Source organism: Dasypus novemcinctus, chromosome 14 (assembly GCF_030445035.2).
Source record: "Dasypus novemcinctus isolate mDasNov1 chromosome 14, mDasNov1.1.hap2, whole genome shotgun sequence".
Classification (NCBI taxonomy): domain Eukaryota; kingdom Metazoa; phylum Chordata; class Mammalia; order Cingulata; family Dasypodidae; genus Dasypus; species Dasypus novemcinctus.
The window spans coordinates 19122861-19194949 of record NC_080686.1 but is presented as its reverse complement, the minus strand read 5'-3'; the positions used below and the strand labels follow the sequence as shown (position 1 = coordinate 19194949).

General features: G+C 39.2%; 2 protein-coding genes across 6 annotated transcripts; one reads left to right on the top strand and one right to left on the bottom strand.

The window, feature by feature from the left end:
* Nucleotides 1–14950: 14950 nt before the first annotated feature.
* Nucleotides 14951–19960, bottom strand: CHCHD7 (coiled-coil-helix-coiled-coil-helix domain containing 7). The gene is made up of 4 exons (XM_071207822.1): nt 19918–19960; nt 17059–17128; nt 15858–15956; nt 14951–15131 (listed from the first exon to the last, which is right to left on the bottom strand). Exons 2-4 carry the CDS (start codon nt 17110–17112, stop codon nt 15027–15029), a joined length of 258 nt encoding a protein of 85 aa, XP_071063923.1. The 5' UTR covers nt 17113–17128; nt 19918–19960; the 3' UTR covers nt 14951–15026.
* A 436-nt stretch (nt 19961–20396) lies between these two features.
* On the top strand, nt 20397–71697 carry PLAG1 (PLAG1 zinc finger). 5 transcript variants are annotated; one of them, XM_023586202.3, is made up of 5 exons: nt 20397–20624; nt 51363–51467; nt 60303–60401; nt 64526–64884; nt 65438–69309. In XM_023586202.3, exons 4-5 carry the CDS (start codon nt 64643–64645, stop codon nt 66693–66695), a joined length of 1500 nt encoding a protein of 499 aa, XP_023441970.1. In that variant the 5' UTR covers nt 20397–20624; nt 51363–51467; nt 60303–60401; nt 64526–64642; the 3' UTR covers nt 66696–69309. The 5 variants fall into 5 exon arrangements, with proteins under 5 accessions (XP_023441970.1, XP_071063921.1, XP_071063922.1 ...); XM_071207820.1 differs by lacking the exon at nt 64526–64884 and having other exon boundaries at nt 65438–71697; XM_023586203.3 differs by lacking the exon at nt 51363–51467 and having other exon boundaries at nt 20474–20624; nt 65438–71697.
* The last annotated feature ends 392 nt before the right edge of the window (nt 71698–72089 follow it).

The window sequence follows — 72089 nt, the reverse complement described above, 5'->3', positions numbered from 1 at the left end:
TGAGAACATCTTTCATTAGTGTAGTACCTTTGTTAAAATTGATGAACACATATTGAAGTATTGCTACTGACCATGATCTATAGTTTAAGTTATAGTTTACACTCTGCCCCGCACAGTTTATAGGTTTTGACAAAATGCATAATGGCCTGTATCCACCATTGCAATGTCATGCAGAACAATTCCAATGACCTGAAAATGCCCCATGTTACACCTATTCTTCCCTCTCCCTCCCCTCAGAACCTCTGGTGGCCACTTCTTTTATATCAATGATAAAAGTTCTTCCATTGGTAGAATAATAATAAGTCTGTAATAGAAGAAGAGAACAGAAGAGAAGAGACCAGAAGAGAAGAGAAGAAGAAGTCTGCTATAGTTCATTCCCCACTCTCGAGGACTTGGGCATGGTGATGCCCACTCTGTTTTTGATTGAGAAGGGACTTAGATCCCATGGGACAGATAGATGGAATTGTTTTATAGAATACCCTTTTATTCTACAAATTGGAGATGACGTCCAGCAACAAGGCCAGTGGACAGCCTGTCTCCTAATAGGGGAAAACTGTTTTTCCTTTTATGTGAGGTTTGCATGACTGTGATCTCGAATGAGTATCCAGATCATTTTATACCAGCTCTCTGATCACAGCTCAGAGCTTGACCCTGAGTTCACAGTACAACATCCTAGAGAAAAGGGAGGACTTGCGGCAATCAGCGGAAGACAACTAACAGAATTTTTCACTAAGGAGCTTAGAATCCCCTTCGGGAAAGGATTTTTCTTCGAAGATGTTTAGCATTCTATAGAGGTAGCCTTATTTCAGGAAAGTGAGATTTGAAATGGCTTCAAATCTGAAAGTGCTTTTGGATCCAAGAACTTCATGCAAAGCCTTTTGTTTGTTTTTTCCTGAGGATGAAAACGGCACCTACCCACTTGAATTTTAAAGTGTGTTGTACGTCTTCATTGTTCTGGCTTCCCTGTGTGTTCTTTGCTGCCTGAACCCTGGAAAGCTTTGACACTATTCTTCACTGGGGCATCTCCATTATCTCAGTAAATATGATTTCCAAGTTCTTCAAATGCTTACACCTGTTCTTACAGACTCACTCACCTGACCTCTTTTACCCCCACTTTCTAAGACCCAGGAGCTGTTCATGAGGAAAGCAAAGTTGGATTGAATAGTAAAAAACAAAGTCACCCATTTGGGAGGTGGCCCCACACACGGCAGAGGAGGAGCTAGCTCGGCTCCACCTGAGCCCTGGTCTAGTCTCCCAACCACGCCCTCCCTCCCCCACATCCCTTGATGCCTTCCTGCCACTCTCCCAGGCACCCACTCCAACCATCTTCTCCTGCCTTTTGGTTCCTTTTGTGTACAGAATTTGCTACCTTCTAATATGCTCTCTGGTTCATCCATTCTATTCCTTACTTGTCTGTCCCTCCCCACAACCATTTAAGCTCCATGAGGGCAGGAGTGTTGGCCTATATTGTTTAGGGGTGACTCTTAAGTGCCTAGGAAGGTGCAGCCCCCAGTAGGCGCTCCATAACTCTTTGCTGCACAAATGCATGACCTGCTAAAGACAGACACTTCTCTAATGCTCCGGCATCACACATACCCTGCTGACCCCTAACTGTTTCCTTGCTTGCTTTCCTCATCTCTAGGTGCAAAAACTGGGGAAAATTTGAGACGAAATTTGGTCCACAGCTTTCTTCTTCTCCCTTTCTTTACCTTGCTCTCACATTCTCTGTGGCCCAGAACTTTCATTTCATCTAAACACACCCATTTCCTTGATCCCTATTCTTGCAGGTGCCCCAAATTACCTTATATAGTGCATTCTCTGTCTTGCTTTCTCCTCCTTCCAGGTAAATCCAGTCCACCCTTTGTTTTATTGTTGGGAGAAGTATTCAGAACCTCAGAGCCTTAACACGTCAGGAGAAAAGTATATTCAAAAGAATTAACGTAATGCTCTATTTTTATAAATATGTTACTGCCATCTTGAAGATTATTGAGTTGCCAAAATAGCAATCTTATCCAGCTGGCCAACTCCCTCAGAGATACCCAGATAGTAAAACTATTATAATTAGTTTTGTACTCACTCAGCACCAAATAATTCTTACTCAAGACTATTTTGAAAGTATAAGGAGTTCAACAATTTGGAGGTAGGTCATATTGATCTATTATTCCAGCAAATAAAAAACAAAGTATAAGATCCCTGATGATTTTTTTTATATTACAGAAGTTGTAGGTTTACAGAAAAGTTATGCATAAATACATAAAATACACAGAGTTCCATTTTATCACCCTATTAATAACACCTTGCATTGGTGTCGTACATTTGTTACAATTCATGAAGGAACATTTAATAATTATACTATTAACTCTATTGTACTATTTACTGTAAACCATCATTTATAATAGGATTCACTGTTTGTTTTATTCAGTCCTATGATTTTGAGTTTTAATTTTTATTCTAGTAACATATATATAACCTGAAATTTCCCCTTTTAATAACTTTCATGTATATAATTCCGTGCTGTTAGTACATTCATAATATTGTGCTACCAGGTGGTTAAACTTTTAAACCCAGTTCCTTGGAGGGTGATTTCAGGAGCATCTTTTTACTTTTCCTTCTCCTCTGAAGGTAGGAATAGAGAAACATGTATTGGTGCTTCCTGTGCAAAGCTTTTCTCAGACAGACGTTGCCTTACTCAATGCCCCCTCAGTGACCCTCCAAGGTGGAGGTTGGCATTTTACAGTTGCAGAAGTTGAGACTTTGACATCTCAGGAATTTATCCAAGGCCAGGCAGTTAGAAAGAAGTAGGGTGGGGTTACAAATCTAGCCAGTGTAATAGCAGGATTCACACCTTTAACTACCAGCTACACACCCTTCCAGACCACACCTCACTCCCTCAGCTCTTCATATCTTCTCTCCACCCACCAAACCTAACAACTAAGGGGTTAAGAGAGAGAGAGAAATGGGTAACAGGACCAAACGCTTAACGTTTGCGTTCAATGGGGATGGTCATGAGGCTGTGATGTCCATCCTAAAGCGAACAGGGCTGCAGGAAGAATTAATCAGTCTGGCTTTGGGTTATTGTTGTTCCTGCTGTTTGGTTTTGCTTCCCCAAGAGACAGAAAAATGTAGTCTATTAGAGCTGTGAAAAACATTCTTCAAAAGTGGAAATTATATACAGAGGCTGTCAAGGGTTTGGAATGCTGTTCTACAAGGTGACATATATATTTGAAACGAAAGAAACAGACAGATGAGATGAAACTCCAGTTGCCAAGTGTACGTACTATACACTCAAAACCCACCCACACTGATCCACAATTCCCCAAGTCTTTAAAAGGGAAACTCTTCAGTAGAACAAAATGATAAAACCAACCTAATTATCCAGGGTGGGGAGATCCACTTTGCAGATCACTCAGGTCTTTTGCCTTATTCTTCCTTGCTCTTTCATGATAAAGAGCCGTATAATCACTCACAAATGTCACCTCTCACTCTTACATCTACAGCAGAGGATGGGATGGGGCTTTCGCAAGGCACAGAAAATCAAACATTGTGAAAGTCTTCTTAGAGTCACTAAAAAGGTCTGTTGGAGAATGTTATCTAGTCAGGTGTGTTGGTTAACAAGCACCAACTAGCGAAACATTTGGAAAAAGACCTTGCCCAAAAGAGGGCAATATTAAATACAAATGAGTTTTTGTGGCTAAGAGACTTCATAGTTGAGTCGGGAGGTCATTCCAGAGGTTACACTTATTCACGTCTTAGGAGAATCTCACTGACTGCTGCAGTGGACAATGCCTCAGGCAGGGGGCTCCTGAGGGCTCTAGAGACAGCTAGACACTACAGGCAGGGCAGAAAACCCCAGGAAATTGGAACTCCCTGGTGGGCCTTACCTAGGAATACATGATAAACCATCCCCCCAATGTATCAGTTAGTCTCATTTATAAATTTCCTAAACATAGTTCTTCTGCCCCATTTATTTGAACCTATAGTTAGAACTATACCCATTAAATATATATCCCAAAGACTTAAGTTTTCCAGCTGTTCATATGCCAGCTGTACTCTGAATCTCAGGAGAGTTGCAGCCAATACCTACTTTCCAGTTCATCGGACTCACCCTGGACAACTAACAAAAGGATGATGATGGCCAATACCCGTCCCCAAAAAGAGTATCTACAACTGCAAGGAAGATGGTTCCATCCATCTGCCCCATGGGCTCCAAGCCTCCTTTCAATCAGAAGTAGGGCAGGCATCACCATCCCCAAATCCTCAAGACTGAAGAATGAACAAACATAAGGGGGAATGCAACTATGGACTAAAGTAGACTTATAATTATTCTTGTAATGGAAGAGCTTGTAACAATAATATAAAGGCACTGGTCACCAGAGGCTCTGAAGGGAAAGAGAGGGAAGAAAATGTGTAACATGGGGCGTTCTGGGGGCTTTGAAATTGTTTTGCATGACATTGCAATGATGAATACAGGCCATTACGCATTTTGTCAAAACCCATAAAATTGTGAGCTGCAAAGTATAAACCATAATGTAAGCTATAGACCATGGTTAGTAGCAATGCTTCAATATGTGTTCATCAGTTGTGACAAGTGTACCACGCTAATGAAAGGTGTTGTTAATTGGGGAATGTGAGGGAGAGGGAAAGGGTAGGGTATAATATGGGAATCCCCTATATTTTTTATGTAACATTTATGTAATCTAAATCTTCTTTAATAATAAAAATCATAAAATGAGACAGAAAACGAAGTTCGATAAGTACTAAATAGTCAAATGAATAGCAATTTGAATAATAGCCACAGTTAAGAGCCACAAACAAAGTGAAAGACACTGAGGAGAGAGCCCACCACAGGAAAACAAGTGTGAGCCCAGACAACACAACATGACTGCTGTGTGCAATTAGCCAGCCATTTCAACTGCATGAGTCTCAGTTTTTATCTGTAAACCAGGAGGGATGCTGACTTCACAGAGTTGCAGTGGCTTTTAAATGTAGTGATGTTTGTGAAAGTGTTTTGTAAACTTTATTTAAAGTCCTGTGCAAATGTGAAGGTGCATACAGGTCTCTGCTTTTTGCAATTTAGTGGGGGAAATGACAGATACTACCTACATACAATACAGAGACAAAATGATAGACACAAACATTATTCTGTGTTGTCAACTGGAGCTGGACTTATTAGTGTTGAGGCAACAGAAGGAGTGAGAAGAAAGCTTATGTGAGACCAGAGAGTAACTTCAGGAATAGAGCTAGTTTAAGGTAAACAGACAAAGAGATTTCAGTGCAGGGAGAGGAACTTGAGGCATTTTCTGGAGGAAAGGATGGCAGTTTTGAAGAGAAGAGAAAGGAGTGCTTTCTTGTCCATGGGGTGTAGGGGCAGTATAGCCAACAGTTGGTTTTATTCATGCCTGCCATGCCCCAAACATTGATGGACAATATTAGGATCCTTTAGAGTAACTTGGTAAATATTTCTAGTCCCTTTTATAATCACCCTCCCCCAAAATGAATTATTTTGTACTTGTTCCTGTTTATTGGAGACTCTAAGTATAAATGAAAGAAATAGAATAATGGTAGGGTGTGAATGAGAAGAAAATTGTAAGGAGAGAATTTTTTGGACCAAAGCATATGATGAAACTATAAGCGTGAAGGAGTTAAATGAAACAACAACAATCATTTGGGCTTTTGATAACCTCTTTTAGCAGAGGTGGAGAGACTGTTTGTTTGTTTTTATGTCGTGGTGTGAGGGGAATCAAGTGGGAAGCTTGGATTAGTTGATATTATAGCTTTATCAGTTGACCAGGAATTAGTTGAGGCTTTCATTTGTTACAAGTAAATCCAGTGTTTGTTTATATACACATATCTTACAGATTGATAATATCTACTTGCACAAGACTTGTGAGATCTACTTTGGGTCTCATAACAACCTATAGGATAGTTAGGGCATTTTATTAAAGCCACAATTCCAGGAAGGAAAGGCTCTAAAAGATTAAGCAATGTGCTCAAGGTAATAAGCGGCAGAGCTAGAACTCAAGCCCAGCTATTTCAGTTCAAAATACAGTGCTCTTCCCATATTATGCTATGGTTTCATAGTAAGCAGGCTTTTTGTGGAAATTTCATGGAAAATTGCATTTTCATTGTTACCAATCTTTTATTCTTCAGTACTGTATTAGTCAGCCACAGGAATGCTGATACAAAATACCAGAAATCTTCTGGCTTTTATAAAGGGTATTTATTTGGGAATAGAAGCTTACAGTCATAAGGCCATAAAGCAAAAGTTACTTCCCTCACCAAAGACTGTTGCCATGTGTTGAAGCAAGATGGCTGCCGAAGTCTGGAAAGGTTCAGGCTTCCTTTTCCCATTAAGGCTCTGTGGTCCCAGTTTCTTTCAATGTCGACACAAGACTGAGATAAGTTTCTTCTCTCTCCCAGGGCTCATTTCTCTCTGGGATCAGCTGCTCTGCTTTCTTCACAAGGCCAGCTATAGACTCTCAGGCTAATAGCTTGTCTTTCTTCTCGGGGCCTCTGCCATGTCTAATGGAGCCTTCTCTCCCAATTCACATATCTGCTTCTCTCTATTTACTTCCTGGGGTGCTTAATATCAAAACTCTAACTTTTTCCTTTGCCTTGTCATTTTCTCTGTGAGTCCATGCCCACCAAAGGGGTGGGGACTCAATGTCCCACTGACATGGCCCAATCAAAGCCTTAATCAAAATTTAGTCAAAAAAGTGAAACCTCTGATTCCATTACAATATGCCCAGAGGACCAGACCAGTTTACAAACATAATCCAGTATTTATTTTTGGAGCTCATAAACAATATCAAACTGCCAGGTACTCATTGCAATCCAGAGCCAGCACTCTGCACTCATTACTCACTCCCTTCCCTCTCAGCATTTTCTTTCTCTTCCTCTTCCATGATCTTCCTTGAAACTTGCCCCCTCCCCTAGCCCCAGTAATGTTGAAGGGTGATGCTTTGAAATGACTCTTGATGTCTTTTAATTTCTTATAGAGCATGTCCACCACTGGTAAGAGGAATTGGAGTTGGTCCCAAGCATATTTATTTGTGTCCACTACACATAGAGATAAAAGAGGATAGAACTTGAGTGCACAGTCCTAAGTAACTTCTGTAGGCTAGTGAAAATTTTTGTAGGTGTACAGATTTTTAAATGTCATTTAAGAATCCTCCTAGAAGACTCTGATGTTCCATAACAGATTTCGCTTTTTATTGTGCACTAGCATCACTCAGTTGTCAGAGCCCTGACAGAAATCCAGCAGGGCTCTGGAGTCTGAAAATGGCAAGGATGCAGCCTGCTTCAGAGCCCACAACTCACTTTTCAAGTAAGTCTCAATGCTGTCAAAAGCTGTCTGACAACAAACAACAGGAACCTCTCATAATATTGAAGTCTGTCAATGAAAATTGTTTTGTGTGTTCATAACTGAAAAAGCAAACCTATCTATTTTAGTCTCCTTTTCCAAAAAAAGCATTTGATGCTTAAGGTACAATTCTCTTCCTCTTCCTCTTCAAAATAAAAGCTGAAGGTGAATAATTAAAGTGTGTGTTTAAGGTGACAATATTTGCCTACTTTTACCACAACCTGTTATGTACCCAGATACCCAGGATTTGCAAAACGAGTGCCTCAATAGAGATGGGAGGGGGATGAACAGGAAATGTGATTAATTCTGACTGGCGGTACTAAAAAGGCTTCAGGTAGATCACATGGAAGCTGAATCTAAAAGGATACATAAGATTTTAACTGGATAAGTTGGACAATTGCCTTTCAAGTTGGGAAAATAGTATGCATTCAGGATACGGTGAGTATGGGAAGGAAGACACTGTATACAGTAATTTTCACATCTCTCTCACTCACTGACATTTAAGTTCCTGGAGGGCAGGAGCTGGGTCTTGAGTGTCCAAAACTGAAATCCCTCTCAGTTTCCTTAAGTCTATTCCCTTCATAAAATTCCCCAGATCTTAGAGAACCCTGTAAACTATGGTAAAGAATTTGGTCATTATCCTGAGATGATGGGCCAGTAGTGGGAATATTAAGCAGGGGAATTATAGTATTTGCATTTTGGAAGGATAAGCCTGGCTGCGCTATAGAGAATGACCTGAATTAATGCGGGGAAAATAGTTAAGAAACAGTTGCAGTGGTCCAGGTTCACTGCAATAACCTCTGCCTCAATGCCTCCAGATTTATTTTTTAAACACAAAGTGGATTTGACACTCCATCTCAAAGCCCTTCACAGCTTTCACTTACATACAGAATAAAGTCCAAAGTCCTAAGCACAATATTCAAGGCCCTTCATAATCTGAACCCATTCTATCTTTCTAGATTTTTTTTCTCCTGCTACCTCCTTTCACATATCCTGGCTTCAGTCACTAAAGGCTATCCCCACATATGCTATGTATACATGCTTTTATGTTTCTTAATGCTACTTGCAAGTATGTTCTCATTCCTACTGCTGCTCATTTATGGAATAATGAAGTTCTTTGAAGGCCATGGTGGTAACATATTCACTCATGCACCTCAGTATTGTTTAGTCTAGTACTTTGCACATTATAGGCACTTGGCAAATATTTCTTGGACAGAATTGAGATTTTCTTGGATTCATTCAATATTTGTTGAACACTAGAACCTATGAATGAAAGGGCTGATCCCTTTAATTACATTAAAATTTTAAATACTGCACAGAAATAGGTCAAAAACAAAATTAAAAACAAACTGAGAAAATATACAGAATATGACAAAGGTAATTGCCTTTATATACAAAGAGTTCTTCAAATCATTAAGACAAAATCTAAAAATCCAGCAAAGGAAAGGAATACACTCTCCCATTTTTCACTAATTATACTGGTGTGAATGAAAATACCCAATGGAGTTGATGATGTGTGGAAAGAAACACTCTCAGGCTTTATTAATGGCAGTATATATTGTTGTGTTCTTCTTTAAAGGGCAATTTGTCAACAAGTACAAAATTTTAAATGCAGAAATTGTTAACCCAGAAATTCAACTCTTAGAAATGTATCATAAAGATAAAAATATGCATAGGTACCCATGCACAAATATGCTCACTGCAACCTTGTTTGCAATACCATACCCACTGAATAGGAGATTGGTTGAAAAATGCTGTGTCATACAATGTAAAACTGCAGCCACTGAAAAAATATAGTAAATCTATAACTGTCCTGGTTTGACTTTTGTGGATCCCAGAAAATTATTTTCTAAAGCTAACCCATTCCTGGTTATACAGTGTAGATGGGGTCTTTTGGATGCAATAAAGGGACCTTTGATTAGCTCACTTGATTAGATCACTGTAAGGATTCGGTTGGACTACATCAGTGAGGCATGATCTAGGTTGTGTCTCTGCCCTCTTGCCTAGTCTTATACAAACTGAGGACATACATAGAAAGAGGGAGAAAGGGAGTTTGCTATTTTTACCCTGCTATGTGAAAAAGGACTCCAAGATCAGCTAAAGCTGAAATACTGAGAGACAGAGAAAGAGAACCACTACCATTTTTTACCCTGCCACATGGGAGAGAGGACTTGAGGAACAGCAGAGATAGCCACCATCTTGCCTGATCATGTGGTAGGATTCCAGGATCAGCTAGCAGACAACCTTGGTGAGAAAGCATCTCTGATGGTGCCTTGATTTGGACATTTCATAGCCTCAGAACTGTAAGCTCTTTCACCAAATTCTCTTTGTAAGAGCCAACACAGTTCTGGTATACTGCATTGGCAGCCCTGTAGCAGACTTATAAAATAGGTGATTATACCAAACTCTATCACTAACTGAAGGAAAAAAATATATACACAAGTTACCTCTTTTAAAAAGTTTCCTAGGCTGCTTAAAGCAGATACCATGAAAATGGGGTGGCTTAACCAATGGGAATTTATTAGCTTACAGTTTGAGGCCAAGAAAATGTCCAACTCAAGGCATCATCAAGGTTATACTTTCTTCCCAAAGACTAGCTCCTTGCCATCCTTGTTCCTCTGTCACATGGCAAGGCAAATGGTGGCATCTGCTGGTCTCTTCCTTCGCGTCTGGATTCTGATTTCAGCTTCTTGTTTCCATGGCTTTGTCTTTGAATGTATTGTTTATGAAAGACTCCAGTTAAAGGATTAAGACCCACCTCAATGAGGTGAGACACACCTTAACTGAAGTAACCTCATCAGAAGGTCCTACTTACAATGGGTTTAAACCCATAAGAATGGATAACAACATGTTTTTCTGGGGTGCATACAGCTTCAAACTGCATTACCCTATACCTCATGTACTATGATGTTCCTTTTTGCAAAACAAATATATGCTTGTATATGCATGGTAAAAAATTGAAAATCCTTGACATTGGCTACTTCTGGTGATTTACTGGACATTGCATACCCTTTTGCACTGTTTGAGTGTATATGTTTTCAACATGTTAAATTTTTAAACTATTCCCTTCCCAAACATACATACATTTGTTGACCAATTATTACACACTAGAAGCATACCAGGCATTATGGGTATAACCATGAAAGAGATCATTTACTCCTCCAGGAGCTAACAGATAAAGTGATTCTCAATAGGGTTGCCTTCACACACTAGACACAGTACACCACTTTCCTCCATCCCAATGAGGGTGTGTAATAAGATGGTTCCTAAAGAGTTTGATGCACTTGTAAAAAGAGTAAAAGATGGTGGTTACCAAAGTCTTGTTTGACTCCAAAATTTCTCACAGCACCCACTACCACCCTGACATAATTAATCGAGCAAGATAATTAGCTTTACCTCCCAAAGTCAAAGCACAAAGGTAGCTAATTTAACAGTGATAAAGATCAAGAGTGATACAATGAGATCAAAAGCCAGGTTTTAAGAATAGTATACAGAAATTATGAGAGTAGGAGTAAAGAAGCAAATAAGGAATTACTGAAAACAAATTTAGAATGGAACCATTTTGCCTAGGTGGAGCCTTATGATTTACGTAATCATAATGTATGTTAAGGATTCGTCAATCAAAAATCCCAAAACAGTTTGTTGTTAAAAGCATTTGCTAGCGCTCTAAATTCACCAAGAGGGAAGAGGACTTGGCCCAGTGGTTCGGATGTCCGTCTACCACATGGGAGGTCCACGGTTCAAACCCTGGGCCTCCTTGACCCGTGTGCAGCTGGCCCACGCGCAGCGCTGATGTGCGCAAGGAATGCCATGCCACACAGGGGTGTCCCTGCATAGGGGAGCCCCACACGCAAGAAGTGCGCCCCATAAGGAGAGCTGCCCAGCATGAAAGAAAGTGCAGCCTGCCCAAGAATGGCGCCGCACACACAGAGAGCTGACACAACAAGATGACGCAACAGAAAGAAACACGGATTCCCGTGCCACTGACAACAACAGAAGCAGACAAAGAACACGCAGCAAATAGACACAGAGAACAGACAACTGGGGGGGGGGGGGGAAAGGGAGAGAAATAAATAAAATAAATCTTTAAAAATAAATAAATAAATTCACCAAGAAAGGAACTGGGAACACAAAGGGCGGGACAGGGAAGTTTTGGGGAAACCAGTAAGAGGAACGATGGAGTTTGATGATGTTCTTGATTTTAATCCCCACATCATTCATCACTTTGTTCTTAAATAAAGAATTCTGGATCACAGTAGATTAAAAAAAAAAGCGCTTTATAGAAAACACACGTGAACCAAACATCAAAGTGCTACTCCATTACCACAAAGCTATGGTAATCAACACTGTGTGGTACTGGCATAAGGACACACACATATAGGTTTATGGAATAGAATTGAGAATCCAGAAAGAAACTTTCACATTTAGTCAACTGATTTGTGCCAAGACAATTCAATGAGGGAAAGAATTGTCTTTTTCAACAAATGGTGCTGGGACAACTGTATAGGCATTACAGAAGAATGAAGTTGGATTTCACCTCACTCTATATACAAAAATTAAATCAAAATGGATCAAAGATCTAAATGTAAAAGTTAAAACTATTAAACTCTTGAAACAAAACATAGGTGTAAATTTTCATGCCTTGGATTAAGAAATGGTTTCCTAGATATGACACCAAAAGCAACAACAGAAGAAAGGAGATACATTGGACTTCATCAAAATTTAAAACTTTTGTGTTTCAAAGGACACCATCAAGAAAGTGAAAATACAACCCACAGACTAGGAGAAAAGTTTTGGAAATAATTTTATCTGCTAAGGGGCATGCATATATATATATATATATATATATATATATATATATATATATATATATATAAGAACTCTTACAGCTCAATAATAAAAACAAACAGATTTTAAAAATGGGTGAAGGATCTGAAAAGACATTTCTCCAAAGGTGTACAAATGGCAAAAAAACTCATGAAAAGATGCTCCACCATATCATTAGTCATCAGGAAAATGCAAATCAAAACCGCAAGACAGCACCTCACACTCACTAGGATGGCTAAATTGGAACTCACACACTGCCAGTGAGGCAGTAATATGGCACAACCACTTTGGAAAAGCTTGGCAGTTCCAGTGCCCAGATGACCCAGACATTGCACTTATAGGTATATAGCCAAACAGAATGTCCACACAAAAACTTACACATGTTCAAGAAGTAACACCATTCATAACCACCCCAAAGTGTAAACAACCCAACTGTCCATTAACCAATGAGTGGGTAAATGTCACACATTCCTACAACTGAATATTTGGCAATGAAAAGGAATGAAGTACTGATACATGATTCAGCATAGACGAACCTTGAATTTAGACTAAATGAAAAAAGCCAGCCACAAATGATCACATCGTATGATTCCATTAAACGAGGATGAGTATACAAAAAACCATTGTAGTTTCCTATTTTAATCCATTATTTTTAGAGTGGAAGAATTTACTAAAGTCCATTTTTTTATTGCAATAGAATCACATTTAATAAACAGGTTCATATGCTTTGTGCAGGTTTGAGTCTTTGGTGGCCCCCAGAAAATTACATTTTTGTTTTTTTAAGGAGGTACTGGGGATTGAAGCCAAAACCTCATTCATGGGTAGTAGGTGCTCAACCACTGAACTACATCTGCTACCCAACGAGAGGTGTTTTTTCCTTGTTTACTGGGATCAAACCTGGGACCTCATACATGGTAAGCAGGGGCTCAACCACTTGAGCCACATCTGCTCCGAAATGAGTTGGCTTTTTCATTTGTTTTTAGGAGGTACCAGGGATTGAACCCACAACCTCATACATGGAAAGGAGACACCCAACCACTTGAGCTACACCTATGCTCCAAAAAATTTTGCCCTTAAGCTCAGCCATTAAGACATAAACCTATTTTATGTGGGGCCTTTTGATTAGATTCCTTCAGCTAAGGGCCTTTGATTAGATCGCAGGACCCAGGGTAGAGGTCTTAATCCTTTACTGGAGTCTTATATAAAGACGTGAGGGGAGAAGAGCTGCCATTTTACCTTGCCATATAAATGAGTACTGGATCACCTGCAGCCACAGAAAGAGAAAGCCCAAAGACTGAAATCAGTGGAGGAGCCTAAGCTGAAGCAGTGAGGCCTGAAGTTGAGGGTAGAGATGAGCCATATGCCTGATCACCCACAGCAGAGCTCAGGGAGAAAGTGAGACTGGAGGAGAAGGCAGAGACCAGCTCTCATTTTGCCTTGCCACATGGCAGGAGTCCAGGATTGTTAGTAGTTGACCCTTGATGAGACAGCATCTCTGATGATGCCCTTCACAGTCTCAGAATTGTAAGCTCTTACCCTAATAAATTCCCATTATAAAAGCCAAACAATTTCTGGTATTTTGCACTGGCAGCCTGTGACAGGCTTAAAAACATTTGCGTTTTTTGTCTCAAATCAATGAGATGGGTAGTTTGTTGTCAAATAAATCCAAAAGCAGCAAGAATTGGTCCAGCAAGCACATGTGGCTTAAGTGGTTGAGCACTTGTTTCCCACATGGGAGGTGCCCAGTTCAGTTCCTGGTGCCTCCTAGAAACAAACAAAACCACAAGCAAACAAATGAAGAAACCAATTCAGGGAAGCTAATGTGGGTCACTGGTTGAGCACTGGCTTTCAACATGCGAGGTCCCAGGTTGGAAAAAAAAATTGGTCCAGATGAATACCATAATTTATCTTCATTGGTGACCTGTCATACATTAAATTTTATTATAATAAAAATGAAAATGAAATGTCTCATTGTTTTAGTATGTATCATAAAATGAAGTCAAGTTCAAGTTTCACGCCAGTATTATAGTCACCTGATAAATCATACAACATTCCTTTCTATACCCTATCTCATCCTACAAATAGAAACCTTACTTCTAAGGGATTCACTTTCCTTTGTTCCCCATTACTGTGGTTCAAGAGCTGATAATGTAGCTTCAGAAGCCTACCCAATGTTTATGGAGTTTAGTCATAGAATCCTTTAACTAAGCCTCTCCTTAAAGAAAATTAAGAAAACCAGTTCTTTTGCATGCCATTTAAGACAATCTTGCTGTCCCCTTGTTTCTCCTCTAACCAATGTATTAACCTTATTTATACAAAATTGAGATTTACTTCTCTGAAGGATCCAGAGTCTAGAAATAAGCCTGGGATTTGAGGGCCACCATACATCTTCCTTTACAGCATTCCCTTCTACCACTCTTTCACCCAGCTTAAACTCTGACTCTCCAAACTTGGTTCAAGCTTTCCTCCCATCATGTTATTGCTCACCTTATTTCCCTTCCTTGGAAAAACGCCTCTCTCCCACTCCCAGTAAGTGTTCACTTGTCCAAATTTTACTTTTCTTTCAAGACCCAGCAGAGAAGCTCAACTCCTCATTTAGCCTTTTCTAACACTACCTTACCTTCAGGAAGTAATGTAAACTCAGTGGCAGAGAGCAGCAGTGAAATACCATGGTCATAGCATCGAGAGCAAATCCAAGTACACAATACTAGTATAAGTTTGTCTCTCCATGCAGAATTTAAGATCTACGTGGGTAAAACCTTAAAATATTACAACAATCATTTATTCAAAATATTCATCTGCTTTTAAATTACATAACCAATTTTAATGCAAGCATTCAATAGGGCATCTTTCCCATTGCTTCCAAGATTTCATTTCTTTCTGCTGCTGTAGGCATAGATGGTGTCACTCCATTCTGTCTTCTCTGTATCATAACAGAATTCTGCATGTAGATATAAAACAAGAACAAACCAGTCAGTCATGTATTAAATGCTAATCATTTGTCAGTAATTTGCTATTACTTCATTAAAACGGGGAGTCTCAAAAAAAAAAAAAACCCACAAAAACCTCCAATTCTAGTACTCCAAATACTTTCAAAACCATTTATAATTAAATAGAACAATTATTCCCATAGGAGTATGTTAACTGTAATTGTGATGGTACCTACAAGAGACCAAGAATATAGCCCACCAGCAAAGGCTACTGAATAATTGGTAAGTAGAGTCAACAGTCAATTTAGCAAAAGGAAAGAATGTAGCTGGACCCAGTGCTCAGAGAAACAGAAATTATGCACCAATGTTTGAGAATGGGACCATTTTAGTACATGCATGGTGGTGGGAGGGCAAAAGGCAGAAATGGAAGGCAAATGTGATGTGTTATGGTGGGGTAAAGTTACACATTTTGCTCATGTCCAGGAAAAATAAAATTGTAACAACTGTTTTAGGGCTCCAGATACTTACATAACCAGGAAGACCTACCTATATTCCATGTACTCTTAAATGTTGGAATAGGATGAGGCAACTGAAAGGCACTCTCAAGGATCCATTAGGATAAATTTAAAAAGTTAAGTTTCCCTATAGCTATCACTATTGTTGGATTCTGAGTACGAGGCCTCCATTTCAAGCCAAAGGGTTTGGGTTTTAACACAACCTAAGCAAGCTGGGCTTACCCAGAATTTCCGGCAATTTTTGTACTTCAAGAAGTAAGTGGAACACTTTTCCCTGTCATAGTTATTTTCATCCAGACATCTGGTAGAAGCATCTGATTCCTTTAATATGCAAGATAGGCATCATTTAAGAGTTGGAATGAAATCTATTAAAAAAAGACCTCTGAAGGTACTTTCCCCCCAGAGCAGATATGAAATAGTTCATTTTAATAGATAGGCATGAACCCAACCTGAATTATCTTTCCAACTCTCCCAGCATTCATTCTTCTCAGGGCAGACATCTTCCTTTTCATATTCTGGGCCACTTTTCTGAATATTTATCATAGGAATTTGAGCCAAAGCACCAACTGAGATCACTGAATCAGTGCCGCAACCATTTAACAGAGAAACTGAGGCAAAATGCAAAAGGCTCAAAATTACTGCTACAATGCTAAAATGAGAACTCAACTGATTTACAGTACAAATCTCCTGCTTTTCCAAGTTCTCACCTGGACCTGGCTGTTTGATCTTAAGCCCAGTTTGGAGATACCAGGTAAATGGCTTATAAAGGGGCTACATCAAGGCAACCTAAATTAACACCATTCATCCTGATTCCTTTTTGGCTATCATTCACTCCATTACACAGGTAAATACACTATTATGTAAGCAATTTTAAGAAATATCATTATTATTGCTTCAAAACCAAAATGGCAACACAGGGCTATGAGTTCAAAGGAGGATAGCTGTCACTTGGAAATTAAACTTAAGCTGTCTGAACTGGAAGTAGACAGTATAACTTTAAAAATGAAAAGTACAATTCTGAGAAGTCATCCAAAGGAAAACTTTAGCTAAAGGGAGGGGGGAGGTTAGTTTGCTTTCAAGATCCAAGAAACAGGGTCCATCTAAACAGACATATTTAATAAAACTGTTGGAAACTGACTTAATACATAGAACAAAGCTATATTTCTAGGCCAAATATTTAATGAATGTATTTGGAATATGCTTATTTTCATAGCTCCCCTTTGATGCTATATTAAAATAATTTAAGAGAGGTTAGTTAATATGAAGACCTAAAAATGTTCTTGTGAAATAAGAATACATTGGCCAGGAAAATTTTGGTACTGAAATAACTTTATTCAACAACTTTAGAAAAAAATATACCCACAAGATTAGAAGAAACCTGTTCTTCCAACTTAACTCTCACAAATATTAAAAGCCGCCCTACCAACAAACAAGGATTTAGGTCAGGATCTCTCAGCCTCCGTGCTACCATAGGCATCCTAGAAGTCTTCTTTCTACAAGTAAATGTTGGGAAAAAGAGTCATACAGTGAGTGACAGAAAAGAAAACTCCATTAGTCCCATAAGTACTTGAGAAATTAATTTTATCTTAATAATTATCTAGTGAAGAACTCCTTGTATTCTCTGTTTTTTTGAGAATAAAGATTTGGATGCATTCTTCATTTGTATTGTCCACAGTGCCTCAGCACAAAAAGCATATTTAAATACATCTACTGAAATTTGATTAGAATGTTCAGTAAGACAGTTCACTATGATTCATGTAATTTACTCTTATTTCTACAATTTAAACTAAATGTACGAACAAAATCTAAGAATACAACATACAGTCTAAGAATACAGTACACACTGTAATGGTGACTCCCCTATTCTAGATTAGTATACAAAATAAGCATGGAATAACTGAGTAAATGCAACGTTAGCAAAAATATTTATCATCTAAAGTACCTGAGTCCCTACCAATACACTAAAAAGTCAAGTTATTGCTTAGCCGACATTGGGAAAAACCATAGTGTTGGGGGGGATGGGGTGGTAGGTAAAGAGGTGAAGAGTGGAACTTAACTTCCAGTGGCATCTTCTACTTAAGTGGTACTTCCCTGGGTTGAAGAAAGTCTGGAATGCTACTACAGTTCAGTAATCTTCCAACTGAAGCCTTAGAGATATAACCCAGGAAAAGTCTCTGATGATCACAGTTCACTAAAAGCCAATTAGCTATGCCAAGTCAGGCACATATTTATATAATACGGACGTCAACTATATCCCAAGACCATTGCTCTCTATAATGGCATTCAACTGAAGTTGGTATGCCTATCATTTTTATGAAATGCCACAGAATGGAACTAAAAGAGAACATTCAAAAACCAATAGTCAACACAATTATTTCAAAATGATTTTTGTTGTTTCACTATATGGGTATACTATTGATTAACCACCCAGTAACATATTAACATGCTTCACGCTAAGCTTAAGAAGCTGACTTAACTTGTACTCCTGAATCCTGTTCTAACTTAACCCTTCTTCCACCTAAAGATGGAAAACATCAATAAATTATGTAGCATGATTTACAAAACTCCACTGAATAAAATATGCATCCATCAATATTAGTAACCAGAGGTCAGAACTTTTGTATGAAATGGTTTTTAATTTCCTGGCCCAAGATGAAACCATCAAAAGCATTATCAGTCATGTTAACAGAAAGTATATTCAGGGAAAACACATAAAACCCCAAGAGTAAAACCTCAATCAAGAGCAAACTAGTCCAGTTTCTTTTATCAGAGGCAAGATCAAGATGTTCAAGCTGAAGAGACCAACCTTTGTAAAGAAGATGGAAAAGTGTTGGGTTATTCTGGGATCCTTTAACTTTTAATACCCATTAAGCAATCATTTTGTTTTATGGTTTTCATTGTGCACTACATGAAAATGCCCAGCTAACATAAATATCTTGGCAAACAGGAGATTGGAGATGCTGTTCAATTACATCTAGAAGCTTCTTCCTTCTCTGAACACAATTCTTTTGCAGGCTTGACTTCTTTCTAAGAAACATGTTGGTACTAAGAAAAGACACTGCGTTCTTTTTTACATCCTGCAATGTGGGAACACACAACTCTATACCTAGCTGTTTCTATTCCTTGGTTATAAAAGTTAGGTTGGGTGTCGTACATGGCAGTGTTCTATTCTACATTTTATTACCATCATGTCAGAAATTCTTTAAAAATAATATTTATTTACACTCGGATACACATACACTAGGATCAGGTTTGCAGCCTTTGTTTATTCAGATTTCACTTCCTTTTCCTTCCCGTTTCCAAAAGCAAGTCAATCTAAGTTTGGATTTCTGAATGTGTCCTCCTTGGCATGAATTCCTCATGTAATAACTGGAAATGAAGAGAAAATGTCCATTTACAGCGAGGAACTGGGCTGAAGGGCAAGATCCAGTGCTCTGCTAAAGAGGCCTTATCTACTTACTACTGAAGGTCCTAAACAAAGCCTTCAAGGCTCTACTTGCAGAAAGTAGCCAGAGAGAAAACCACACAAAGAGTGGAGGGAAGGGCCGCAAAACCGCGGCACATTTAAGGAATGACTCTGTAATCCACTCAAACGGGCAAACTGCTTTAAGTATTTCTCGATTTCCCCATCGCCACTCTCCATGCAGCTTTGAAAGGGACAGGGGAAGGCAACGCTACTGAACACGTCCGAGCCCACACACTTGAGAAGCCGAGCCGAGGTGCGCTGACAAAACGCAGGTGTACCTACCGGGAAGCTGTAATCGACCACGCGAGAACCTAAAGCTCTTAACCTACTCTGGATGCAGGGAGGCAGGGTGCAAGAAGTCAAGAGGTGGCCTACCGGAGGGAGATTGGAGGGCGAACGGAGAAACGGGAGGCGATGCTGCTGGCCGGCGTCCAGCGCGTGGACGGAGGGCACAGGTGAGCACACCTTGCTTCGGCCCTCCCCAGTGCGGTGAGGGGTAGGGGCGAGGAGGGCATTGGGGGGCGAGGGACTGGAGGAGGCAAGTACGCTCAAAGAGCTGCCGGGAGGGCGGTGAAGGAAGAGCCTGGGGCGCCCGGAAGGCAGTGGTCACCTTCCCCGCCGCTGACCCACCTGGGGCCGTGGGGGGGTGGGAGGGAAGGGGAAGGCGCGACCGGTAGGGCCCGCGCAGCACCGAGGCCTGGTGGCAGCTACCTCATGCCTCAGCGGTGGACTCGGGCCCGGCGGGAAGCCAGGTGTGTCCCTCTCTTCCCCCTTTCCTACAGCTGAAGCGCAGCGAGGGGCGGGGGGACCACTCACCTCAGGACGCCTCTCCGCTCGCGCCCGGGCCGTCGGCAGCTCCAAACACGTCAAGGGCTCACGCAGCAGCGCCTTAAGTAGCGCGCACCCCAACGTGCTGCCCCCGCTCCCCGGCGACCGTCCGCCCAATCGACGCGCGCCGCTACCTGATGGACAGCCGCGAGGGGCCCTGGGTGGAGGGGGCGGGCGCGTCTCGCCCCGCCCTTGGCCCACGGAGGGGGGGAGGCCCAGGCGGGCCGAGTGGGCGGGGCGGCACTCGCGGCCCCGCCCCGTCGCCCCCGCTCCGCGGCCCGCCTCTTAACACTTCGGTTTGACGGGCGGTGCGGCCGACCAAGCAGCGCGCGCGGCCTCGGCGGCGGCGGCGCCGATTGGCCAGCGGTGGGGCGGAGCGCGCGCGGAGGGCGGGCCGGGGCGCGCGGGCGGGGGCCGGGGGCGGGCCGGGGGCGGGGGCGGCGGCCGCGCAGGCCGGGGGAGGTGGCGGTGGGCGCGACGTCGGCGGCGGCGGTAGCGGCGGCGGCGGCGGCGGCAGCTGCAAGTTGGGCTGAAGGGGCAGCGCATACACTACAATGGCTGCTGGAAAGAGGCGTAAGGAAACAATTTCCAGGCCCGCCGCGTCCAGCCCGAAATATGAGAAAAAAATTATTAGAAATTCGGCGGGCGGTGTAGAGGCGGCGGCCGGGCCGGAGGGAGGATGTTAGAGCCCCGCGGTGAGTGCGGCGGGGTCCGGGCGGCGGAGGCGGCTAGCGGGAGGCATCTCCGGGCTCTTTAAATTATGGGACGGCTAAGGGGGCAGAGGAGCCGCGGCGGCGGCCGGAGGAGGAAAAGTCGGTGCTGCTCCCAGCCCCTGCCCGGGACCCCGCGGGGAAAAGCTCCACAAAAAATAAAGTCAAATGCCCGGGCGGGAGTGCGGGGACGCCCGACCCCGCTCGGACCGGGCGGGGGGCGACGCGGCCCGGGGCCCGAAGGTGAGGGCGGTGGGAAAAAAAAAAAAAAAGCCCCTTTCTTTGGGGTCTGGAAAGTTTGAAAAGTTTTCCTCCTCCGCCTCCTCCTCCTCCTCGCTGGTGCTGTGAATATTGTGACAGCGGCAGCGGCAGCAGCGAGAGCGGAAGACATTAGAGACCCGAAAAATAAGGGAAAAATTAATATAAATTCAGTTTTGAGAGTAAACTCTCCGCATTTTCCACCAAAACGTCCCGGGGGAAGGTGGCTTCCCGCAGGGCCCGACGGAACCCCGCGGTCGGCAATATTTGGGGGGCACTTGGGGTGACTTGGGGTAACTTTGCCCCTTTTTTCACAGGAGGGTGTTCTTTTTTGGAGAAAGGGGTCTGTTTTTGCCCCTTCCCCAGGTGGGCGAGCGGGGTCGGGGTGCGGGGTCTGGGGGAGGTGGGAGCGGGGCCGTGTGGCCGCGGGGGGGCAGGGGAGGGGGTGCTAAATGAAAGCAGGAGATCTGCACGGAGCAGGGACAGCTTGTTGTCAGTATCATAAACAACCAAAATGGAGGGAGAACTCAGGCATATAACCAAATAAAAATTTTTAAAAAATCGCAAAAAATCCCTAAAAATCCGGGATGCTCCCCCTTTTCTCGCTGAAGGTAAAAGGATGAACCGCCTTTCCCCTGAAGTCCATTTTGACTTTACAGGGACCAAGGAGTTAATATTTATTTATTTTTTAAAACTTTCGAAGGGCAAAAAGCCTTTTATAACTCAACCGACAATGAGAAAACGTGAAAATCCGATGCAAGAGGAGGAGGGGGAGGGAGGGGGGAGGTGGTAGTGCAGAAACTGCTAAACTTATTGGTAATGAGGACTGATCTGAGATAAGATAAATAACTATGTTTGCTATTTTCTAACTCCCTTTTAATGATCATTACGGGTTTCTTTTCTTTTTCTTTTTCCTTTTTTTTTTTTTTTTTCGTGGAAAAAAAGTGATGCCATTTTCTTAATAGAGTTAATATGTGTGATTGGAAGAATAAACCTTTCCGGCTTTAGATTGTATTTTCGTGGCATTTACGCCTCAGGTTTTGTTGGTGCCTCTCTCCTTTCTTTAAACCAGGCTCTACAGAGGAGGGGTTGAGAGGTGATGTTTCACAGAGACTGGGGTGCGAGCTTAGAGCACCTTTTGGGGAGGGGTGGGAAGTTGCTTGGTTTCTCCCTTCCTGACACGTTTGCTTCACCTGTTCATCCTCAGTAAAGAATGTGAGCTGAGGTTTTTCTGGTTTTATATATATCAAAGGATGGTGCCTCTTGCATTCACATTGAATTTAATGGGAAAGTGCTGCTGATGTTGGTTCCACGTGGGATGTGGGACAGCAGGGCATTTTAAAGGGACAGCTTCTCTTTTCTTAAAGTTTTCATCACCTACACAGAATCACCGTCTGAGGACCAAAATCAGAGGTGCTGGGAGGGTGTGGTGGTGGAAGAGCCTTCCCTTTCCATTACTCAAGGGCACCCACCTTTAGAAGGGATGGAGGGGAAAAAGGAATAAACAAGTTCCACAGGAGGTGTATATGTGTGTAGATTAGTTTGTATCCAAGCTATTCTTTTGTGTAATAAGCCCTCCCAGGAATTTTTTATGTTACATTACTTTATTTGGGAAGCTGATTTTGGAAGGAATTGTGGAAAACTCAAAATAGTTTAAGGTGTGTGGTGTAATGGTTATAGCATTATTGAACAGTTATGAATTCTCTGCAGTGAGATCAAAGGGCTGTATATGCCCATAATGTGATTTTACAGCCATTTTGTAAAAGCTGTAAAATACATAATATTCACTTTGGCTTAAGGTATATTGAGGACTTATGATTTCTGGTTGAATATTGCACAACAGTGCAGTGGAGATTCTTTAACATGTAAGCAGTAGGCATTTCTTTTGGGGGGGGAAGCACACATACCAACACCATGGAAAACTTTACATTTATGGCTATTTTTCAGCCCATCCTATACAGGTGCTGTAATTCACCCCTTGAAATTAAAAGATTTTTGAATCCTGAGATCTATCAGTTTGCATCCTTTTAGTTTAACTTATTGTGTTATTTAACAGGAAATGTTTACTGATCATTAACTACCATCGGCTCTAATGTTTTAGATCTCCACAATATTTAAAAATTTTAATATATGTGACATGATAGCTGTACTCTATTTGGGATTAAGAATAATCTTGAATAGAAATTACTTGTGTTGCATTTTGCAGGTATTTGGAGTTTCTGAAAGAGATCCCTGTTTTCCTTTGTTTTCATGATTTTTTGAAGTTGATTAAAATTTGAGCTGAGTTTTTATGCTTTTTATACAGGATATTTTTTCTTGCCATTCTGTACAGATTATTATTTTGTAGTCCATTGTATGTAAACTTGTGTTCACAACTGAGCTCTTCTTCTGTAAATACCTCTATATCGGTGTCACATTGGTGTAGTGTTTGAGCATATCATCCTGTGGTTTCTGATTTTGGAAGCAGTTACAACTTTCTAAGAAATCAAAAATTGATTGGAAAGGGATTAGCCTATCAATGGAGGAGAGGAACCCCAGTCCCCAATCATCTTCTTTCCAGAGGTTTCAAAAATGCTATTAATTCTTATAAAGCCTTTGAAGTTTATCTTTTATTTCCCTTGTGTTTTGGCTCAAGACAGTTATGCTGATTATATAAGTAGTCAGAATTATGCATTTAAAACAAATGAGGCTTTTAGATCTTGAATAGTTGCCACTTCAATAGACCAGATAATAATATCAAGAAATTGAGTTTCTTTAAAGGTGAAGGAAAAGCATTTCTTACTGTTATATTAGATCATTGAATTTGGGGTTTTATTTGGGCACTTCAAGTTTTGATTACTTTTTGATCAACCTAAATAAAAGTGCTAGTGGTGTGATTTTTTTCTCTGCCACAAAGAAAGGTATAAGACTTTCTGAGTGTTTAGGCTTTACACAACTCGCCGTTTGTCTGAGTTAGAAAATGTACTCAGGGTGCACAAGTATAGAATCTGTAATTCCTTATCCAATCTTCTTTAGATAGGGCATGGCACAGGATCAAATTTGAATTGGTTGTAATAAGCTTTCTTTGATGCCTTAGAAATACAACCGGTTGAACATCCTTTTTCTGAAGCTACCGTTAAATTATACCAACTTATAGAAATAATCAGAGGACATTGTATACTGAAAAATCTTTATTTCAGTTACAATTGGGGAAACATCATAGATTGAGTTTCTTTTTTGAAATCTATATACCTAATTTTGTTACTAGAAATTCTATGAAGAATTTAGTGGCTGTGAAAGAAGTTTTATAAGTATGGGCTAATTCTGATATTTTCTATGTTTATTATAGCCCACATATTTTCTTAAACAGATACCTTACAGCCAAATAGTTATTTTTCTCTAATCAACATAGCTAAGGTTTTTAAGGATCCTTTGTGTTTTACTATCACAGAAAGGTGGAGTTTTTTTTTTCTCTTCATTTCTAACATCCTGGTTCTTACTGTATACATACTGGTTTGGTAGTCTGGAATTTTTCCTTTTTAAGTATTAAATTATTGTTTTCTTAAATGTAATGCTCTTATCTTTGAGATTTGAAAAGCCATGTAACTAAACATATCTATAGCTACCTTTGAAGTTCTGTTTCAGTAATCATGTGCTTTTTGACCTGCATAATCAAAATGATGGTAGCTTTTAGGGTGGTTTAATAGTTTTCATTTTAGAAATTTGTTCTTTGGAAAATTAAAATATATAAAAAATAACCTGTCTTCCCCACCCCCCTGCCCTCAAAAAAAGAAAAAAAAAAGTTTTACTGAATTGCTTTTCTTACACTGCCTGGAACACTTGCTCTTTTTGATGTGTTTCCAAATCTATAAGAAATAAACAGTTTTTCTCTTTATATTGGTAACATCATAGATTCTTTAGTTATTTGACTAAGGGAAGAGTTTCAGAAGAAGAAAAGAACAACTGAATTTAATTTGTGCAACAGAGTCCAAGATAGTGAATATGTTAAAGGTAAAGGGGCTATAAATGGTCCCTTGAGCCATTTTTTAAATGTTTTAAGAGCCTGATAAACACCTTTTCTGAAACATTGAATACTTTGAAAATATATCAGTTGATGCAAAAAAATAAAAGTAGACCTTTAATTTCTCTAACTTTAACAGGAATTCATGTAGGCAGCGTATTTAACCAATTAGTAAGTGTTTAGGTAGCCTTGGAAAAGTATTTACAAATAAATTAAATGTGAGAGCAGAGTGGATATATTGGATTGGTGAGCTGTAAAGCTGTGATTTAAGCATTCATGATTGGGAATTCTTTTCTATTTTACACTAAAATATTCCCTTTGGAAGTAACTAATTTTTACTTTTTGTATTTATTTCATTGACTGCATTTTTTGAAATTCAGAAACCTAACATCCACTGTGTTAACACTTTTCACTTATAACAGGGCAACTTTTATATCTGATTTGCAAGTATAATTTTTAAATTTTAATTTGAGAAATTAAATGGAAATTTTTAAATTGTATTTTATAAAAATATTGGTGTATAGATAGTAACACTTGCAGTTATGAGTAATACACATGAATGAGAGTCCCATAGAAATGACTACAAAAGCACGATTTGATTTTTACTTTTAAATCGATTGGCCTGCAGCCCAGGGGTTTGCATTCCAAATGTGTACACCTGTCCCTGCCTCTTCTTTACAGGGTGATATTGACAAGGCTGTGGTGGTGTGGAGCTGCCAAGGGCACTTTGGTATTTTTGTTTTTTTATTTTGTATATGTATTGGTATTCGTTAATATCTCATTTTTTAAAAATGAAGTGGTGTAATCCTGCATTAAAATTGTTAGTATTTAAAGTCCCTGCATGTCTTATAAACAGAGTTACTGCAGGATGATGGTATTAAAACTAACCACAGTGTGTGCTAGGAATTTGAGATGACTGCCTAAGAAGTGTGTGTATGTATGGCAAATGAGTGAACCTATGCAGTTATGTTCTAGGCTAACATGACAAGCAGTTTGCTTGAAATGTTTCCCTGCATTTTTTTAAAAGACTTTTCCTAATCTAAAAACATAGAAAATCTAGAAATGCGAAGGTGTTAGAAAGCAAGTGTTCTTTTTTGATATCTTTTTAAAATAAAAGTATTAAACAATAGAAGCATATAACAAGAAGATAAGTGTGTACTAAAGTGGCCAAAATTGATGAGAAAGAACTAGGTAGATAAGAATTTCAGAATAAAATAACAATTATGGTAAATTTGAAATTCGATTTACATGAATAAATAAAAACTAAGTACAAGGCAAAAATTATAAATTTACGAAAAAAAATGAGAGTGATCATTGGGGAATCTGTAAGAAGGTAATTTTAACACAAATGACTGGTTTTATAATGACCTTTTAAAAATAGATTCCCTCAAAGCCTTTCCTCCATATCTTTCTAGATTTGAATTAAACTAAATTAAATTCTAAGAAAAATTTGTAGTGGTTATTTAGAATTATTTTTTTTTATTAAGGCAAAATCATTTTCTGCTATTTTTAAGAAAGATTTTAAAATTTATTTTAAATGTGTACCTAAGTGAAGTGTTCTGAGAGCTTCGGAAACTATTGAAAGTTATTTTCTTCATTGTTCATCAGAAAAGGTTCAAAACTTCCCTTTAAGTTAGTGAAATAAATTCTGAAAATTCTTTATAAAAACAGTTTGGTTTGTGGATTTTTTTAGGGTAATTTACATCATTTCTTGTAGACTAAATAACATTTTAAAAGCCTTCACAAGGTAAAGATACGAACATTTCACTAACAAAGTTTTTAATTTCTAGAATGTTTTTAGGTGTGTGCTGCCAATGAAAGGACCTTTTCTTTCCCATTAATTCATTAGCATTTTTTTTTCTGAAGGAGAATCTAGATTTATTAATGTTATTTTCAGAAGTGAAGGTTTTCTTTAGTATTAGGAAAAATTTGAAGGCTAGAGGAGGCATCTTTTCTTAAAGGAAGACAGAACCCTCCACAAATTATGAATGATCTGCCATTGCAGAGTCTTGAACTCGACCTTTTTTGAGAGAGACTCATTTTAGAATTTGGAGTTATTACATATTTGAATTATTGTTTCAAGCCAGTGTTGGAATTACCCAGGTGTATATTGATTATTCTTGAATTCCTATCTTTTAGTTTTTGAATATGAGGCTGTTAATTTGCTGATTAAATGCTACAATTAAAGAACTGCCATCTAACTTTTAAAGTGTATATATATATATATCTTTAACCAATAATTAGACATTAGAGCCTTTAATTTTAAGGTGTATTTTTGGAGACTGTTAAACTAAAAATCAGTTAGAAAATGAGGAATTTAGCCTTTTTAGCTGAAAAGCAAACTAGTCTTATAATTGATTTTGTTCACTTGAAGGTATGGTAGTAAAAGTCAGTGAAACTGTTCTTGATTGGGAGAATTTTAAGATGAACCTGGAAGCTTGAGGTAGTTTAAATGTGCAGGTTCAAATTAGACACCAGTTGAATTTTTGGCTGTTAGATTTTCTCAGTGACTTAATTTTGTTTTCTTATATTGTCTTAATGCTAGGATTACATAGCGCCCACACCACTTTTCATCATAGCCTAATAAGAGAGTTAGAGTAAGCAGATTTTATTTTTTATCAACTTCAGAAAATGAAATGAAAATTCTGTTTTATATAAAGAGACATTCCCTTTCTTAAGCTACTTTTAGTACTTCCTGAATATAATTTCTTTAAGTGTTCCATTCTAAAGAAGAGAAATTAGCTTTATTACTTTAAAACTATGTTTGTTATAAATTTGCAGTTTATGGGAGGGTTGTTATTTTTTGTATGTGGATAAGATATAACCTTAAAAATAAATATTAATATGACCAGTGTAACTGACTATAAGCTACATTTCAAACATGAATATACTTTCCTCATGCTTCTAAAATGTCTATATTTATTTATAAATAAATCTAAGAAAATGTTATTCATGTTTTTCTAACTTGTTTACTAAGGAAATTGAATTGGATAAAATTTTAATCTAGGATATATTTCTATTCTAATAGTAATAGTATTTTATTTGAAAATCATTGTTTGAATCGTAGCATTTTAGCATTAAAATGCAGTTACACAGATAATAAAATAGGTAGGTTAATTAGACAAGAGTCAGGTGAGGAGCCCTAGTAGGTCTTACTTAGAGAAGTTTTAAGTTTTTCAAAGAAGGAAAGTAATAGTATAGGAACACACTGAACAGCAGTTAAGCACTCCTTATCCTTTTCTTTTTCTTGACTCAGAAAATTTTTTGTGTATCCTCCGAGCTATTGTCATGCAATCAAATAACTGACTTAACAATGCTTTGTATAAAGTACATATATCAGGCTAAGATTTTATTGTCATTTACTTCCAAATACTTTTAAGAAAAAGGATAAGAGCTCTTCCTCAGCAGTAATTTGGCATACATCATATTTCAAAAGATGATTACATATAAAATATATTACCTTAACTGTTTACCTAAATCAAAATGATTAAACTATCAAGTAATAGATGCAATTAGTCTTGGAATGAAGGTTTTAAATATTTAACTGGATAACTTGATCTACTGCTGAAATATAGAGATTTTAACTGAAAGAATTGTTTTTTTCCATCAGAATCTGTTCTTTTATGCCTAGAAATTTATAAATACAGTGAACACATAGAAATCTGGTAATTTGCAGAAGTCCTTAAATCTATAACCTTTGATAGTTAATGAAAAGCTATTTTTCAAATATATGGGCAAAATTATTTCAGGGGTAGTAATAGTACAGTCTATTTTAAATATTTTTCAAAGAAAAGTGATAACAAATGGCTCAGTACTGTTTTTATCTGGATGAATTGTGTCAATTTTATTTAAATTTATATTCATTAAGCATTTGATATTTTTCATAAAATTTTCATTTTTTAAGTAGTGACAGATGTTTTCCTTAAAAGTCTTTCTTTTGGACATTATAGCCTAATAAAGACAATTATTTTAAAACTAACTCTGTATCTGCTTTTATTCAATAAGAGCATTCCTGTACCCATGAATCACATTATTATGGAAATTGTTACCTTCAAGCACTTTTAATTATAGCTTGGGTTATCTTTTTAAATGTACACCAGAGTTGCAGTTGTTCGACTTAAACCTGGATCTGATGTGCTGCTTGAATTTAATCACATTTAATTCACCTTTTTATTAGTCAGTGCAGAAAAAGGAAGACAGAGCAATTTGTTAGGATAGGACTGCAATTGATCACATTCAGATGGTGACTCATAACAGCTTTTCTAAACTGCATGATACCTCTGCCAGAATTAAAAGCAGTTTCTTAATTAAAACCACAATATCCGTGTGTCTAAGAAGTTTTTTCATTTTCAGATTACAGGCACTCTTGTCTGCTTGCCTTGGCCATTCTCAGTTCTTGCTGTTTGCAAGCACTTGGTTCTCAGTGCTGCCACCCTGTGTGTGTGACCGTGCCTCTCTTATTACAGAACACGCGCATTTTCTTTGCTTTATTATCAAGCGATAACATCCCAAACTACTCCTGGAAAATAAGCATACATATTAAAATTAACTTCAAAGGTACATTAGTGTACTGTGTTTCTGTGTCTAATGCTGTACTAATTCTAGAGTTTTAAGTCACACAGTTCAGATGTATATTATTTAGCTGCCAAAGATGAAATTGGGAAGTTTTTAAGTAAAGAAATCTTGCGTGTAGAACTAGTGTTTCACCCTTCTCATCACTAAAAGGAGGTGGAATTGGTGTAATATCCTAAATCTAGCTTAATAGTAACCAAATAAGAAAGCAGAGTTTCTGATCCTGTAAAGATGATATGTGTTACAAGATTTTTAATTTTAGCCAACTTTTAGTTATAAGTTCTTTCTAGTAAAAACAAAACCAAAAATGAGTACAAAAAGACTGTTGCTGTTTAAAAGGAAAAGAAACTTAACTTTATTGGTTAAAATTATTCCTTGACTCATTAGCCAACATGATTTTTAAATTATAGCCCTCAAAATAGTTTTAGTTTGCTCTACTCCAACCATAAAATACTTTGGTTGGAGAGCAGTCTTTGCTTTTACCTGAATTAATTTGATTTTTCACAGCAATCGTGTGAGACAGGAAATGCAGGCATGATGTGTACACTGGGAGCAATAATGATTTTAGAAATTAGAATTGTTGCTTCTTAGAAGTAAGCCTTTAAAATGAACAGGTTGTAGAAGCTGATTATTAAAAATGAATTTGCTAATGTAAATTGTTTTCAGATTGGCGTTAATATATTTATAAAATAGTGATTTCTTGTTAAAATAAAATCTTAAGTCATAAAGATGACACTGAATATCTGAAATCCAAAAATACTGTGTATCAAACTTATTTTTAAGCTTAGGGAATTGGGAGCTATTTCATAAATTTACTAAGTTAAAGGAGTTTGTTTTTTTTTTAAGTTCTAAACCTAAGTTTTATTTTATTGTTTTAAGGATCTAAAATAGGTAAAGGTTGTGTTTTTTTTTTTAATTTTTCCTTTAAAATGGGTTCATAGCAAAGCCATTTGATTCCAGAATAATGAAACACCATCTCTTTCTGAATTTTTGAATCCTATATGATGGCAATTGAAAATATTGCTTAGTTTGGTTAATTTTAGATCATAGGCTTCCAAGATAGAAATGTCACTGATGATTGTGTCACACAGGGAGCTGAAAGAATTTACTACATATTCTGGTATTGTCTTGATTACTATAAAATTCCTAGCTTGTAGTTCAAAGTCTCTATTTTGTTTTTATGTAATTACTTCCTAGGTTTAGGGGGTCTTAGGGATTTCTCTCTTTCCTTTGTGTGTCTTCTACAATACACACACAAACACCACTTTAAAATAAAAAGAAACTTGTTTAATATTAGAAATGCTATTAAATGTTGAGTCAGAACATATAACCTTGAGAGATAAATTTTTTTAAAATTCTCTGCTACATCCTACCCTTTATTCTTCATAGCAACCTTACAAGAAGACTGGTTCTGCTAAATTTGTTTTGATAAATAAAGTAATGTGAGAGGTGTGATAATTTGTGTAAAATCACAAGATAAATTGAGTGATTTGAAATGTAATACAGCCCCCAGATTTCTTGCCTTTGCCCAACTCCAGAGAACCATGATGCTACTTAGAGTAATTAGTAGTATTTTATCAGGCATAGATATCTTCTAAGATACAACAGTGATTTCTTTTTGCTTTTCATGCTGTTTATTAAAAGTTCCCTCATGTTCCATCTCTTGAGGAGTCATAAAAATCCTATCCCCACAGAAATTCTCACCCATTTCTGCCATCCCATTCCTATGCCTGCCATCTTCATTGAGGCCAAGCTCTTGAAGGGATTATATGATAATGCAGTAATTGGTCTCTCTCCATTTCTGGTGGCTAAATATCTGAAGGCTATCACTGATGAACTTTTCCAGTATGTCTCTGCTGCCAGGGCACCTCCCTCCTGGCCCTTTCTCAGACACACCCCACAATTGACCATGGCCATGCTTTTACCCATGTCTGCTCTCCCTCCAGTGCTTTTCTCACATACCTGTCCTTTAAGCTCTATCTCATATTATCTTCTTTTTGAATAGTTTCCTTATTCTTAACGGGGTTGAAAGGAAGGAGAGCATTCCATGTCACTCTTAGGCTACTTAGATTTCCTTCTATTTTTTCCTTGTCTTTATACTTTTTGGATGATAAGTTAATTTATGAAAGATATCACAGAGCAGTATATTTTTAAATGCCGGGTGAATGGAACAGACTGTAAAAACTGTAGATATTTAATGGAGAGAGGTAGACCTTGAGATGGACTTTGAAATATGCATGAGGTGGGAACAGACAGAAAGAAAGGAGGAGGCCATTCAGTTGAAAAGAATGGTTTGAGCAGAGATTTGGAGGCAGACATGGGCTTATTGTCTATGGCCACCAAGACAACCAGGATGACAGGGGTTATGTTTTGTTAGAGAGTAGTACAAGGTAAGACCAGAAAGGTAGGCTGAAGCCTCATTAGAAAAAACCTTGATTGCCAGCCTGAGGAATGTGCACTGTGTGCTCTAGAAGGTAGTGTCTCTTTTTGAGCAGGGGAGGATGAGTTAGGAAAATAAATTTGATATAAAATACAGATTTAAGTCAAGTCCATTAGTGTGATGGGTAGGGACACTAGAGCTGTGGTCTGCTAATGTTAGAGTGCTTATGTAACCCACCCTGGAAGTGGTGGCAAATGACTCAGCTCTTTATTGCAAGGTCCATTCTCACTATCAAGCTCTGGACATATATCTCCAAGTCCCTCTTTGATACAGCCAGGGGGTAGAGGATTGGCCTAGCAAGCTCTCATCATCCCTAAAAGTAACCTTTCCAACATCTGTAATTTTATTCATGGTCCTAGCCTTCTTTCAGGTCTCCAGTCATGAAACTACCTTCTCTACATCCAATTGCAACTTAGATGGCAGGTTTGTGAAGCCATAAACAAAGTGGATACATAAAGAAAGGTAGTTAATCCCAGTCAGGTGGCCTCAGAGCAGGCAATGGGCATGAGAAGCTGAGGGACCAGTGGAAGTGTGAATGTATTCAGAATGTCCAGCATGTGTCCAGTTTTCTCCTGGAGCTAGAGCAGGGTGTCAGGGTGAATAAGGCTAGAGAGGGAGGTTGGGGCCAGGACCTATCTTGGGATTGTGAATACCACACTGAGAATTTTTACTCAGTTAATAGAGGGATCCACTGAGGGTTTTGAGATGGGAAGCTGGGTCTTTAATGCCCCTCTTTTACCTGCATCCCTGTTCTTGGTCAGATCCCTTTGCTCACTGCTCTCATTCCCTGTTCTTACTATTTAACAGCCTGGAATCCCTCTCTATCCCGCTTTCTGACCACCTGGCTGGACTCAGAGAAGTACTGGCAGAGTTGAGGCCCTCAGTGCAGCTCCCTGCCCAGCTTCTCTTTCCTTCTTGATTCTTCTGTAATAGTGCCTGCTCTTCATATGGGACAGTAGGCCTCCAGCTGAGCCTCAGGAAGAGACAGTGCAGTGGAGAAGGGTGGGTGGATACCTACATATGTGAAAGGTGCACAAGGACTGCTGGGGCTGAGGAGAAGAGCCCATTCAGGCCCAGGTTGCTCCACCCCCACTCGGGTCCTTGTATAACATCACACACCTCCCATCTTGGTATTCTATCTCTTCCTCTGCCTGCAAAGTATACTCAAATCTTCCCCCATCAAAAAACAGACTACTACAGAAGGTCTTTGCTTTCCTTTTTCTTCCTTCCCATGGATGCCACACTTCCTGAAAGAGGAGCTGTGCCTACTCTGTTTCCTTAACTTTCTCCTCTTCTTAACACATCTGACCCACCATTTTAAGTCTGCCATTGAAGAACATCCATCAGTAGCCCCTCCCCAATTATTAATCCAGTGGCCTCTTTTCTGTTTTATTTCATTTGGCCTTCCTGAATATTCAACATTCAACATATATATATTCTTCTCTCTTGCTTTTCTATTTCTGCTGCCACTTCTCTAGCTCTTCCTTGACTCCTGTTTTGATGGTACCTGTTTTCCACCTGCTCCTGATCACCAGTTTGTGCTTACCCAGGGTCTGGCCTGGTTCATCTCTCCTCCCCCAGTGTCCCTTTCCCCTGGCACCACTTCCTGTACTACAGCTCCCATAATTAGCAGCTACATGCTCAGAAAGCCTCAGTTTTTAGTTCCTGCTGGACCTCCAGACCTGCTTTTCCAACTCTTTACAGTAGCATCTCCCATCTGTGTGTAAGACACCATTCCTTCAATCACTTTTTTTTTTAAAATTTATTCCCCCACACACACAGCTTGCTTGTTGTCTGCTCTCTGTGTCCATTTGCTACATGCTCTTCTGTGTTTTTTTACTTGTCTCCCTTTTTGTTGCATCACCTTGCTGAGTCAGCTTGCGGGCTGGTGGCTCTCTGCAGCATGTGGACAAGCCTGCCTTCACAAGGAGGCCCCAGGATGTGAACCCAGGGCCTTCCATATGGTAGATGGGAGCCCAACTGATTGAGCCACAGCCACTTCCCTCAATCACTTATTTGGCATATGTTACAGAGGGCCTGCCCTGCCAAACTGGTACAGCTCTGAGGAAGCCTGCCTCTGCTCTTAGAGAATGAAGGAGAAAGAGAAAACATGTTTCCTTCAGATGGGGTAAATGGTATGGAAAAAGTAATAAAGAATATAAGGATGAAGAGGTTTCTGGGGGGAATGGGAAAGGAGACCCTTGGTAAAGGAGCATTTGTGTAAAGGCCTAAATAATGAGGAGGAGCAAGCCAGGAAGAATCAGTGGGGTGCGGGGGTGGCCCTTCCAGGCAGCAGGTCCTGAGAGGGAGGAGCTCAACACAGGAGAGAAAGCACAGAGGACCTGGCCATGGCTGTGCTCAACCCTGAGCCCAGCAAGGCAGAGGAGCCAGGCATGGGGTAAGGTCAGGGAGCAGCCCAGCTGGCCCCAAGGAAGTTAGAGCTGAGCACAACTTGGCAGGCTGACCTTCACCTCCTGCTGCTTCTATCACCCTCTCCTATATGTGCCAAGGTGAAGTCATCCCCTGCCCTTGATATGGTGTGATTCTGGGATTTAAAAGACCTCCCTGCTTGCGCCCTCCTTCCCTCCTCTCTCTCCTGCTCTTTTTGGGGCCATGCACACATTTCAAGCCCAGCTCTGCCATGTGAAGTGCTCTCTGCTGTCCCTATGCTGAGTCTTCAGAGCCTCCCCAGCCACCTCCATTCACACACTCTGCAGTCCCAGGCCCTCCACAGTTATGTTAACTGCTTCATGTGCTGATCCTGCAAGCAGGGCCCATGCTTCATGCTACCCTCTTTTTCCCTTAGAGCCTGTGGCATAGCATTTGTCTGTTTTAAAGCAGACTGGAGGGACCAGTATTAGTGACTGAGGCTGCCAGAAGACTAAGAGCAGCAGGCATGAGTTGTTGTGATCAGTAGTCCTCAAAGTGGGTGTTACAGGAGAATATCGAGGAGGAATGCAGGTGAAGCCAAGCTCCCAAATGGGATTTGGCCATTAGGAATGCAGTCTCCTGTTAATTGTGAAGTACATCACCATCTTCTTGGTTCAAAGACAGCAAGGTTGGCAGGTGGCTTGGTTTGTCCCCAACCTTGCTGTTCCCCACCCATCCCATGTCCTCCTCCCTATTTGTCCCTTCATGGCCTAATAACTGCTGGTACCTGCTCCTCCATTCCTGGTACCCGTGTAGACAGACCTCTCCTCATCTCCAGGCAAGCCACCCATCACCCACAGCAGGCTTCCCTGTGGGGCTGTGGAGACAGGTACACATGTGCCCAAAGACAGACTCAAACCCACACACATTTTGGAGCAGAGGGTTGCACACACACCTAGAGCATGGGAGACACAAAAACCCAGAGAGAAAGACATGTGCACACACACAGAGACTTAAACATGTGGTGGGGGCAGGGAGACACACATACCTGGGGAGACTATCTCCACAGATGTCTGTGTGTGCTTATGATTATGTTTGTATTTTAGGAAAGAGAAAGACATACACAGAGGGAAGAGAGAGAAACACACCCAGCTTATATCCAGGGAGGGGAAAGAGAGATGGGGGAAGGGAGTGGAGGGGTAGGATAGGACCTAGAAGGGGGAGAAACACATGCAGGGGGTTTGGGGGAGAAAGATGTGCTCACTCAGGATGGAAGGGGTTGGGGAGAGACTTCTGGGGGAGGGGGAGAGGGTGACACATCTACAAAGTAGAAGGTGGGAGAGAGGCAGACACCAAGATGGGGAAGAGGAGATACATCCAGAAGGTGGGGAGGATGGGGAGACATTTATGCCAAGATAGGGTAGAGACACTCCCCTTGGGGGCAGAGAAGGGTGATGCACACATAATCCCAGAAGGTGGGAGAGAGCATTACACTTATACCAGGATGCCGGAGGAGGCAAATTCCCAATGGGGATGGGAGGAAGAGGTATACTCACACTAGGCACACTGGACTGGGGGGGGAGAGACCACACACAGCCCCTCAGGGGAAGAGGAAGACACACACATATGTGTATGACTCAACTGTGCCTCTAGTCTTAGCAATTTCCACAACAGGGTCTTTGCGATGCTTTCCAGTCTATATGTGTTCTGAAGTCCCAGCTGGACTTCTGAATATGTTTTTCCACAGGGAGACAGTTTGTAAATGGACGTTAACATTTGACTACTCAAGGTACCTTAAACTCCATTCTAACCTTTTCAAGTCCAGACCTTCAAATAGAAGTTGATACTCTCACATGGAAGTTTTTTCTCAAATATAATGTACACATTAAGTTCCAACCTTGTGAACGATAGGAGATTTTTAATAACCCACATACTAATTGCTCATGCTTTCAACCCTCCAAGCTTTTGGCTCCCAAGAGTCCTTATACTTGGGATTCTCTTTTCCCACTCCTCCCTAGACAACATCCTTTTGAGGTTCTGTACTCCCAAAGTACTTTTTTAGTACCTGTATTACAACACCGAGTTGCTTTGACTTGGAGTTGTATGTGTCTGTCTTCTCCATTCTTGAGACCATGTTTTTATCTTGATGTCTCTCTTCATCTTCGAATTCAGGAAATTCGTGTAGGCTTACCTGTACTGAGTTGTAAGAATAAAGGAGGGGAAGCGGACTTGGCCCAGTGGTTAGGGTGTCTGTCTACCACATGGGAGGTCCGAGGTTCAAACCCCAGGCCTCCTTGACCCCTGTGGAGCTGTCCCATGCAAAGTGCTGATGGGCGCAGGGAGTGCCCGTGCCACATAGGGGTGAACCCTGCGTAGGGGAGCCCCATGCACAAGGAGTGTGCCCCGTAAGGAGAGCCGCCCAGCGCAAAAGAAAGTTCAGCCTGCCCAGGAATGGTGCCGCACACATGGAGAGCTGACACAACAAGCTGACGCAACAAAAAGAAACACAGATTCCCATGCCGCTGACAACAACAGAAGCAGACAAAGAAGAACATGCAGCAAATAGACACAGAGAACAGACAACTGGGGTGGGCGGGCAGGGAGGGGAGAGAAATAAATAAATCTTTGAAAAAAAAAAGAAGAAGGAGATTCTGGGATCTAAAGGCCTAAACCATTGGGCATAAGACCATCTTGATCTTATCTTCTCACCAGCCCAGAGCTCCTCAGGCTGGCTCTCTCCTAGCTTACACTCTTCTCCACTTTCCCAAAAGAAGCCTGGACCTCCAGGTTTCAGGACCTCTCTTTCCTTGGGGTTGTACTGAGATTGCTTCAGGCAGGGGAACCTGCATCCCATTTTCTGGCTTATGGCCGCCTCTAGTCTATTTCACGAGACCCTGAGGTTGGCTCCTTCTTTAGGGCCCAGCCACCAGGGGACCACCAGGCTCTGGATCCCTTCCTCTTGTGGGTTCTGCTCAGTGCTGCTTTAGCACCTCATTAGGAACCAAATTTATACCGTAAACCCTTCTTTTCTTGTTTGCTTAGAAGTTCTCCTTGTTTCTGCTCAAGGTTTATCTTCCCTTTCCATGTTCCATTGAATATGGAATTGTCTGCTGCCCCCACTGACTCTTTTTCTTCATCCAGTGGAGATATTCAAAATTCCCCAGACCAAAATGACTCAAAACCTTCACCAATCTCTACCATCTCCATCTGGCCACCATTTTCTGCAGGCCTTCATGTCTTCACTTACCACACCATTTCAGGCTTCTGCCCACTGCTCCAGTGAAGCACCCCTGGCGGAGGATACATTGATGGGCCCCTACCACACATGTACATACACACACACACAGCCCACATGCAACACATGAATACAACACGTACACACATCCCTTCTGAGTCCAGCAGGTGTTTCCCTCTGGTGCTCACTCTGCTCTACAACATGGAATCATTCCACTGTAGTGAGCTGTCTTAGTTTGTCAGGTGGTTTAGTGTCCTGGCTGTTAAAACAAATATCATACAATGAGTTGACTTCAAAAAAAAAAAAGGGCATTTATTTGCTCATGGTTTTGAGGCTAGGAAGTCCAAAACTGAGATGTCAGCTAGGCAGTGCTTTCTCTCCGAAGACTGTGGTGTTCTGGGACTGGCTGCCAGTGGTCCTTGGTCCTTGGCTTCTCCTTCACATGGAAGTGCATGTGGTGGTGTCTTCTTTCTCTTCTGGGTCCTGTGGACTTCCAGCTTCTTGCTTTTCCTGTGGTTTCTCTCTCTGGCCTTTCCTATAGGACCTCCAGTAATAGGATTAAGACCCACTCTGATTTATTTGGACCACACCCTAACTGAAGTGACTTCATCAAAGGTCCTAATTACAATAAATTCACACCCACAGGAATGGATTAAGATGAAGAACATGTTTTTATGGGATACATTACTCCAAGCCACCGTACAAAGGATGCTGTAACAAAGTACCACAGACAATTTAACTTAAACAACAGGAATTTATCATCTCACTGTTTGGGAAGTAGTAGGGCTTGAATTATGTCCCCCACAAAAGACATGTTAAGGTCCCAACCCTTGATCCTGTGGATGTAAACACATTTCTTTTCTAAATAGGATCTTTGAAGATGCTATTAAAGTGTGCCCAAACTGAATGAGGGCGTACCTTAATCCAATGTGACAGAAGTCCTTATAAGGCAAGGAAATTGGACACTGAAAGATAGAACCATGGGAAGCAAGAAACTAGAAGTCACTGGGACCCAGGAGAGAAAGGAGAAGACACTGCCTTGTGCATTGCCATCTGACGGAAAAACCAAGGACCAAGGATGGCCAGCAGCCAGCCCCAGAATGCCAGTCTTTGGGGAGAAAGGGCCTTGATTTTGGACTCCTAACCTCAAAACCTTGAGCCAATAAGTTCCACTTGGTTAAGCCAATTCATTATATAATATTTGTTTTAGCAGCCAGGAAACTAAAACAGGAGGTTAGTAGTCCAAAATCAAAGTTTTGGCAGGGGCTTGCTTTCTCTGAAGTCTTGCACTCTGATGATAGTTTGCCAGCAGTCCATAACCCCTTCTCTGCCTCCGTCACATGGCTATCTTCATCTCTCTTCCTACTGTGTCCAAATTTTTTCTCCAAATATTCCCATTATATTGGATTAAAGCCTCACCTTAACTAATAACATCTTCAGAGATCATATTTACAAATGAGTTCACACCCACAGATGGGAGGTTAGGAGTTACGTATGTCTTTATTAGGAACATGATTCAATCCATAACATAGACCCATTGCCTCCATGGGCTACCATGTTCTTCTGTCTCCCAGCCCAACCCAGTTCCTCAATAAATGCTGCATCACTTATTTATTAGAATTAAAAATCACCTAGTCATTGTGTGCCAAGTGATTATTTGATAGCCTAAAAGTTTAAAAACCTCTCCCAGAGTACTTATTTCTAAAAAATGACTTACTAAGGATATTTGTTACTCATATGTCTTAGTTTCCCAGCTCATATGACAAATAGCATTTAATGGGTTGCTTAACAGGAATTTATTGGCTCACAGTTTCAGAGGCTAGAAGGCTTGTTTTCTCCTGGGGTCAGTAGCATTCTGGCTGACTAGCATTCCTGGGGTTCCTTGGCTATCCTGTCACATGGCGATGTACTATCCTTTATCTTTGGCTTCTAGCTCCTCCCTGTGATTTTTTTCTTTATAAGGCCTCCAGTAATAGGATTAACTGTAACCAGTAATAACATAGTCAAAGGGTCCTATTTACAGTGTGCCCACAAGAATGGGGTTAATTTAAGAACATGATTTTTACTAGGGTACATAATTCAGTCTACCACATTATATTCCCTTTATATCAACCTCAAACTCTAAGAAATAACTCTTTGACTTCAAATAGAGTTTATAAATTGATAGTCCTGTAACCTTTGTGTCAGAGCCAAGATTTCAGACTAATAATGTGAAGACCTCAGCTCACGAATTTTTAAGAGTCATAAATTGTAAATCATCTCTGACTTTTGTCGTTGTCTTCAGCCAGTATTTATTAATCATCCACAAGGTTTATATTAGAACATCTACATGTAGGTTGACTGTGTAGGGTTAAGTGTAGCCACTGCTTTTGGAGATACTGTTTTTAACTTTTACTATAGAATATTTCAAAGATATGCAAAAATAGAAGAGCAGGATGACTTCTCTAGTACCCATAACTCAGCTTCAGTGTTGTCAACTTGGTGGCCAGTTTTGTTTCATCTGTACTCCTATCCACTCCCATCCTTTCTCCTGTGGACTATTTTGAAGCAAAGTTATTTCACATCATTTGTATTTTGGTATGTCTTTCCAAAAGATACAAACTCTTTTTTAAAGGTATGTTCACCATGTAATTATCTAAACCAGTTAGTGTTCAATCTCCAGTTGTCTCAGTTTTTTTTCCAGTTTACATAATCCAAATCAAACAAGGCCCATGCCTACACTGTTACTTAGTTGAATGTCTCGAGTCTCTTTTTTTACTCCCATGTTACCCCTTACTTTTTTTCTCCCTTAAATTTTATTTGTTGAAGAAATGAGGATTTTTGTGTTGTTTTGTTTTTGTTTTTGTTACATAGTTTCCCACAAGTCTGGATTTTGCTCATTGCATCCCAATATTATTATTTGACATGCTACTATATCCCCTACCCCACACCCCCATCCTCCTGGTGGTTTTTACGTTAGTAGTCAGCTATAGAAACTCAAGTCAAATTCAGGGTCTGCCTTTTGCCTCCAAACATTTTACAGCTGCTTAGGGGAAAAAAAGTTGCAAAAATTGAATGTAGAGAAGTAAACATTGAATTAAGAGCCATGATCACTAAAGATAACATCTGTATAGATATAGTAAATATAGGTATATGCTATCTTATTTCTGGTGTGATATTAATGTTCACATCATAAAAAAACATGGAGAATACTAACAAGTTATTTCCTTCTAGTATTTTTTTTTCTTTAAGCCTATATAATACTTTTAAAACTGAATTGGGATTTTCTTTGTTTTGTATTCTACGTTTTAAAATCTACCATATAAAGGTTATTTACCATGCATTTATATGTTCTCTGTTTTCCTCAAAGGTGAGACTATAAATGGGCACCACAGTTTATTTAACCTCCCCCAGTTCTTGGTCACATAGTTTGTTTCCAGTTGTTAAATAATATAGTGAGGCATGGCCTCATGCGTAAATCTTTATATGTATCTCAGGTTTGTTATTTTTTGTTTTTGTTTGTTTGTTTTTTGTTTTATGTTTCAGATAAATTCTTAAGTGTGAAATTAGTGAGCACAGAGATAAATGCTTTCTTTTATTTGAGAAACATTGCCGTCGTGCCCTCCTGGAGGTCACAGGACTTTCGGTGGCCAGTAGTAGTACACGGAAGCAACCATGTCCTGATTCCTCCCAAGCACAACCCTCTGTGATCATCAGAGGAGCCCCACCATGCCACATCTGTGCTTTTTGAGTCCTCTCATATGTATTAATAATCTTTCAAATGGTTCCCTTCCTAGCAGTCACTCTTGCTGCCATCATTACATTTGCCTCTGACAGCTGGAGCTGCTAATCGTCCCTGCACCAAAAATGTCGGTAACTCAGCTTGTTGTTCTTTTTGCCTGAGAGGTCAGCACTGCCCTCAATAAGTAGAGTGTGGGGTGCGTGTGGATTGGTAACAGCTCGCCTTGGCCCTTCAGAGCCTGTTTCCCTCCTTCCTGTTTTTTTTTCCCTATGTTTTAGATCATTGACTTGCTGGATAAGTAAAAGATCACTGTACATTAATTAATACTGTAAGTTCATGATAAGGCTGGGGGGAGGAGTAGAAGCTCACCTCCCAAACTATAAGTTAATCTGAATTTGCAAAGCTAGTAAATTATGGGAGTAATTTATTAATGTTACCTGATTATTTTACTTTTTAAAAGTAAGGACTCATATCTGCACTTCCTTTGTTATCTCTCAGTATTGAATACCTGAGGGATATCAGTTGAGAAATCTGAAGTAGTAGTCATATTCAAAAGTCATAATCAAGATACTCTGAAATCACAATACATATTAAAAATACTTTACATTGGCATAATGTTTTGCAACGAGTCATCATCGCTTGGAATGGCCCCACCTCTGTGAACTTGAACCCTGAGACTGCCTTTGCTGACCACAGCCTCCTTTCCTTTTTAACTCACTCCCTTGCTCCTGCTGAACCTGTTCTTTATCATGATTTACACTTTCAGTGCACGCTCCCCTCTTGTTCATTCAGCTTCCTCTCATTTCTCCTGCTCCGTGCTTCCGCTTGCTCTTGGTGGTGCTCTGGGCTGTTTCATTCCATGGACTGCCCTTTGTACTAACCATACTATTCCCCAACCCTGGGAAAATCCTTTCCCCATGTTTCTTCTTTTCCTCGACTTGCAGGTGACTGGGGAAAATCACGTCCCCTGGTGGTGTAGAAGTAGGGGGTGCAAGGTGCCTCTAAGAGTTCCGGCCCAGAGGAGCTGAAGTGATGGCTTGAGTCCACAGCCTGCCATGATTTGGTGCCAGATTACTCCACAACTTTGCTGCTGAAACTTGTCCTCTCTTCCCCTTTACATCCCATAGCACCAAACTACTTACATTTCTCAAACATGTCAATCTAGTTTTCATATGACTGCCCTTGCTTGTGTCATTTCCTCTGCTGGAATGTTCTTGACCAAGACCTATCCATCCTTGAAAACTCTGCTTAGGTGTCCCCTCTGTGAAGCAGAGTTAATGACTTTTTTCTCTGTATTCTTCCATTCCTTGTTTGGTCTTCAGTGCAGCAGGTACACACACTGTGTCCTCACATATCTCTTCCTGTGCTATTGGTTCTTTAATCCATTCTCCTTTGTCTCTCAAACTTTCCTTCTTTACCAGCTCCTTCTATCAGCATATAAACATGTCAGATCTCTGCAGTCCTGTAAAAAGCAGCCACAGAAAGCTGTCTCCTTTCAATTCCTTCTCCAGTTTGATGCCATTTCACCAGAGTGTTGTGTATACCAAGTGCCTCAGGTCACTCGTGACGCACTTCTTTCTCAACTTTGACGGTCTATTCTGGTTCCTGCACGTCCTGAAATTTTTCTAAGATTACCAAAAACCTACATGTTACTGAATCATGAGGTAGTAGGATTTAGACCTTATCTTGACCACCGCCTCCATGAAACATTTTCTTCCTTTTGCTTCTATGACAGCACAGCTTCCTGGTTTTTCCTCTTAGTCGGTGGCGTTCCTTATCATACTCTTTTACTGGCTCATGCTCATCTCTCCATTCTTAAAATGAGAGCTCCTCCTTTTCTTACTGCCTGCAACACTTTCTCTACAGTACCTGTGGGATCGTAGTGGTCTTCTGTCCTCTGTCCCTGTCACAAGCCATCTCCCAGCTCAAATCCTTTTTATATCCTACCACCTGTAAGCCAGTGTGAGCTGGGGGGAAAAGAATGTGAAAAAATTGATACCTTTATAAAGAATTCTTGCATGCTGATAAGAAAAATAGCAAGGTGCTAAGAAATAGAAGGACAAAAGATTTCAAGCTCAGAATCTCTAAAGAGGAGCTACACTGGGAAAATAAGACCCACATTCCAGGGCATCAAAGAAGCGTGTATTCAAGCAATGAAATGCTTTTTTCCTTTACCTAATTGGAAAAATCAAAACAAACAAAGCACACACACAACACTTTTTGAAAAAATAGTGAATGAAATTACTGAGAAGTCAGTGAAATGGAGCCATTTGTACATTGCTGGCAGGTAATGAACAAATGTAAATTGGTTTGGCTTTTCTAGGAAACAGGATGCATCAGGTTTCTTAAATATGTTCTCCCTTTGCCCAGTGATAATCCTAATTAAGAGAAAATATTTTATCCTTAAAGGTTTTTGTGCATTGTTCATAGAAAATTTGGAAACAATTTTTAAACCAGGCTCCTTTATGTAAAAACAAACAAACAAACACTTTGCTGGTTTTCCATTGACGCTTTAATGAGCTGGCATTCAAGGTCTTTATATTATTAGCTTACTTAACAGTAAAACCTACTGGGAGCCACTCACTGTGCTGTGTGCTTTACACACAATATCATTTATTCCTCACAACAGTGCTCTAGGGTTTAATTATCTCATGACAGAGCTGAGGAAACTGAGGCTGAATAAAGCTAAGTAATTTACCAAAGGCCACCCACAAAGCTAGTGCACTTGACCCTTTTATCACTAGACAACAGTATCTCCCACAAACACATCCTTCCTTTTACAGTTTTCCTTTTTGTTGAGTGGATGGAAGGAAGAGAAAAAGGGAGGGAGGCTTTTCATCCTGTTGGCCAAGTGAATCTGTGGAAGAAAAGTTACCCATTCTTTATGGGCCTTCCATAGCCTTATCTGCTCCCAGCCTTGCTCTACAACCCCATTTCGCAGTCCTGTCCTTACCTGATCATGAGCTCCCCTCAAAATTCCAACCACAGTCTCATATATTCCTCAGGCCCTGCCCTAGTTCATGCTGCTCCTTTCTCTGGGACATATGCGCCACCTTCATTTGCCCAGATCCTACCTCTTGCAAATCTCAGTTCAGTTGACTCTTCCTTCTGAAAATTCTCACCCCCAAAGCTTGAAAGAACCTGTACCACTGTACTTAATCTATACTTACTTCATAATTTTTTGTGCTTTCTGTTTTGTGTTATCAAAAATTATAAATTATAAATATCTTTTAAGGGTACCTCCCCTACTAGACCATATGTTCCTTAATTGTAGAAGTGGTGACTGATTAATCTTTGTGTTCTTCATAACACCCTGATAGGTAAATTAAATAGTCAAGATTTATTTGCTTTTAAGTTTGTTCCTACGCCCCATTCTTGGAACGTCTGTGCAAGTAGGGGGCCTGTACTGGCTTACTGAGGAAAAGGAACTTTCTAGATATGACCACAAGATGGCACAGTGACTGCAGCATCCTGGTGTCTGGAGGGTGGGCCAAGTCAAGAACAAACCTGAAATAACAATGTTTTCTTGATTGCTGGGATCCTCAAGGAAAATCCAAGAGAATTTTCCAATTTAACCCATTCCGTCATTTCCCAGTCATTTACAAAGGTGAATTGAGTATTTGATCTTCCACAGACCCACATGGCCAACAAAATGAAAATCTTTTCTCCTTCCCTTTTTCTTTTTTTCCTTCCATTCCTTCAACAATTCTCTGAATGCCCCCTGTGTATATCCGCTCTTCTAGGTGTTGAGGATAGAGAAATGGAATAGAAGGCAAGATCCCTGCTCTGAAGGAGCTTATATTCTGCTCCCTTCACGGGGACCCAACTGAAGATTAGAGACAGAACCAAGAGTTTCCATGTGCCTTTTGGTCCTCCTGAATTCTCACCTTTTCTCCTTCTCCCAACATGGAGTGATCCATAGTTTTCCCATCATTCAAAGTTCACCAGGCAAAAGAACTATCAGTCAGTATATTGCAATGACTAATTTTGTGTTAGCCATGCTTAGCTGTGGCCACCCACACCACTTCCCAGGTATCCAGTTAACCAAGAATTTACTATATTCTCATTTTACACTGAAAGATATTGAGGTTAAGGAAGGTCAGAAATCATGTCTACAGACAACCATGTGGAAATGTACTTGCTCTGGTCTGTTCATTCCATTATGATCAAAGCCAGTACAATTTTTAAAAGCAAAAGAAAACAGAAAAGTCTGGTATTCTGGCTGTTACCTGTAGGTCAAATTGCCGTATACTGTGTTGGTGCTAGAAGCAACTGGTGACAGAGTGTACTTAATGGAAATTTGCTTAGTTCAGATTGCATCTTGTACTTGTAAACATTTCTTCTGTAGGGGTTAAGCAAAAAGTAATACAAGTATAATAATTTGGAAGCACCAAGTATCACACATTGCTTGTTGAAAAGTTTTAAGTTACTGTCTATTGTAGCCTTCCCGGTGTTGTATGAGTCTTAGTTGAGTGTTCATTATTTTCCAGTATTGGATCCTATCTCTTCCTTCTGCATTTCCTCCCTACTTAATCCCTTCACCAGCCTGGCTCTGCAAGACAGGATTTGGTTCCACACACTTCTTGCCAACCCTTGCTTTAATTAGGAGATGAGGTGGGGGTGTTAATTTTAGAGCAGGGGTTCTTAACCTTTTTTTGTTACAGACTCCTTTGCCGGTCAAGTGAAAACCACAGACCCCTTACTAAGTTCACACTATACTGTATATTATTTAACAAATATGGCACACCCACACCAACGTGTTCCCACAAAAATAATGTTTTTTTGAATTTCAGTTCAAGCTCACAGACCCTTTGCTAAGAACTCTGTTTTAGAGGCTCTGTGACAGAGGCATTTCCATGTGATAGAATTCACGATGTAAATTTTTAGTTACTCTGTACTTTGATAGCATAGATTTTTTTCTAATATATAGCTCTTCCCTTTGATGTTTCATGATCTTATTTTCTCAGGTGCATTATAATTTTTTTTTTTTTAACAATGAAAGAGAAATTTTATTGAGGGCTCAGGGCCATGGAGCTTGGGAAGGAGCCTGCCCCGGGGAGGCCAAGAAGTGGTGAAGATGGACTCTTATTTGACCTTTTTGTGGTAGTTGATGGTATGCAAGCAAGCCCGACACTTACAGGAGGTCCTCCTTGGTTTGCAGCTGGACTTCTGGGCTGGCTGGTGGAGGAAAGGCTCAGTGATGCCGCTCCGGAAATGAAGTGCCTGGTGCAGGGTGCACTCTTTCTGGGTGTTGTAGTCTGAGAGAATGTTACTGTCCTCTAGCTGTTTGCCCACAAAAATCCCACGTGGCTGGTCAGGCAGGACCCCCACCGGTGCTTGTCATTTAAAGATCTTGCTGGCTGAGTTCTGAGCCAGAAAAAACATTTCTAAGTGCACATCGAGCCATGTGGGGGCACCACTTATTTCTAAGTAACACACTAAATCTAGCAGTTCTGCTTTTTATTTTTCCCTTAGAGAAGTTGTGAGTTTACAGAATAATCATGTATAAAATACAGGTTTCCCATACACCACCCTACCACCAGCACCTTGCATTGGTGTGAAACATGTTACACTTAATTATAGCAAATTTTTATAATTGTACTATTAACTAAATTCGATGGTTTAACTTAAGGTTCCCCGTTTGTGTGCTATAGTTCCGTAGATTTTTTTAAATTATTCTTTTACCGTATATAACCTTACATTTCCCCCTTTTAATCTTATTCAGATACATATTTCAGTGCTGTTAATTTTGTTCACAGTGTTGTGCTCCCATCACTACCCATTCCTAAACATTACCATCATTCCAAATAGCAACCCTGTACATTTTAAGCCTTACTTTCCCATTCCCTGTCCCCACACCATCCGCTAGTAGCCTATACTGTAGATTCTGACTCTGAGTAGAGCTGTGCTTTTTGGCCTCTATGCTAGAGACCCTATACACATCATCTTGCTTAATTCTCAACATAATACTTTAAGGTAATTATTGATTCTCATTCCACAGAGGAAAACGCTGAAGAGAGATTATCCTAAGTTACTCTAATAGGAAAGGTCAGCCAGGATTCAAATCCAGTTCTGTTTCCCAAAAAGCAAATCCTTTGCTGTCATGCTCCTGATGGCTGATGCTGCTGACGGCTCTGGAATAGGAGTTAGGATTGGGGCTGTGCAGCCGGTCCATGACAGAGTCCTGCAGGAGCAGTGTGAACATGGGTTCAAGAGCTATACTGCTGAAGATTATGGAAAGACCTTCTCTCTTTAACATGTCTCCCTATCAAAGTAGGGAAGAGGGCCAGGGGGTGTGGGACAAAGGCAGAGTTGTGGAGAAGGGGTTATGCTCAGAGGTTTTGAGAAATGACCCTGAGGCTTCACATAGCTAGGGATGAAAGGCTTTTAGTAAACAATGCAGAAGCTGGCGTGAGTTTTAAAATTTAGGAAGGTCAACCTTCTTTTAACAAATACTTTTTTTAAAAATTGAGAATAGATTCACCTCCTTAATTCTGTTTCAGAAAACAGTGAAGGTAAACAAAGATTGGTTGTTCTCTGAATGACCTAAAAACATAGCCAAGAATGGGAGTGGAGGATGGAGCAACAAAGTGTATGTTTGGAATAATTTATAAATGATCAGAATAATTTAAAATGTTAAGCCCTTGGTTAAATGACTTGTCAAAGTGTCCCCCATACATTTCCAGGCTCATCTGGTTTTCTCACTCTGCTTCAAAAACTGAGTTCCTGAAGTTTCCCAGACCCACCCTGCAATAGTTCCCTTTAGCTGGAATACCTGCCTATGCTTGGCTAACACATCCTTGTTCTTTTGTTATCATGGCCCTTTATGTTATTTAATGAATCAAAGGTAGACCTTCCAGTTAGCATGGCATTTCTTTCTTTCTAAAGGTACTGCTAAGAAACATATTTAAATAGTCTGCACAGAGGCTGAATTGAAAAGTCTTTGTGGGTGCTTCCTTTGGTATTTGATAAGTGCAACTCGTCCCAGAACTATTTATTGTCTGTAGACCTGGGTTCCAGTTAGCCTGTATTCCTGGAGCCTTTAAATCATAGCAAGCAATAGCCAGTCGTAAAACAACAGGTGAACTATGCTAGCTTTCTCCACGGCGACAGCTGAGAATGTGGCTCTACAAACTGCCCCGAGATGACGTGCTCCTTCCTAGTGAGGAGTGAAGGCAGCTCTTATGTTTAAGACAGTATTCCTCATCTTTTTTCCCTGTCTTAATGGGAAGGCTTGTTTTTGTTTTTTCTCTTCCCCCCCGCCCCGCCGAACTTCTGTAAATTCATATGAGGATTTCTCATCCTCAGTAATTTTATTTTTTTCAGTGTGATAACTTTGTCATTCTCTCCGATAAAATACATTTTTCAAATTATGAAAGTAAGACATTTGCAAAATACGGAAAAATAGAAAGCCTGTATCCTGCAAATCTTTTATTTTTAACTTACCTAATGTTGGGGGGAAAGTAATTTTAAGTGCGTTCTTTATAAAATTGGAATCACAATGTATATAGTTATTCTGTGTTCTGCTTTTTAAAAATTAACATCATATCAGTATTTTCCCATGTGATTTAGTATCCTTTAAGTGCACGGTTTTTAATGGCTGTATAGTATACTATCATACATCCCCTTTTATTAGACATTTATCAATTTTTATACCTAAAATATACTTTGAACATCCTGATACTTGAATCCTTTTTTCTCACCATTTCTTTGCTATCATTTTAGTAATGGAATTAGCAGGTTGGTGTATATGAACCTTAAAAGGGCTTTAATTACATATTTTCCACAGTATATTTAAGAAAAATTTCAACAGTTTAACTCTCATCAGCAGTTAACCAAGAGATTTAAACCTTTATGGCAAGTTTGTTGTTTTTGTAAAAACCATCAAGGCCATTCCTTCTCCACAGCTCCCCTCCTGTTCTCCACAATGGCTGTTTCAAACCTTTGCTGCTTTCCATGCCCAAAAGTCATGTTCTCCCCTCATCTCTAGTGGCATAACAACCCTTCTGCTCAGCACTGGCCAAGTTGAGCCAGCTCCTTGCATTCCTTGCCTCTTCTTTTCTGTCATAAAACTTATCAGGATGTACATGCATCCCTTCTAGGTCAGTAAAGAAGCCCCTTTTCTTGTCCAAGACTGAGAATCTTTCCCTTTTCTCTGGATCTTATTTGGCCCTGTCACCTCCAGAATGTTCTGCCTTCTTCCCTGCCTTTTTATCCACTAATAAGCATTCTCTTGTTTCTCCCGAGGATCCCATTATATTCCAGTTTCTCGCTGACACAAGAGATACTTTCTTCTCTTCCATGCGAAGTTCTTGGAAGGACAGCATCCTCTTGCTGTCATTTCCTTATCATCAAAGTAGAAATACTCAATTTAGATGTTTCTCTCTCCTCCATTGCCTCCCTCTCTCCCACTTCACCCCTTTCCATATTCTTTTTTCTGATGTTGGTAGTTTTCATGCCTAAGTGGCAAACGCTATGCAAGAATTGTGGGGTGATTCTGTAGTGCTTAGTAGCTTTATCTTTTTCTGTATTTTGCTCTCTTTTTCTTCCTTATCCTTGAAGTTCTATCTCTGCACCACCTCCACCCCCTTTAAATTACCTGGTTTGGTCTCATAGTCGTAGCCATTAGGTGCCAACATGCATTAACCAGTAATCTGGTTTGAATTTGTTAGTATCAGAGTGGTCTATACAACTCTGTCTTCCTTCCTCTTATCTCTGTTATATTACCAAGCATGTAAGTGGTCTTTCTTCCTTAGGAGTGCATGTTTATGCTGGTTTTCAAGCTATCTGCTTTTCACTACTCTACCATCCACTTTCTATATTTCATAGACAAGCACCTTCTCCTCCTCTCATCCCTTCTTTCTGTTTCCTTCTCCCTATCCCATCTCCCCCTCTTCCTTCCATTCTCCTCTCTCTTCCTATTTGTTGTTACATGCAATGGAACCATTTGATTCTTGCAGTAATTTACTATTGCCTCATTTATTATCATTAGCACACATATGTAAGATGGTCATTAAGATATCCCAGCCATTTGGGCTTTAGTGTACTTTTCTAATCTGAATCCTTTGAATTTCTGATTCTGTCCTCTGATTCTTTGCTCACACAAGTTCTGCTAGCTGCCCACCCACCTCTTACCTTTTTTTCCTCTCTCTTACTTGTGTAAATCACCGGTAATCCATAGTAATCCTTTCCTTTCCTGACCTTCTGTGGTACTTGTATATACCACATAGTATTGTTTTTGCTGTTCATTTGTCACATTCTAATGAACTAGTCCATTACATATGCAGCTAGCTTATGTGCTTCTCGAGAACTGGCATTGCATACACTGTCTGCATCCCCAGTAGCCCACATCACTACTATCAGTAATAGGTGTCAGGAATAATTATAACATTTCTCCTACTAGAGCAGTAATCCTGTGTAATTGAAGGAAATGAAGCAGGTGGTTTTCTGCACAGAACTTCTGGCCCTCCTCTTCTCTCTTATGTACCATCCATATAGGTAGGTCTTCATTATCTGCACCAGCAGAAGAAACTGAGACTAATTCATAAGTACTTCAAAATCCATGTATGTTTTTGAAGATAGGCTTGCCCTTGGGAATTCACTAATACAGGAGCTGAGAAATTGTCTTGTCTCCTTATTCTGCCTCTCCAAAGTTTGTACCCTTCCTTGTGAACAGATGGCGTGGTTCTGACAGATGAAAATCACTAACAGGGAAGGATTTCTCTGTCAGCTGTTTTTTTTCAGAATAAGCTATTCACCTCAAAATGTTGTTGCAGACAAAATAGTGAATGTGTTTAGAATACAATGAAAATTTGAGAAACGTTAGTTAACTTGGAATATTGATTTACTAAATTAAAATATGAATATGAATATGAATAAACTAAATATTTGTATTTCCGGAGAAGAATATACAAATCTAAAGGTCTTCATTTACTTTTAATTTTTCAATGTACTATAAATACTTTGTTTCACATTTTGTTTCTACAGGATTTAAAATAGATATTTCAATAAAGCATGAAGAATTTGAATAAGTAAGAATAAATTTAAAAATCTATTTGGTTCATATGCCATTAACCAGATAGGATATGACTTTTGGAATTTCAAACTAACTCTTCTTTTCTTTTTAGGTTGCCTCTTGGTGCTGCATTGGCTGTATTTGGCACCCAGAATGCTTCATTCTGTGATGGTCTATTAATAAGGTTGCCTTGCTAGCATTTGGAGCAGGGTCTCAGGTAGGTGGCTTTAATCATTATATGGCATGGCTTTCAAAGTGATAGAGCATTCCAGTTTCTCAATTATATAAGATATAATACTAAAAACTTTGAAAAGCATGCCACATAATAAGCATGCCACTTACAGTTTTAGGGTCTATAAATATGTATTGTGTTCAGCAGGACTTTATTATAATTGTTATGATATATTGGAAAGGTTGGGATGATGGCAAGGAGTAATCGTCCTTAATCTGTGTACAAAATTATTAGCTGCTATAAAAGCTTATTTGTTCATATTCCCCAAATAACTCACAGATGAACTCTTAAGCACTTTCTTCTCTAAATCTTGCTCAGAGGGACAGAGTGTCCCATGTTGTCACTATGTCTTTTTCTGCCTGCTGGGAAGGATCTGATTAGCGGTGGGGCAGGTGGGCGTTGGGGGTTAGAGCTACTCACTGGGATGGGGCAGATGCTGGAATAAGGAGCCCAGCAGGGCAATGGCAGTATGTTAGAATTGTTGGAAGGAGGGTGTAACCCAAGCATCTAGGTATTCCAACCTGAAGTGCAACTCAGTGCACAGAATCTAGTTATAGCAATACTTGGAAATCCAAGCACACCTGGAGTAGGCACCAGGTAAGTCTGCGAGTAGGACCTCAAACACAAGCTTGGTGTTCAGAGGTCAGGACCCCAAGGCCTAGGATGGGTAGAATGGTAAAAAACCAAGTGGGCAGAACCCCTGGCCCTTAAGAAGTTCAGAACTAGACAGATTGTCACGATGTGAAGCCAGACCCCAGCTTTCAGAACCCTGGCCCAGAGTCAGAGGCAGACTAGCAGCCAAAGTGGCCATGCTAAGTGCCAGGGGATGCGCCCAGGCTCCTGAGTGTTCTGCCCAGGGCAGGCGGGAGCCCAGCCAGGGAAAGGAGCACGTAGCTGAGAGCCAGGCACGGCCGCACATTTGCACAAACAGAGCTTTATAATCAAATGAAAGGGACATAAGGTAATCTGGCTAATATTTTCTAATTAGCACAACATTGTCTGGTGATTAAACACTAAAATCAAGTTAGCATGAATTTTTAGCCATTCATATATTAGAAGTATCTTTTTAAATATATAAAAAGATGCCAAGTGCTTTTTTTAGTGTTACAGTTTATGGATTTTCTTTTTTTACTTTATTCTGGTTTTTAAACATTTTTAAATGAAGCTGGTTTTACTAGCCAGAAAAAAGAAAAGTATTTATTTTTACTTAGCCAAATAATACTTATGCAGGTTTTCTCCTTTTATATTCTCCTGTATCTGTAATCCGTCAAGTTTTCTCTGATATTTTCAGGATCATCTTCACATTTTAATTTTACATGAAAAGCATTCCATTTAGAGATTTTACATCTTTCTTTATTCCCTTTTCCTCCCCTTAGAACTTCATTGTCTATATCTAAATGATAAATCATGGTCAGTACAAGTTACATGTAGTTAAGGAACTATGCAATAGAATACTTGAAAGCAAAAGTGTTCTAGTTTGCCAATTCTAGAAACTTACTCTGGAACTTGTCTGTCTGCATGCTCATCAGAGATACACACAGGCCTCTGGGTAGCACTTTCCTGAGCCTCCCTAGCTTTTCAAGACCCACTGAAGCGGTGATGCTTCCCAGGGACACAGAAGCAGTACTTGACTTCCCTAACTTCCAGACTTCTCCATTTATACCCCTCTCCCAAAGCAAACTAATAATGTAAATCCATATGTTTGTCTTCTGAGCTTGCTTTATAACAGATTTGAAATTTCAGAAGCCCCAAAATATGTTTACCTGCTTTGTGTTGATTCCAGAAATTCTTTAAAGGGCCTACAATTCTGTTCAACAAATATTTATCAAATGTCTTCTGTGTGCCAGGACACTGTACAGGTGCTGGGGATTTAAGGACAGACTAATAGTCTCCTTGTAAATAAATTTATAGTCCAGGGGGAGAGAGAGGTCATACTGATAATTACAAGAAGGGTTTACTAGTCCCCATTAGGGATAAAGGGCTCAGAGACGTAACGTTTTGAAGTTCCTTCTCACGTAAGTAGAATCCATCAAGGAATATAAATATCAAATTTCTTCTATTTGTGAAAACTGGGAGAGGGCACAGTGGTCCTCCGTAGGTGAATGGAGGACACTGCCACCCTTGCCTTGACAATTTTGCTTAAAACTGATACTGTCTACCTTCAGCTATAGTAACAAGAAGAGGTTTGTGTTGAATAGCCACGTAGCTTAGGGAGGACAAACTGCTAGCATGTAAAACCTTTAATTGTATGTAGTTTCTGCTTTCACCAGTTTTTAGTGCTCCTCAAGAATCAGCACACTAAGACCAGCATTTACACTGCATTGTCTGTCATGGCACAAGGCCATATTTAAAGTGCACTTTACTTTGATATGGCTTAAAACTAATTCTCTGCATGAGCATATATAACTTAAGTTTTTTTATCACTTTTGTCAAAGTATGTACTGGTGTTTACCTTTCCATTTGAATTTGTAGACAGATTCAAGATGGATACTTGGGAGTTCAAACACGAAGCCAGGATTATCCTGTATTTGTGATTTCAGTAGTAACTGCAATGCTCCCCTCCAAATGTTCAGAAGGTCCTTCAGTGTGAACGTTTTTATAGTTGGTGTCAAATATTTTTGTTGTACACCAGAAATTTAAGTGGTTAGTGGTAATAAAAACCTAAAGTACTCATCACAATTTTGGATATGCCGTTCTCAGATTGAGGTAGACCTGTGAGCTCCTACTTTATAATCTTAACTGGATGCCAGTATTTTGGAATGCTTTATTGCTCCCCCTTCCCCCCCAAAAAAAAATCCAGAAAACTCTAAAAATAGTTAAATTTTTGATTAGGCATTCTTGCTTTGTATTCAGGTATAGTTGGGGCTCGCTTTTTCTCAGGCATATTGCTTCCCTTTTGCACAATTCCTCTCTCATTTCCTGTTACAAATACTCTTTGCCGTATGTGAAGAAAATACTCCAGTATTCCACCCTTCTGTATTTTTTTTATTTTGATGAGAATATACAATCGTAAGGGAAAAAACATACCCCACATAGTGATTAAAATGGAATTCTGACTTCTAAGTTATGAATTATTAAAAGCAAGCTTTTAAAAAGAAGAAAAATTATTTATACTAACCTGACATTTTTGCCCTCTGAAATAATTAACCAAGGGAGCAGATGTGGCTCAAGCATTGAGCAACTGCCTCCCAAATGGGAGATCATGGTTTCGGTCCTTGGTACCTTACAGAAACAAACAACAGGCAAACAAGCAAAAAAAAAAAACAACAACAACAACAACTCAGGGGAGCCGATGTGACTCAGTGGTTGAGTACCAGTTTCCCACATGGGAGGTCTGAGGTTCAATCCCTAACTCCAATACCTCAAAAAATATAAATAAAATATTTCTGAATTGGAATATAAGATTTATTTGAATATTCCATCTTCATCAGATTGTCTATTCATTTTGTCTATCTGGATACTCTAGAAAACTTGAAATAAACAACCATCTCCAGGTTCAGGGTGACCTGAAAGGAGACATTCTAATTGTACCAATAGGAGAATTGACATTGGAACTTGGTTCCACTTTGAAATTCCTTGGCTTTTTCCTATTAGTTCTTGAAAACAAGTCTGCTATTTCCCTTCATTTCTCTGTTAGCTTTTTTTTTTTTTTCATTTCTCTCCCCCTCCTCCCCCATTGTCTGCTCTCTGTGTCCATTCGCTGTGTGTTGTTCTGCCTCCACTTGCATTATCCGGCGGCACTGGGAAACTGCGTCTTTTCTTTGTTGTGTCATCTTGCTGCGTCAGCTCTCCGTGTGTGCGGCGCCACTCCTGGGCAGGCTGCGCTTTTTCACACAGGGCAGCTCTCCTTGCGGGGCGCACTCCTTGCGAGCGGATCACCCCTATATGGGGGCTCCCCTGTATGGCACAGCACTCACTGCACGCGGCAGCTCTGCATGTGGGCCAAGCTTTACCACACGGGTCAGGAGGCCCTGGGGATCAAACCCTGGACCCTCCATATGGTAGACAGATGCACTATCAATTGAGCCCCGTCCACTTCCCTGTTAGCTTTTTTTATTTGTAGATTGAATGTCAGACATTTCTAAACATCAGTAAGACTAAATTTTATGGTAAATTTCAAAAGGATTGCCCTAGAACTACATTTTAATGAGTTGCTCAAAATAAGTTATATCAAATACAATAATTCAAAAGAGGCATACTTATTTTTTATTAATTTTAGTTAACTGTGACATCTAATACAGATCAATAGAGTTTTCAGTATTCGGGGTATAAGATAGGTGAGTTCTTTGGATACTTAACTATGACTTACTCAAGGTCTGTCCTGACTTTTTCCATGTTTCTTGCTTCTCTGCAGACATGGTTTCCCGTTCTTCTTTCTAGGAACTAATAGCCCCCTCGAACCATCTAACTACCCGGCCAGCCTCCCTGCTTCCAGGCACAGATACAGGCACAAGGCATGTTTTCACTTTAGAGGTGTTCACTTCACCTGGGAACAGGTCTGATTGATGTTGCCTGTGGAATACTAGTTGATTCTTTAGTAATAAGATCAATAAGAGAATGCTTGTTTTCTGAAGCAAAACAATATTTTGGACAGTTTTTATTATAATTGCTATTATTTTAATCTAAGACTTTACAAATAGCTGCTGAGTTTCAAAAATTATCTTTATATTGGCTTATTTAATTTGTTGAACTAACTTGTGTCTATGCTGCATTGTTTTTACCTCAATATTGGTAGATATATTATGTCTTCTGTCTTCTAGGGTGATTGAGCAAGGCTGTACTTCATTGTGCTATCGTCAGCACTTGCTGTGTTTTAATTATTACCCTTATTCAACAGTTACTCGGCTGTCTTTTGTGGGAAACTGTAGTAAATAAAACTGACACGACCCTGCCCCCAGGATGCTTACTGTCTATTTTTAATTTCTCTCTTCATTTTTATAGTTGCAATTTTTTTCCCTTTTATTCTTCCCAAACAAGTAACTTTAGTAACCCTTGGAGGTGGAATGCTGTAAAAATTTGCAGTTTATCATGAAGGATCATTGAATTATTTTTTTTTAAACCCTTCTAGTATGCTGTTGTCTGCTTCAAACTTAACTGTCCTCCACTTGTGTTATCTCATTGATAGTTTCTTTAACATTTAAATCACTAATGTGTTTTATGCACATAAATCAAAGTGTTAATTACTGGTAAGTTTTCTTTTTCAAGCTATTTTATTTACTCTATATGAAAAACGTTTTAAGTAAGTGTAGACATTTTCTGAATTGTTTTCTATGGTGATTTATGATTAGCTTAAGGAAGAATGAAGCTCTGAGTATTGGTGGCATTTGCCCTTAATTAGCAAAGTATACATTTGACTTTTACCTTAAATATGAAAATGAAAGAATTATTGAAGCAGGTAAGTATTGTGAAAAATCACAGCTGTTAGAGAAATGAATAGCAGAACTGTGGAATTTAAAATGTAGAAACAGTTTCAGCGCAGACCTGTTCTTTTGCTGACACCCTCACAGGAATTCATTTTAGTAGACCCTCTGATATATGAATCCTTTTTGCTGGTTATTTTTCTGTGTGAGTCATCATTTTGGAATGTAAAACATAGGAAGATAAATCTGTGTATATATGCACACACACACACAGTATCCCCTTTAACTATTGTTTCTATATGCCAAGTAGCTGGGGTGGGGGGCAGGGAATGCCTTTTTTTGTTACCAGCAAAACCTGGAAGGGCATTGTAAAGAATATCTCTTCCTAGAGTGATTTGAAATTGGTTTATGTACATTTTCTACCTTGCTTCACAATTCTTCAGACCAAGGCAAAAATGGACTTTTCATCACTTGCAATGCATAATACCAATTTTTGATAAATTTTTTTAAAGAAAAGGAACAAATTTTGACACTGACCTTTTCAGATTATACTTCTGATATTAAAGTTTTTCTTAATCCTACGAAAGAGAATGAACAGGGAAGTGGATGTGGCTCAACTTTCGCCTAGCGTATAGGAGATCCAGGGTTCGATACCCAGGACCTCCTGGCCTGCGTGGCAAGCTGGCCCGCATAGAGTGCTGCCGTGCGCAAGGAGTGTTGACACGCACAGGGGTGCCCCCGCACATGGAGTGCAGCCTGCCCAGGAGTGGTGCTGCCTACACTGAGGGCAGCATGATGACGCAACAAAAAAGAGACACAGAGAAGAAACAATATGAGGTGCAGCAAACTAAGGAGCTGAGGTGACACAAGAGAATGATCACGTCTCTCCCACTCCAGAAGGTCCCAGGACAGGTTCCCGGAGCCACCTAATGAGAATACAGCAGACACAGAACACACAGCAAATGGACACAGAGAGCAGACAAGGGGGGGAGGTGTGGAGGGGGGAGAAGTAAGGGGAAAAAAATCACATTTGAAAAAAAGAGCGAACAGATAGTTGTAGTTAGGATTGTGTAGCTAAAAACTGTATATGTTTTTCTTTGTTTAATGTATCAAGTCAAATAATTATTTCCTGGTCTCCTTTGTTTTGATCCTTTGAAATATTTGACAACTCATAAGAATTCACAATAATTACGTTTAATTTGGGGAAGCTAACCATGACTTTGGAATTATGTTTTATGATGAAATGAATGAAAATTGTTCTTTTTATTATTTCAGGCTCTAAAATATATAGCAGGAATAATTTGTAGACTGTTGGAATATTTCAGAACAAGATACATAATTGTAAACTATGTCAAAATACTTAGAATCCTAAGTATTTTTATTATAAAATGCCATTGAGGGTGCAGACATTGCACGGTAGTTGAGCACCTGCCTCCCATGTACAAGGTCGTCCTGGATTCAATCCCTGGTACCTCCTAAAATAAATATTTAAAATAAATCTTAAAATGCCATTAAACAAGCATAAATACTAATTTTATTACTGTATTTGAGATGCAGAAAAATTTATATTGGCAGAGACAGAAGAAAAAATATATAAATTTATTGTTCACTAGTCAACATCGGTTTAATTTTTTTTTTCTATACATTATCTACTCAGATATGCTAGTTATTATTTTAACTATTATTTAAATTACTTAAAGCTTACTTTTGTAAACTGCCTTGATTAAAAGAAGCTTCTTAACTCTTAAAAATTTGTTTCCTTGTGGAGATCATATTTGGTAGCTGTACTAGAGTAAACAGGCACTATCCCTTATTCTAATCTTTTAAATATTATGGCAGAATTTATCCGCTTGCACATTGGTTTGCTAGCTTGCCCTTCTCGTGAGATACAGTAGAACAAGCATTGAGGTAGGAGTTTCAGGGCTTGAGCCCCTTCTTGATCCCGTGTATGCTGTCAAGTTCAACTTCTATGAGCCTGTCACCTCTAAAATGGCAGCGATGATGAATACCATCCACCTCTGAGGTTAGTTGAGTTCCAGGGAGGTAATATAGATGAAAACAGTCTATACTTGAGGATTTTTTAATATATCATTAAAATACCGTAATTCAGAAAACAGGCTTTCATATTCTTAATTACCCTACCTAAAACTCAAAATGTACCCTGAACAAGTAAGTATTTACAAAATTAATTTTATTATTTTGTAAGTTTGATGTGCAGAATTCAGTTCTTCCATTTTTGCATGTCCTATGCTTTATTAAAAAATGGAGCTTTTGCTTTAACTTTTTAAAAATATCTTTTATTGACCTAGATTTTTATTTGTTGTATCCTTTAAAGTATGAGCATAATGCAGCTTTCAAGTATACCTTTAGTATTTTTTTAAATGATGCTTGAATGTTCTCTATTAAATATTTTATTTGTGCATCATCATTCTTAAAGTATGTGAACATTTGATTTCAGGAGAATTAGATTTATGTTTAGAACTTTAAGGGTATTCTTATTTAACCTGTCATTTGGCAGATCCTTTTTTTATTGTATTTTATTTATTTGATTTACCTTATCCCTCACAAATTCTTATGATTTTGATTTCTGAATGATTCTTCTTTCAAATGTTCCGTTTACTAATCGCTTTATGCCTTGGACTTCCTGCAACAGAAATTTCTGGGTGATTCTCTTTTGACCCATTATTCTCTTTGTGTTTATTTCTATAATCAGGAATTGGTACCAGATTTTTCTTTTCTACATGTGCTCTTAGTCTACTAAAGATCATGCTGTCAGCAGGCATTTTGAAGCTATTTTTGAGGTATTTAAACAGTGATCTCTTAAACCAAGGAATGATTTCTTCCCAACACCCCCTTCTCCTGTACAAAACCTATATTTAAAGAGTTGTTGCTACATTTCCGCAATCCTTGCAGCATCCTGAAGAATAAATTGACAGGTATTGCAGGTAGTAAAAGTGCAGCTCAGAGATGTCCACATTGCACAAGTGTTTGCAGTGGGCGTGAGCGCGCTTCATCAGAGTCTGTTTTCTTTGTTGTACTTTCCAGGTGCTCTCTCTCAGAGAGAACCAGTTTTGTGTTCCATAATATTATTAAGTTAATGAAAGTTTGATCAGTTTGGCTTTACAATCAGTAACTCTAATACCCATTTCTCTCAGTAGGCAAGTTAGATTTTTAAAAATTAAATTGAATTTGGGAAAGAAGTGGGGAGTCATTCAGCATCACAAATTGCCATTTACCTAGGTAATACCATTTTACTTTTTATTTCTGCATCTATCTGGCCATGTAAATATGTTTAGAAGCTAATAAAAACATGCAAGTGGTGAAAATTAATGCATGACATCTGCAGAGTATGGAATGTTAGCATGTGCTGTGAAATTGCAGTTCTTTTAGCCTTTCTTTTCCATCCTTTACCCATTGGTTCCATTTAGAGTATAGTCCATTCTTATTTTTTGTTTCATAGATTGGCCAAAATGGAAAGGACTGGATTGTGCTCTCTTCCACGAAGAGTCAATGGGACTGGCTAAGATCAAAGTCTGAGGCTTTTTCCATCTGTCATCAGGTATGCATTGAACAAAAATCACTACAATTCCATGCATGTGCCTTTAATGTATTTGGTTAATATGCATGTTTTGAATGTGGTGTTTTATTACATGTTGAGCACTCAACCTTATATTTATTCTACAGTTTTAAAAAGCACCTATGATAACTAACTTAAACTTTGTAATATGTTAAAATAAAAAAGTATCATTAGCCATGAAAAAATTTCAGCTGGTCTTAGAAAAGTGTAATATTTGAAATCATGGAAGTCTTCATTGCTCAGTATGTACATCCAGAGATTAAAAAAAAAAAAAAAAACAAGAACCTCATTTGAGTACAATTTTAATACAGTCAGATGTTGGTATGTTGTTTCATGGTACACTTTTTTTTTTTTAATTTTTTATTGATTTTGTAAAAATATTACATTTTTTTAAAAAAATTATATGAGGTTCCATTCAACCCCACCACCCCCACTCCACCACTCCCCCCCCAGCAACGCTCACTCCCTTCATCATGACACATCCATTTGCATTTGGTAAGTACATCTCTGGGCATCTCTGCACCTCATGGTCAATGGTCCACATCATGGCCCATACTCTCCCACATTCCATCCAGTGGTCCCTGGGAGGATTTACAATGTCCGGTGATTGCCCCTGAAGCACCATCCAGGGCAACTCCAAGTCCCAAAGGCGCCTCCACATCTCATCTCTTCCTGCCATTCCCCATATCCATCAGCCACCATGTCCACTTTGCCCATTCCAATGCCACCTTTTCTCTGTGGGCCTTGGATTGCTTGTGTCTGTTGCACCTCTATATCAGGAGGAGGCTCAGATTCCACATGGATACTGGATGCAGTCCTCCTGCTTTCAGTTGTAGGCACTCTAGGCTCCATGGTGTGGTGGTTGTCCTTCTTCAACTCCATCTTAGCTGAGTGAGGTGAGTCCAATAAATCAGATTGTAGGAGCTGGAGTCTGTTGACGCTCAGGGCCTGGCTATCCTATTGTCAGTCTAGAGATTCAAATCCCCTAAATATATCTTAAACCCCAACACCAACTACAATTGCAGTAAAGTAGGATGAAAGTCTTATGAAAAGAGATCCCATCTGAGTCCAGTTCCATCACGCAGAAACACCAGCTCCAAAGAAGGACCGTCTGACATGGCAGTGAACCCTGTCTGCCATGACAATAGAACCCGTGGGTCTCTTTAGCCCTCAAAGGAACCAACACCTGGGGATTGCATCCACTCCATCTGTCTCCCAGACTCTGCACAGGGGCAATCCTTCTGACAGCCTCCAGACTCTTTTTTAGAGACTGGTAGCCATATAAACTCATTTCTGCTTTCCATTTCCCCCTTACATTAGGTCAAACAGCATTTTAAAGTCGTGTTATTATATGTAGACAGGGATATTCTGCTGATCCGCATTGAACCTTTAACTCAAGGTCATTTTCTAGTTCCATCTTCAGCTGGTATTTGGTAGTGATCCCTCGGTGCCAGGGACGCTCATCCCCAGGTGTCATGTCCCACGCTGGGGGGAATGCACTGCATCTACATGCTGAGTTTGGCTTCGAGACTGGCCACGTTTGAGTAACATGAAGGCTGTCAGGAGGAAATTCCCAGGCACAGTGCTGCTCTAGGCCTTGTTCTTATTTCAGGCATATAGGCTCACAAGCATAGTCATTAGTATCATGCTCTCCCTGTTGGATCCTCATTCCTTCCTGGTCCTTACCGTTGCACCTGGGGGATTGCCGCTGTTCCCCTAGGGACCACAACAGATCACCTCCGGCCAGGAACTCAGTACCCCCCACAGCTGTAGTTTTTAATTGTTGCCACTATGAGTATATCCAAACATTACCATGCACCCTGGACATATGCCCTGTACAGCTCCCTGTCAGCCATATATCACTTGTCGATAGTATCCTATACCAGCATTCCTCCGCTGCCATTGTTGAACCTCATGGTACACTTTTAATACATTTTTTTCAAATATCTTAGAAGTTACCATTTTTCTCAGCTGCAATTCTCTGCCCATTATGGTTGGATGTTCTAACACAATAATGACAAATATGACCTGTCTTTGAAATATTTTCAGGTATTAGTAATATACTGGAATTTAGAGACTTTGCATTCAGTTATTTTACAACTGAAAAATTTTTCAGCTTGTGTTCACAATATTCGAAATAGGTGCATAAAAGCATCATTTTAGGAAATCAGATAGTCAAAATTCATTTTTCCTGCCTTGCAGAATGCTTTAATACCAGTTTACAGTGTCATTACTGGCTGCAGCAGGAGAGTTGCTTGGATATTCTGAGGGAGGCAGAGGAACTCTATTGAATGAAAGTGTGATAGGAAAAGAACTTGAAGTCCTCTAGATTCAGAAAATCTGAAACCAGAAGGGAACATACTAGGTTAGCAGTAGGAATGTAACTTAAATTGTGTTAATGTCACTTTTAAACTGAAAGAGGGGGACTTTTAAACAATTTCAACAGCACAAAAGCCATACTTATATCTACCTACTGAAGAGGAAAGGATAATTGAAACAAATACTGATTAATTTATCTATGTGCTTTATGACTTTGATCAAATGAGTAGGTAATTTATTTTCCCTGTTTATTGGCAGCATCTACATTAAAATACAATAGGGCCTACTGCAGTAACAAAATGTAGATAAACTTAGAGGGTTGTTTCCTGCCCCAGGAAAAGTATAACTGGAATTTGTGCAAGTCAGTGTAATAGACCTTACTTGTAAAAGCAGAGATTCAGTCTGATGCCAAAAGACAAGTGATATAAAAAGGTTGTTTTTCATTTTTTTCTGAATATATAAAAGGATGAAAAAGCAAATGGATTTCATAGCAGTTGATAATGGTCATTTAGTCACATTGAATTTTCACTTTAAAAATCAGATCTTTTTCTTTTTTTGAAGAAGTTGCAGGTATTATCATTTCATTGTTTTCTTAAAAGCACTGAAGATAAATTGGCTAGACTAGAATTCACAAATCTTGAGGACTCATCTGACTTATATATCAATTGGATCTTTGAGGTGTTGGTTTTTTTATTCTGAAAAATAGAGTTTATAATATTTATTATCTCTCATCCAAACATTTCAAAGGGCTCAATTTGTTTTAAAACAAAATTTTAAAATTTTTGTTCTAAAAAAACATGCTCTTTACTGTATGATATGTACATTTCATGCTTTCTCACAGCACTCATAATAAAATTGGAACTTTGACATCCCACACACCTTTTCACTAACCCCTCCAGCCCCTCTGTAGCGATACGTTCTTGCCCAGGTACTGTGCTCTAAGCCAGAACTCCCCATCTGCATAGGACAGGGCGTAGAGGAATGTCAAAACCCTGATGCCCTCGGCTCTTGGGGAGGCCTAGTGGCTGTGGCTCACCCGGTAACCTCAGTGTGCCCAGTGAACATGATCATTGTTTATGCCATGAAAATGTTGAGGTAAACCACTTTAAGCAGGTCCTTCCCCAGAACAGCAAGGAGCCATGATCCTTACTTACTGAAGCATCGAAAGGTAAACCATTTCTACTCCCACATTCAGAAAGTTTTCTGGTTGTGATGACATTGGGGTGGAGGGGAAATTTCCCTTGAGGTGGTATGTTGCACTCTTTCAGGCCTCTCTTGTCTATGACTTCACTTCTTCCGTGGACTTAAATCGTTCACAAGGTGCCTAAAAGAGTTTTCAATTCCTTATCTATAATTTTCCCATTGTTCAGTGTGTGACTAGAGCTGACTTGCACTAATTAAAATTATTCTAGACATTAAAATATTTACTGAAACATATTTATGTTTTTAGTCAAATTTATATTTTCCACTCCTTTGTCAAAATGGAAGATTAATACTGCCAATGTTAGGGTTGTATTTTGATCCTTCCTGAGAGTTCCCTAAATCACTATTGCTATCCCTAAATATGACATTTGTCAGGCCAAATTTGAGGGTGTCTGTGAACTGTTCATTCTGAGCAATGCATTTGTATGTATTTTGACAAATACAAAGAAACCTACAGATATTACATTAGACCAGCTGAATCCATTTTATGGTTTCTTTTTTAATTCAAAAGCATCACATAGCAAATAAAATTTTTAAAAATTAAATTTAGTTACAAACTAGATGTTTCTTATTTTTTTTTCCAGTCCCTTTTTGCTTTCTTTTACGACCACATGAAACTTGAGAAGCCACCTAAAGCTAAATCATTTAGTGGAGTTGGGCAATTCCCAAGTGTCCAACAAGAAGGCCTGCTTTAGGCTGCGATGGCCACTGTCATTCCCGGTGATTTGTCAGAAGTAAGAGATACCCAGAAAGTCCCTTCAGGGAAACGTAAGCGTGGTGAAACCAAACCAAGAAAAAACTTTCCTTGCCAACTGTGTGACAAGGCCTTTAACAGTGTTGAGAAATTAAAGGTTCACTCCTACTCTCACACAGGAGAGAGGCCCTACAAGTGCACACAGCAAGACTGCACCAAGGCCTTTGTTTCTAAGTACAAGTTACAAAGGTATTAAACTCTATTTGTCTTTCAGATGATATTTTCTATTATGTTGGCTATTTTAAAAGCCGTTGTAAACGTATATATTTGTATACACATTTTTTAGCTGATTTACAGACAGGAAATGTTAAGTAGATTAGACATTGCCTAGATTTTAGTATTCTAAATCACCTACTTCTGTGTGTTAGTATCTTTGGATTTTTTTTAAAAATTAAAATGCTTAATGAGAGTTAGAATTTCCATTTGTACAAAGAAAGTACTGCAAGAAAAGGGTATGGACTGAGAATTTTTGGTTATGGACATTTACGTGAGTATTCAGTTTTGCTCATTTGCTTTTGTAATGATAGCTAAAAAAACAGCAAAAACTAAAGTGGCAATTTAACTGGCTCAAGTTTTGCAATATTTAGGTATAGTAACTATCCGTGTGGTACGTTGTGAGTTTAAAAGTTTCCATTATTAAGGGAATTCTGTTTTAGCATAAGTAGCCTAGCTTCCATTAGGAAAGTGAATACATACCATTTTTGTCATGATAATTACTTACAGAATGTATCTGTGTTTAAAGGCACATGGCTACTCATTCTCCTGAGAAAACCCACAAGTGTAATTATTGTGAGAAAATGTTTCACCGGAAAGATCATCTGAAGAATCACCTACATACACATGACCCTAACAAAGAGACGTTTAAGTGTGAAGAATGTGGCAAGAACTACAACACCAAGCTTGGGTTTAAACGTCATTTGGCCTTGCACGCTGCCACAAGTGGTGACCTCACCTGCAAGGTGTGCCTGCAGACGTTCGAGAGCACAGGAGTGCTTCTGGAGCACCTTAAGTCGCATGCAGGCAAGTCTTCAGGGGGCGCCAAGGAGAAGAAGCACCAGTGCGAACACTGCGATCGCCGCTTCTACACCCGAAAGGACGTCCGTCGACACATGGTGGTGCACACTGGAAGAAAGGACTTCCTCTGTCAGTACTGTGCACAGAGATTTGGACGGAAGGATCACCTGACTCGACATATGAAGAAGAGCCACAATCAGGAACTCCTGAAGGTCAAAACGGAACCCGTGGATTTCCTGGACCCCTTCACCTGCAACGTTTCTGTGCCTATAAAAGATGAACTACTTCCAGTAATGTCCTTACCTTCCAGTGAACTGTTATCAAAGCCATTCACAAACACTTTGCAGCTAAACCTCTACAACACTCCATTTCAGTCCATGCAGAGTTCTGGATCTGCCCACCAAATGATCACAACATTACCTTTGGGAATGACATGTCCACTAGATATGGATGCTGTTCATCCTTCTCACCACCTGTCTTTCAAATATCCATTCAGTTCTACCTCATATGCAATTTCTATTCCTGAAAAAGAACAGCCATTAAAGGGAGAAATTGAGAGTTACCTGATGGAGTTACAAGGTGGCATGCCCTCTTCATCCCAAGATTCTCAAGCATCATCATCTAAACTAGGGTTGGATCCCCAAATTGGGCCCCTAGATGATAGCACAGGGGAGCTCTCCCTGTCAAAAAGCTCTATTTCTATTAGCGATCCCATAAACACACCAGCATTGGACTTTTCTCAGTTGTTTAATTTCATACCCTTAAATGGTCCTCCCTATAATCCTATATCGGTGGGGAGTCTTGGGATGAGCTACTCCCAAGAAGAAGCACATTCTTCTATGTCTCAGCTTCCCCCGCAAACACAGGATCTTCAGGATCCTGCAAGCACAATTGGTCTTGGGTCTCTGCACTCCCTATCAGCAGCGTTCACCAGTAGTTTGAGCACAAGCACCACCCTGCCACGTTTCCATCAAGCTTTCCAGTAAGAGTCCAGGACACGGATTTATTATGAAAATGTATATGTAGCCTTGCCTTAGATGACCATTTTTATTTTAGTGCCTACTTTAAGACAGTATAAAAATTTCTGCTTTTTGTATAGTACCAGTTTTCATTAAGCCAGTAAAAATAGAAATGAGCTTTTTTCAAATGAGCTTTGGAACCATTTGTGTTCAGTCGTGTTTACCTGGTTATTTTGTCCTAATTCACTGCCAATTGTCATTAAACGATTTTTTTCATATAGGAAAGCCATTATTACTAGTAAAGTTTTATAAATCCAATGTTCAGATCACTTTGAGATCTTAAAATTCTCATTTTTGTCCAATAACAATGGCTCTACCGTTTGGCATTTGGCATAAAATTTTTGCAATTGAATGTAAATTTTATAAAAACTTAAGAATAACCAGACAGTTTTTAAATTTCACTAGCCTCAAAATTGGTTCATAATTGCTTCCCATGAACTAAACATCCACTTTGTGGAGTTAATAAATGTTTCTTAGGTTTACCGTCATTTCAGGTCAGTGTATTTTGAAGACTTGCTATTGTCTGGCTAAATGAAATATTTCTCGTCTTTATTGTAAACACATAAAGAGAAAAAAATAGCCTAAACACATAACACCAGTATATAGGAAAAAATGAGTCTCCTAGTCAGGTGACATGGCATACCATGTTACTTAATAGTTGGTCTTAAATTAGTGCATAGGTTATTTTGCCATGTTTCAACCATCTTAACTTGCTTTCTGTTTAATAGTATATGGCATTGGAATCTTCACAGTCAATATGTGGATCTCTTTAATCTCTTCAACCTTTCACAGCCAAAGGGTGGGCTCGGTGCAGCCAGAAACTTTATTTTGATTGTCGGTCCTCAGGTGGTCTAGAATCGGAGAGCCAGCATGGAGCTACAGATATGAGGTGTATTTATCCCAGAGTGGATGACTTACCTGGGTGGGTGTGTGTGGTAGACTTCTAAGCAGTCAGGTAGATGGGAATGGCACAGTTAAACTTGGGAACTTGTCCCCGGATCATATCCCCTGCTACCAGGGTTTAAAAGAGAACTCTTTGGGAGTAAAGTAAAAGCATATTGCTTACATCCCTTCTTGCTCAATTTTATACAGTATTCTTTCCTTTAAGAGCAAAAAGCAGAAAACAAAAACAACAGCCCTGCCGCTTGGTATTTTTCTTATTCAGTGTTAATTCATCTTTCATTTGCTATTTTCGGATAGAAAATCTAAAGTTGAATGTGTTAGGAGACTATCTGAGGAATTACCACAAAGTTTTAAGTGACTAAAAATATGTACAGTAAAACCCCACTTTTACCCATTTCTGGGAAATGGAGGTGAGGGGTGTTGCAAATAAATTGAATTTGTAGGGGGGGACAAAGGAAGATAAAACACGCTCTGTCTTAATGTGCAAATAACAATCAAGAATTTCTTGTTCATCCAATAAAATAGTTATTATGGACTTTCCTTATATTATAGAAGCATAACCTGTTAGGCATAATCTTCTCCAAGGTCAAATTATCATAACTTTTTAAGTGTCAGTTGAGATAGTAATCTAAGAAGCGTATCTATTCAGCACTTGTAAACACCTTATTTTGGGACCCTGTCTGCAGGAGCAGGGATAAAAGGGGAGTTTATAGAAGAATATATATCTTTTTTTAAAGAAAAATATTTCTGAAGCACTCATTCGCCCTATATGGAAGCTTTTTCCTCTGATATAGGGCCAATTTTCACTACAGATTGAGATGTTTACCAAGAATTTCTTTTTTAAAAATGAGTGCATATTACTGAGTATATCATTATTTAAAAGATTTGGGAGTAGTGTAACTCGTGGAGAAATGTAAATTGTAATAATGTAAATGGGGGTTTCACTATACATAAATATATATATATACCTATACACACACACACATATATCATACTTCATAGCATCAAAGTTGCTCTCTTAAGGAGCTTTGGCTCCTGATATTTTATCATGCTCCTATTTTTTTTTTAATCCTAGGAGCAGTAGTTTTTATACTTATGTATTTATATTTTATTATGAAAAATTACATTTTATTAAAAAAATTGTGTTCCAAAGGCATTAAAATTATATATGATAATGAAATACATTTTTAAATTTTCAAACTGCTCCTAAGCTTTTGATTAGGAGAATATTTGCTGAAAGTAGACTTTAGATCTGCTTCATTACTGCCTCCTTTAGTTTCTATGAAACAGATTGCTTACTGAAATCTTTAGTTGAATGATTAGTGTTCAATATTGCTTTTATCACCATTTTTAAAAAGGAAAAAAAAATTGGTGACAGCACAAATAGCCTATTTTTAAATAGAAGCACAGAAGTCAAATTAATGAACTGAGATGGCCTTAGGTAGGCTGTATTTCACTGCTAATAAATAAAAAGGGAGTACTAGGATTTATGAAATATAGCGTTTTGGAAATGGGGACTAGAGATATATATATATACATACACATATATATATAGAATTATATACTACTATTAAGCCTAAAATGGAATGGAATTCATATACATGGAGGCACATCTTTCAGAACACAGTTGTAAAGTCTTACTTTTCGTACATAACACCTCTTTGCCTTTTGCGCCCCACAGACTTGAAATAACACTTCAAAATAAAGAATTCAGCTAACTTGATTTTAAATTGACTGTAGTGGTCACTAAACCCTTTTTGAAAGAATTTCTATTAAAGATGAGGCAGACTTATTGATATTGCACAATGTTCTAACAAGGATGTAATACATAATACAGAATTGGCTGTTTTTTCCTAGAAAAAAATAATTGTCATTTGTTTTTATGGCAACTAGATGGGATTAAAAATTATCATTGCCAATGCTGTTTTCATTCTCCAATAGCCAGAATCATCATCCCTGAAATTTCTGGCAGTGCCTTAGCTTGGTAAAAGGGATTATCATTAAATAGAATTTTTTTAGGTTAGAATTTGAGACAAGATATTGAACCTCATTCAGTTTGAACTTCCACTTGTGTGAACAAATTAGGTCACTGAACACAGAAGTGTAAAGGTGGAAGGATCTTGGCACTGTAAGCAATAGTATCCACTAATGTATACAAGTGTTATCTTTATAGTTATTGGTCACTGTTAAAACTTTCATCTTAAAATCCTATTACCAAGTTCAGTTTTTAAAAACTTCAGTTGTCCTGGCTGATCATGTACCACTCTTTGTGCAGCTTCTTAATTTCATTTAGTGTTTCTTTTAAGCTATGTATTTTTTTGCCTATTTGTTGCTTGTGCTTTGTTATTTTTAGTCATTTGTGGAAATATAGTGATATATTGTGTTAATTTGGACAGTAGCGGTTTTTAAAAACCATATACTGACTGAAACATGAGCCAGAGCTGATTGCTTTATTAAGCTAATAATGAATGTTAAAGAGTACATATTTTCAGGATCATTTGTCTAGTGAGCAATATACATATTATAGGCCAATATTTTTTTAAAAAATAGAACTCTGTCAACCTCTATATTACACATATTACAAGATATAGCACTTTCAAAATGAATCTAAACCTTTACAGAAACTTTCTCATAGGTTATGCCTTTTATTTTAAGACTTATTATAATTTGTTTCAAGTGCCATTAGATGATATATATGTAGGCCTTTGATATATACTGCTTTGTGTACAAAAATGGTAGATGGTGTTTTAAACAGGTACATTTTTACAGTGTTTTCTTATCAATTTGCTATATTGCACAGAATCAGTGTGTGTCTTTTCATAAGGTTTTACAATGGTTTATTTTTTTACAAGGTTTACGTCTCTCAAAGCACACTGTCTTCCCAGTACGTAAATTAAAACATACCAGTTCACCCAAGTTGCTTCTAGCCTACTGAGATCCATGTGACATTGAAGGAGACCTTTTCAATGTTGAGTATTTGTCATTAGCAGTGGCAAACTGTTATCTCTGACAAATGAGTGTGTAAAGTTGAATATGTCTTGTTTTTCTCTTACTGTTTCAGCAGCCATGTCTACAACACACATAATCCATTGTGAGTACATAGATCTACATAGAATTGTGATGTGTAGTCTTGTGCTAAAGATCCATACAGGGCTCCTTTGTGATTATATAAAGCAAGATACTGCCACCAGTATTGGTAAAGGCACACTTAGGGTCACTCTTAGACCCTTCTAGAACATTATCAATCCTCTGAGGATGGAAGGCAATGTTCTTTGATAAGTTATCTAGCTCCAGAAATAGCACAGAACTATTGCTAATGTATAAAATGCTTCATTGTATAAGCTTCAGTGGTACAGATGAACCAGAATGAATGTTTATCTACTCAGAAATACTCCTTCGATATTATGTTGGATCATGCTGCTAATGTAACTTGGGATACAACTCTTCATGGTGCTACATACTTCTGTCTCATTCAGTTGTACGTTTTTTATCCATAGATAAAGGACTCCATTAGGTGTAAAGGTGTACTACAATATATTTTTATACTGTGACTTAATTTGTCATTAACAAACTTTTACACCACCACAATGTATTCATGTGCACTTGCAGAAGGAAATCTTGGATGTGCAAATGTTAGCGGAACAAACTCAGCTTTTGTCCACAAGGGGACTGTAACTTAAATGAAAAATGGGCTTTATATTATGGTGTGGAGTGAAGAACATGCTATATGTTACTAACAGCCCTTTGAATTTAACAGAAACTGGGAATCCACTAGGAAATGGATTGCGACATGCCTGAACATAAGCTGGACTGCTGAAATTGTATTTTTAGCTAATGAAAAAGTGTTTGGACTAGTACTCTAAAAATGTTCTAAGGGTAAAGTTTTGAGTCAAAATAGAAAAGAAAAAAAATTTGCATTCCAAGCTGAATTTTGTATATTTTTATTGCATTTAAAATCGCTATTCTGTGATATTGGGAAATCAAATGGCTTATCATGTATATCATGTACTTAAAATGTATTCACAAACTACTGTTGTATTTGTATAAAATATAGACAAAGATCATATTTTTGTGTGTGTATAAGCTCTGTAAAATAACAATCACAATATGAAGCTGCAGTGATACTACATTTTAAACATCCACATCCAAAGAAACAGGCTATTTATTGTCCAGATACCCAGATACAAAATATTAACTTGCTGCTAATTAAACAATAGTACTGCAGCTTCCTGTGGCCTACAGTGTTATGTTTGCTGTAAGAAAAAAAAAATATGTGAATTCCACAAAATATATGAATAAAATTATAGAATGGCTTTAGATAATGTAGATCTTCCTGAAATTTTAATAGATGATAATGTTCTATTTGGTATAACATTTTTCTCACTTTGAAATTTAAATATTTTATTTGATAAATATAAGATTCTAATAGCTGGCTCTAGGACAATTCTTTGTTGTTGA

Excerpts from the sequence above, each read along its gene's own strand:
- CHCHD7 (XM_071207822.1), bottom strand. The coding sequence starts at position 17,112 with ATGCCTATGGTAGCACGGAGGCTGAGAGATCCTGACCTAAATCCTTGT. Across the intron at positions 15,957-17,058 it reads ACCTAAATCCTTGTTTGTTG|GAATCAGATGCTTCTACCAG; the intron begins GTAGGGCGGCTT and ends TGCATATTAAAG. Across the intron at positions 15,132-15,857 it reads AAAATTGCCGGAAATTCTGG|AATTCTGTTATGATACAGAG; the intron begins GTAAGCCCAGCT and ends ATCTACATGCAG.
- PLAG1 (XM_023586203.3), top strand. The coding sequence starts at position 64,643 with ATGGCCACTGTCATTCCCGGTGATTTGTCAGAAGTAAGAGATACCCAG. Across the intron at positions 64,885-65,437 it reads TCTAAGTACAAGTTACAAAG|GCACATGGCTACTCATTCTC; the intron begins GTATTAAACTCT and ends CTGTGTTTAAAG.